General features: G+C 48.2%; 1 protein-coding gene across 4 annotated transcripts; it reads left to right on the top strand.

Annotated features, from left to right (window-relative positions):
* Window positions 1–252: 252 nt before the first annotated feature.
* Window positions 253–56,808, top strand: PML (PML nuclear body scaffold). 4 transcript variants are annotated; one of them, XM_070358647.1, is made up of 9 exons: window positions 253–495; window positions 2,719–3,185; window positions 31,694–32,274; window positions 33,885–33,955; window positions 38,965–39,084; window positions 39,495–39,753; window positions 41,355–41,407; window positions 52,143–52,293; window positions 53,276–56,808. In XM_070358647.1, the coding sequence occupies exons 1-9, from the start codon at window positions 361–363 to the stop codon at window positions 54,052–54,054; spliced, it is 2,616 nt and encodes an 871-aa protein (XP_070214748.1). In that variant the 5' UTR covers window positions 253–360; the 3' UTR covers window positions 54,055–56,808. The 4 variants fall into 4 exon arrangements, with proteins under 4 accessions (XP_070214748.1, XP_070214750.1, XP_070214751.1 ...); XM_070358650.1 differs by having other exon boundaries at window positions 255–495; window positions 53,281–53,424; XM_070358649.1 differs by lacking the exons at window positions 52,143–52,293; window positions 53,276–56,808 and adding an exon at window positions 42,171–43,153 and having other exon boundaries at window positions 254–495.
* The last annotated feature ends 4,140 nt before the right edge of the window (window positions 56,809–60,948 follow it).

The raw sequence follows: 60,948 nt of genomic DNA, 5'->3' as shown, positions 1-60,948 counted from the left end.
GGCCTTTTGCTCCCAGCTGAGGGCTGGCACGAAGCTGTGCCAGTGTGAGCTGAATGAAAGATTCCAAGCCGAGGGCAGGGACGGCCTCCATCCTGCACAAACATCAGTTCTGCCACTGTCCTGCGTGTGACTGCTCTTTTCTCCCTCCTCACCGCTCTGGGCGTGTCTTCAGGACCCTGGGCCAGCCTCTCCGACCCTAGAACCGCCGGTAGCTAGTGTCTCACTTCCTCTGGGAGGCGGGCCCTGAGCTGGCACCTCCCCTTTAGGGCTGCCCTGGGAGCTCAGTGTTCTGGCGCCTGCCTCCGGTTCAGTTTCTCCGCTCTCGAAGAGCGAAACAGAATCGAAACTGCGCTGGATTCCATGCAGCAGGATCCGGAACCTGCTGGATCTCCGGGGCCCCAGCAGGACCCCGCACTGCCCCATTCCCCCAGCATGCCTCCCCCGGAGTCACTCTCCGAAGGCCACCAGTCCAGCCACAGCGACAGCCCCACAGAGGTACTACTGCGTTTGGGGAGATGGGGTTCGGGCTTTGTTAATTAGGTATGGTCGGTGGAATGGGGGACTGGGGAACTTGACCAAGTACCTTGAAAAATGACGCAAAGAAGGGAGACCAGGTGCGAGGGTCCTGACCTTTTCGGCTGGGTTAGGGGTCGTGGAAAGTAGAAAAGGGGACCAGCATGAGTTTGAGGGGAGAGGTCTCTCTGGGTTGCGATTCTCCACGAGCTGCAGGGTGATCCTGAGAGTGAGTGGCACTGCGTAACAGACTCTTCCGTCCAAGCTGGTGACGTGCCTCTTATCCCCTACCTCAGATGAAGGACCACCTGTTAAGGAAAATGGAGGTAGTAGTCTTATCGAACCCTCCTGGCAACCCCGGACATGGCGCCAGGTGTGGAAAAGCCAGAACCCTTGTTCCCAGATCACAAAGTGGGAGAGAGGTGTTTTGGCTAAGGCTCAGGGTTCCTGTGGTTTCTCCTCTAGGAAGCTTCTTGGATCCTCTTCCTGGAGCACCGTGCTCCCTTAACCCCCATCCGGAGGGGTTTTTAGAGGTTTACTGGTCTTTTCCTGCACAAACTCCCCACCCCCAAAGGAAATGCTTAGATCACTTGCTCTGTTTTCTTCCAGGCCCTTTTTACTCTCCTTCTATGAAAGCACAAATAATACCATATTGCATTAACTTTTATTAGTTGCATTATAACACCTAGAAATAATATTTACAATACTAGTTAACATGTTTGAGTATTTCTCACGTGCCAGGTACTGTATTATGTTATGTATGTTTTATCTGTTTCTAGGTGTACAATTCAGTGGCATTAAATGCATTCCACAATGTTTGTAACCATCACCACAGTCTGTTTTCAGAATTTTTTCATTGAAACAAAATCTGTACCCTTTAAGCTCCGCATTCTCCTCTTCCCCCTGCTGCTGCTGCTAAGTCGCTTCAGTCGTGTCCGACTCTGTGTGACTCCATAGACGGCAGCCCACAAGGCTCCCCCATCCCTGGGATTCTCCAGACAAGAATACTAGAGTGGGTTGCCATTTCCTTCTCCAATGCATGAAAGAGAAAAGTGAAAGTGAAGTCGCTCAGTCGTGTCCTACTCCTAGCGGCCCCATGGACTGCAGCCTACCAGGCTCCTCCTTCCATGGGATTTTCCAGGCTAGAGTACTGGAGTGGGGTGCCGTTGCCTTCTCCCTCTTCCCCTTAGTTGCTGGTAACCTCTAATCTACTTTCTGTCTCTGAATTTGCCTAGTCTAGATATTTTATATAAGTGGAATGCTACAGTATTCGTCTCTGTGTTTGGCTGTTTTACTTAACATGATGTCTTCAAGGTATTTTCATGTTGTAGCATGTATCAGAATGTCCTTTTTAAGGCTAAATAACATTCCATTGTATGTATGAACTACATTTTGTTTATCCATTCATCTGTTGATGGACACTTGAGTTGTTTCCACCCTTCGGCTACTGTGAGTAATGCTGTGTACAGAATAATGGATGTACAAGCATCTGGATCCTTGTTTTCTGTTCTTTGGGGTGTATAGCTAGGTGTAGAATTGCTGGATCCTATGGTAGTTCTATGTTTAAGTTTCTGAGGAACCATCAAAGTGCAGTAAGCATTTTATGTGAGGTTATATGACACACATTTAATGAATCTCCTTTTTTAAAGTCCCTTGAAGGCAGGGGTTTGTTCTGGAATCAGGGGTCCCCAAGTTCCAGGCCACGGACTGGCACTTGTCCTGGCCTATTAGGAACCGGGCTCACAGTGGCAAGCAGCCAGCAAGAGAGCAAAACTTCATCTGTATTTACAGCCACTCTCATCACTTGCACTACTGAATTATCACAGTGGAAACGGAAATAAAGTGCACAATAAATGTAATGCATTTAAATCATCCCTACATCACCCCACCTGCAGAAAAACTGTCTTTCAAGAAACGGTAACCTGGTCCCCAAAGGGTTGGGAACTGCTGCTACACATCCGTATATCTTGGGGCCTGGTACTGTGTCTTACGAGAAGCGAATGCTCAGTAAATCATGGGTTGAGCCTGGGAAGGCCTAAGTCAGTGGAGGATGGGGACACTGATAAGCCTGGGTTTTTGTGTCATCCAACGACAGCCTGGTATGAAACAGGAAGTGCCACTCTCAGCGTGCAGCCACAGGGTGGGTGTCCGGTTGGGTGGGGACTCCTGGGACTTCACGTCTCACCTCCCTCTCTGATTCCCCAGCAAGCCACGGAGGAAGAGTTCCAGTTCTTGCGCTGCCAGGGCTGCCGGGCAGAAGCTAAGTGCCCCAAGCTGCTGCCTTGTCTGCACACGCTGTGCTCAGGATGCCTGGAGGAGTCCAGCATGCAGTGCCCCGTCTGCCGGGCTCCCTGGCCCTCAGGTGCCGGCACGCAGGCCCTGGACAACGTCTTCTTCGAGAGCCTGCAGCGGCGGCTGTCGGTGTACCAGCAGATCGCACGCGAGCAGGCATTTTGCACCCGCTGCAAAGAGCCGGCCCACTACTGGTGCTTCGAGTGCGAGCAGCTCATCTGCACCAAGTGCTTCGAGGCGCACCAGTGGTTCCTCAAGCACGAGGCCCGGCCGCTGGCGGAGCTCCGCAGCCAGTCGGTGCGGGAGTTTCTGGACGGCACCCGCAAGTCCAACATCATCTTCTGCTCCAACCCCAACCACCGCAGCCCTATGCTGACCAGGTGAGCAGGCCGGCCGAGGGTGGGGTTGTGCATCTAAGAGCCAGGTAGAGGGTGCGGGAGGAGGGATCCAGAGCCTCATAGCTGGGGCGTGGGTCAAGGAGCTTCTGAGGTCTTGCAACTCACAATGTGGTCCACACACCAGCAGCATCAGTAGCGATGACCACAGTTTACACTCTCCCATGCGAATGGATGGATAGTAATAGTTAATTTTCCCTCACGAGAAAATAATGCTGCAGAATCATCTTTTCACCCATATCCAGTCATTTCTTCAGGATAAATTTTTTAAAACACCGTGACTCGGTGAAGGGACATGAAAGTTTTACATTTCGATACATGTTACCAAACTGCCCTTTAAAAACTCTTAAAGAGGGGAATTTTCCATAAGCACTGCCACTCAGTCTCCCTATAGCTAGACTGTAGAATGAGATGTGGGTAGTTAGTTCCTGGCTCAAAAGCACTCCCGAGCTTCCTGGGAGGATCTGTATGAAGAAAGTCAAGTCCCATTTTAATTATTTTTACCAAGCAGCACAGGAATTTAAATTCAGGGTTTTTTTAGACAGATAAAATACATTAATACAGTTCAAAAAATTGCTAACAAAATTTATAGAGAGAACAAAATCTCCATTCCATTTTGTCCCACATCTGCCTAATACCCATCCCTTCTCCCTTCCCAATCCAAGGTTAACCATTGTTACCAGCTTTAAAGAGCTTCCCTTGTGGCTCAGCTGGTAAAGAATCTGCCTGCAATGTGGGAAACCTGGGTCCCTGGATTGGGAAGATCCCCTGGAGAAGGGAAAGGCTACCCACTCTAATATTCTGGCTTAGAGAATTCCATGGACTGCATAGTCCATGGGGTCACAAAGAATCAGTCATGACTGAGCGACTTTCACTTTCACCAGCTTTAAAACTTTCCAGAGTTTATGAATATACACACAGATATAAGTATATAGTCTTATGGGACTTATTTTTCCCTTTTTTAGCAAAAAGATAGCATACCTGTGTGAACTTTTAACGCTCTCCTCTCACCCACCTACAATAGATAGCTGTATAAGATTCTTGGGGATCAGCTTACAAAGTGAAGGCATTCCTTGCCTATAAAGGGCACACTCAGACAGAGCTCCATTTCAGCTAAACTATAACTTGTTTGCTTCCTGCTAGGAGGTTTACCACCTGTACTACCAGATTCCACAAGGGCTGATATTATTGTTTGAGTTTGGATTTCTTTATTTATTATTGAGGTTGTCTAGTGGCTTTTCATGTGTTTATTAGTCATTAGCTTCTTCATTTGTGAATTGCTTACTGAGGTCCTTTGCTTGTTTATTTGTTTACTTTTAGGAATTACTCTTTAATTATAAGAGCTTGTTATAGTGCAGACATTTTTCCTGTGTTGACCTTTGTCATTCATTTAATATGAGGTGCTGTGTTCAAGTTTTTAGTTCTATATAGTCTAATCCATTAATCTCTTCCTTTATGGTATCTGGCTTTGGTCATCCTAGAAAAGATTTTGCCTATGCCAATATTGAAAATATTTACTTATACTCTATTTTAATAGTTTATTTTTATTGTTAAATCTTTAATTTAATCACAAATCTTTGTGTGTGATGTGAGATAGGAACACTCGCTTCGTATTTCTCTCCAGATAGAAAGCCAGTTCTCTCAACAACTTTCATTGAATAATCCACTCCTTTTGTTTGATTTTTCCCATTTTTTAAAAATTGAAGCATAGTTGATGTACAATATTCTATAAGTTACAGGTGTACCGGATAGTGATTCACAATTTTAAAGGTTATACTTCACTTATAGTTATTATAAAACATTGGCTATATGCCCCATGTTGTACAATATATCCCTCTAGCTTATAAATAATCTGCTGTTGGCTTTGATCTGAAATGCCCTTTTAATCTTGCACTACGTGTCCGTGTAGTCATGAATATGTTTGTAAATCTCTGTTCTGCACCAACAGAGTGGAGAACCAACTCCTATGCTAATCCTTACTGCTCTAAGGAATTCAGTAGCTTTATATTTAGGAGAAGGCAATGGCAACCCACTCCAGTACTCTTGCCTGGAAAATCCCATGGACGGAGGAGCCTGGTAGGCTGCAGTCCATGGGGTCGCACAGAGTCGGACACGACTGAAGTGACTTAGCAGCTTTATATTTGGTAGGGTGAATTCCCACTCTTCAGAAATAATTTTGCTTTTACAATTTGTGCAGCTTCTTTTGCTCTTACACTTCAGGCAGCTTCAGAATTCACATATTCTTTGGGATTTTGATTGAGATGGAATTAAATCTTGGATGAATTGACCTCATCTCTGGTTACATCTTTTGGGTTTGAAAGAAAATTCCATGGACTGCATAGTTCATGGGGGTCACAAAGAGTCAGTCATGATTAAGTGACTTTCACTTTCACCAGCTTTAAAAGTTTCCAGAGTTTATGAATACATACATAGATATAAGTATATAATCTTATAGGACTTATTTTTTCCTTTTTTAGGAAAAAGATAGCATACCTGTGTGAACTTTTAACGCTTTCACAAATATCTTGAACTTTTAAATTATAGTTAAATTTACAATATGTAGTGAAGGTCCCTGGTGGCTCAGCAGTAAAGAATCTGCCTGCAGTGTAGGAGACTCAGGAGACATGGGTTAGATCCCTGGGTCAGGAAGATCTCCTGGAAATGGCAACCCACTCCATTATTCTTGTCTGGGAGATCCCATAGACGGAAAGAGTGTGGTAAGCTACAGTCTATGAGGTTTCAAAGAGTTGGTCACGACTGAACACATACTGCCTATGAGACAATATGTAATAATATTATGAATGGAATCTTTTCCATTATAGTTTTTATCTGATTATCATTAACATTCACTAATATGTAAGCGTATATATCTATTGGAGAAGGAAATGGCAACCCGCTCCAGTATTCTTGCCTGGAAAATCCCATGGACAGAGGAGCCTAGCCGGCTGCAGTCCATGGGGTCACCAAGAGTTGGACACAACTGAGCGGCTAACACACACACACACACACACACGCTATATCTAGCCATCCTATTGGGCTCTTTTATTCTTGTAAGTTTTCCCGTTGATTTTTTTTAGATTTTCTAGGTGAATAGTCATATCACCTAGAAATAATAAAAACTTTTTTCTTTCCAGTATTTATACATATTATTTATACATATTACCTTTTTGTAGCTTTGTTTCACTGAATTGGCCAGAACTGCCAGGGCAACTGTGAAGTGGTTAGAAAAGGCAACTTCGCTTTGTACCTATCTTTCATGAAAAAGTTTCTTATGCTTTCTTCTTCGGTGTGTTGTTTATTGTTGATTTCCTTAGGTGACTTTTAAAAATCACATTAAGAAAGTTGCCTTGTGCTTCTAGTTTACTAAGAGTTTTGTTGCTGCTGTTGTCTTAACTCGGGGATGGGTGTTCTTTGGACTCTGAAGGTGTCCTTTCACTGTTTAGTATAATGAATGATATCACTAGGTTTCTTTATGTTGCACCATTATTTTAATTCCCAGGAGGAAAAACTCTATTTGGTCATGATATACTATTATTTTAATTTCTACCTTGATTCCATTTAGTACTATTTTATCTAGACTATTATCTATATTTATAAATGTGATCAATTTTATGCATATGTATGATTTCCTTGTCAAGTTTTTATATCCATTTGATACTAATCTCTTTCAATGAGTTTGTAAGCTTTTTTGAACATGATGATATATATAAATTGCTTAGTATAGTGCCTGGCACGTATTAAATACTCAATAAATGTTAAAATAGTATTCTTGTAATTTCTATGTTGTAGAATAAAGGACATAAGCAATCCAAGCTTGTAGAAGTTTCTTGAAAAGCTATCTGAGACAAGTGCCTCTTTTGGAGAGTAGATTTTTTTCCCTTTTTGTGGAAGATCATGAATCAGATTTTCTGGGATGTTTTCTGATTCATCTTGAGTTATCTTACAATTTAAATATCTCCTCTATACCTATAATTGTGTCCCCTTTCTTATTTCTAATGTTGTATGAATGTTAAAGTGTTAGTCACATCTGACTCTTTGCAATCCTATGGACTGTAGCCCACCAGACTCCTCTGTCCAGGAGATTCTCTAGGCAAGAATACTGGAATGGGTTGCCATTCCCTTCTCCAGGGGATCTTCCTGACCCAGGGATCAAACCCAAGTCTCCTGCACTGCAGGCCGGAGCCACCAGGGAAGCCTCCTAATGTTGTATATTTGTGCTTATTTTAGTGATCTTTTCAAAGCACCAGCTTTTTTTGGTCTTTTTATTGCTTGCTGATATTAATGTTTTCCTTTTTTCTAATTAATCATTGTATGTTTAGCCTCATTATTTTCTTTGTTGTACTCTTCTCCCATTATTCATCTAACTCGACGAAACATCTAATTCATTTACTTGCTGTCCTCATTGTTTACTGCATTCTTCTCTGAGTAAAACGTTGCCTGCCTTCCATACCTTTGACAAGTAGTGTAATCATAGTCAATCATTTCTCAAATATCTCTAATTTCAGTCTTTTCTCTTTTTAAACATTTTCTCTTTGATAGAAGAGTTTGGGGCAGAAGGTTGTCTAAAATTTTCAAGTGGCTTGTGCTGTTTGATTTAAACATTTGATGTTAATTTCTACAATATGGTCTACTAGTATTTAAGAGTTGTATCTATGACTATGTTGAGGTTTTCTTTGGTGCCTACCATACTCCTTTCACTAGCATATTCCTCGGATTTTTTTTTTAACGTGTATTCTTTGTAGAGATGTATCTATATCTCCTCTTTCTACTCTTGTTTAAATTTTTAACAAACATATTAGAACATATGTGTGTATGTGTATCTCTCTCTCTCACCATCAAGAGTGCGTGTGTATGTGTTGTTCGTCGCTCAGTTGTGTCTGATTCTTTGCGACGTTATGGACTGTAGATCCCCAGACTCCTCTGTCATTGGAATTCTCCAGGCAAGAATACCAGGTTGACATTCCCTTCTCCAGGGGATCTTTCCAACCCAGGGGTCGAATCCAGGTCTCCTGCATTGCAGGCAGATTCTTTTCCTACCGAACCGTCAAGAGTAGATTCAGTTTAGTTCAGTTCAGTTGCTCAGTCATGTCCGACTCTTTGCGACCCCATGAACCTCAGCATGCCAGGCCTCCCTGTCCATCACCAACTCCCGGAGTCCACCCAAACCCATGTCCATCAAGTCGACCATGCTATCCAACCATCTCATCCTCTGTGGTCCCCTTCTCTTGCCTTCAATCTTTCCCAGCATCAGGGTCTTTTCCAATGAGTCAGCTCTTCCCATCAGGTGGCCAAAGTATTGGAGTTTGAGCTTCAACATCAGTCCTTCCAAAGAACACCCAGGACTGATCTTTCAGGATGGACTGGTTGGATCTCCTTGCAGTCCAAGGGACTCTCAAGAGTCTTCCCCAACACCACAGTTCAAAAGCATCAATTCTTGGCGCTCAGCTTTCTTTATAGTCCAACTCTCACATCCATACATGACCACTGGAAAAACCATAGCCTTGACTAGACGAACCTTTGTTGGCAAAGTAATGTCTCTGCTTTTGAAAATGCTGTCTAGGTTGGTCATAACTTTCCTTCCAAGGAGTAAGCATCTTTTAATTTCATGGCCACAATCACCATCTGCAGTGATTCTGAAGCCCCAAAAAATAAAGTCAGCCACTGTTTCCACTGTTTGCCCATCTATATGCCGTGAAGTGATGGGATCGGATGCCATGATCTTAGTGTTCTGAATATTGAGCTTTAAGCCAACTTTTTCACTCTCCTCTTTTACTTTCATCAAGAGGCTCTTTAGTTCTTCTTCACTTTCTGACATAAGGGTGGTGTCATCTGCATATCTGAGGCTATTGATATTTCTCCTGGCAGTCTTGATTCCAGCTTGTGCTTCGTCCAGCCCAGCCTTTCTCATGATGTACTCTGGAGAAGGCAATGGCACCCCACTCCAGTACTCTTGCCTGGAAAATCCCATGGATGGAAGAGCCTGGAGGGCTGCAGTCCACGGGGTCGCTGAGGGTCGGACACGACTGAGCGACTTCACTTTCACTTTTCACTTTCATGCATTGGAGAAGGAAATGGCAACCCACTCCAGTGTTCTTGCCTGGAGAATCCCAGGGATGGGGGAGCCTGGTGGGCTGCCGTCTATGGGGTCGCACAGAGTCGGACACGACTGAAGCGACTTAGCAGCAGCAGCAGCAGCACTCTGCATATAAATTAAATAAGCAGGGTGACAATATACAGCCTTGACATACTCCTTTTACTATTTGGAACCAAACTGTTGTTCCATGTCCAGTTCTAACTGTTGCTTCCTGACCTGCATACAGGTTTCTCAAGAGGCAGGTCAGGTGGTCTGGTGTTCCCATCTCTTTCAGAATTTTCCACAGTTTATTGTGATCCACACAGTCAAATTACAACTGTTCTTCCAGATAGGATAAAAGTTTTAGCATACTTTTTCTTCTCTCCTTCCATTCCCACATTCAGATGTAGTTGGATTAACATGAAATTTTATCTCTAGATTATTACCAAATTTTCTATGTCTTTTCTATTCTAAGCATCCTTTTTTGGCAGTTAATTATCACGTTATAACCCACTTGTTATTTATAATCTTAGATTCTAATTGGTGTTGGTGCCCACAATAATTTTTTTCTATAATATATCTTCCTCTTTCTTCAATTATTTAATGTTATTCATTTCCCAGTTGACTGGAATACTTCAAGTAAATTTTTTGGTTGATTTTTGGAGCTTACTTTCCAGAACCTTGAGTATCTTAACTTGAATGTTCTTTTGCTGTCACGTTTATGTATGTGTAATGTTTTTTGGTTGTGCCATGCAGCTTGTGGGATTTTAATTCCCTGACTAGGGATCAAACCCAGGCCTTAGGCAGTGAGACCATAGAGTCACATTTAAAGGAAAATTTAGCTCGTTGTAAAATTCTGAGGTCACAATCACAAATCTTTCATCTTGGAATATATAAACATTGCTTTGTAAATTTGTGGCCTTCTGTGTTGCAGGTGAGAAAGTCAATCATTGTCTATTTTTCCTCTCTGAGTAATCTGTTTTTGTTTGCTAAGGATTGCTAAAAAGATTTTTATTTTATTTTTCTTTGTTGCTGCATGCAGCCTTTCTCTAGTTGCAAAGAGAGGGGCTGCTCTCGGCGCGAGGGCATCTCGTTGCAGTGGTTTCTCCTTGTGCGGCACGGGCTCTAGGCATCCAGGCTTTAGTAGTTTTGCACATAGGCTTTGTTCCCCCGAGGCATGTGGAATCTTCCCAGACCAGGAATCTAACCTGTGTCCACCAAGGAAGCCCCTGCTAATGACTTTTATGTAATTTTTCTTTATTCTTGAAAATGATTCTTCAAGCTATAGGTCTTTTGTTTTTTCAATCCTCTCTGACATTGTTGAACTGAAAATTCAAGTCTTCTTTCTTCAGCTCAAAGAAATTGTCTTCTACTTTTTTTTAATGTATTGATCTCTATTCATTTGCTTATGTTTTTCTTTTTACAAGTATTTGTGTGTGGGGGGGGGCTTTTTTTTTAATTAATTTTTTATTGGAGTATAGTTAATTTACAATGTGATATTAGTTTCTGCTGTGTAACAGAATGACTCAATTATACATACACATATACCCACTCTGTTTTAAATTCTTTCCCCAAATAGGTCATTACAGAGTAGTGAGTAGAGTTCTCTGTTCTAAACTGGAGGTTCTTGTTAGTTATCTATCTTATATGTAGTAGTGTATTGATGTCAATCCCAATCTCCCAATTTATCCCTCACCCATGTTCCCCCTGGTAACCGTAAGTTTGTTTTTTACATCTGTACCTCTATTTCTGTTTTGTAAATAAGTTCATTTGTATCATTTTTTTTAGAATCCACATATGAGTGATAACATATGCTATTTGTGTTTCTCTGTCTGACTTAACGTCACTCGGTATGGCACTCTGTATGCTCAGTCATGTCCAGTTGCGACCCCATGGCCTGTAGCCCACCAGGAATTCCATTAATTCCCTTACTTTGCCTTTTTTCTTCCAGATTCTTACAGGTACTTGAATTGATTTTCTAATCCACCAGCTTTTTTTTTTTTTTTTTTTTGAGACTTCTTTCTACTATTTACTACTTACGTTGAGTGGTTTTTTTTTGTTTAAGTTTTTCCCCTAGCAATCATGTTTTTTTTTTTTTAATTGCCAAGTAAGGTCAGTGTTCTCAGGATGCTTTTTCTTGTCAGCCTGTTCTTATTTTCTCAATGTGTATTCTTAAATCTCCCTGACTAACAAGCTTAGAAGTGTTACAAGTTTTATGTTTCCTATATTACCCTTTTTTCAGTATGAGCCAGAAATCAGTTTGGTCCCCATTTTGGCTGCTAATTCTCTTTATAGATCCTGTGGTTCTGTGTTGTCTGCTCCCATGTAAATGTGAACATCTAGCTTGCACAGTTTTAGTAGCTGATGGGCAGCAGTTGTATGAAGCACAGTTTGCATCTCCCACACTGCAATAAGGACAGGACCTCTGCCAGAGCCCCAGGATGGTGGTAGCTTATGGAGTGCTTCACCTTTCATGTGGGGGTGGGCGTGGATTTCTCCCCTGGTACAATGGGCAAGGAGGTCCTTCCAGAAAGAGGACAGGATTCTTTTCCCTTGAGCATGGTAAATGGCTTCAAAAAGCTGACCACGTTACTTAAAAATCATACATACACAGCCACAGTTCACATTGATTCACATTTTACCAGCGATTATTAGAAAAGCTCAACTTGTTTCTTCTGCAGAAAACCTCAGCGTCATATATAACCCACAACTTCCTTCAGCTTGCAAGTCAATAACAAACCTTTCCATCCTTTGATGTTGAGCTCGCTTACGGTTCACACTAGGAGGCAGCATCAGAAATGGCTTCAAACTTTTAAATCCAGCCTGGGAGGATCCTCCCTGGGGCCCTCGGCATTTGGTCGCCATGCCTCTAGAGTCCATTGTTTCAGCCCACCTTCCTACTACATAGCAGGCCCTCTGCTAGGTGCTAGGGTATAAATATAAACAGATACGGCCCTCGACCTCTGAGGTCACAGTCTGGAGAAGGAACCAGATCTGCAGTTAACAATCAAGGCTGCAAAGGGCTTTGAGGAAGCCGGCTCACCTGGGTCAGTCTGTGCTTATAGTTGCCCTTAGGACAGCGTGGTAAGACACCGTCCCCTCCCTCATGTTTTCCCTTGCCAGAGGGCCAACGTCCCACGTGTGCTCAGTCAGTTATTTAGGGGCAGGAGGAAGAAGGAACACTGGGCAAGTGAGCTCAAGAAAGGCCGCCTGCCCAGCCTGGATTGGCTGCTGGTTGGGGACTGCAGCTTCCAAGGGGGTGTCGTACTTAGGCTGATAGGTAAGGAAGCAGAAAGGGGAGGGAGCGTGTGCAAATGCAGAGGCTCCAGCACGTCTGCTGCCTTTTAGGAACTCCAGGTAAAGGCTCTGCAGGACGGCAGGGCTAGAGGGTGAGCTAGGCTCAAACATGGGGGAGAGGGCTTCCCTGGTGGCTCAGTGAATAAGAATCTGCCTGCCGATGCTGGAGACATGGGTTCGATCCCTCGTCTGGGAAGATCCCACGTACCTCAGAGCAGCCGAGCCTGTGCACTACAGCTTTTAAGTCTATGCTCCAGAGCTGGGGAATTCCATCTACTGAGCCCACGTGCCACAACTACTGAAGCCTGTGCACCCTGAGCCCGTGCTCTGCAGCAGGAGAAGCCACCTCAATGAGAAGCCCTCGCGTCACAACTAGAGAGCAGCCCTGGCTCTCCATAACTAGAGAAAAGCTCATGCAGGAACAAAGACTCGGCACAGTCAAAAATAAATACAATTATTAAAAAAGAAAGAAAGAAAAAACATGGGGACATTGGAAGAGTTATGACTCTTTCCTGTAGTTTCCAGGACAAAGAAGGTTCTCAGTTTGTCCCATTTCCCTGCAGTTGGCTCTTATACTAGGGAATATCCTGGAGAACACAGTGTGAGTGGATCTATGGGGGACTCTGTTGGAAACCCCCTAGAGGAGGTAAGGCAGAGAGTGGGAGAGTGCTTGGATCCTCTCTCTGCACTCTGCTGTTTGATTGAAGTGAGCAAGTTTAGGAGCAGGGAGACCAGGATTGGTTTGTTTTGTTTTGGCTACATGTTTATTTACATTTGGAGAATGAAAGTCCCTCAGTCGTGTCTGATTCTTTGCAACCCCATGGACTATAGTCCACCAGGCCCCTCTGTTCATGGGATTCTCCAGGCAAGAATACTGGACTGGGTTGCCATTCCTCTTCCATAAAGAATTTGAGATTTACCAATTTATTGTTGGGTATATGACCCAACCTGAAACTGAAGCAAAGAATCTGGACCTGGGGGAAAAGGAGCCGCCTTAGGAGGCTGAGGCCATGGTGCAGGTGGGGCCTGCAGGAATGCAGAGATGGCAGCATGGGGAGAAGGCCAGGGTCTCACAGTGCCATGGACAGCCTGACCTGGAGGTCAAGGTGGCTGCCAGCCTTATCATCCCGTGTGCTCGGGAGTGCCTTGCAACTGAGGGTAATGTAGGTTTTGGACTGTCAGTGGAACTGAGACCCATATTAGGGTGTCAGATCCCAAAGCTTGGCTGGACAGGGTAGGGGAATCAACCTAGGACCGTTAAAATTTGTAGGCAGGAAGAACTTTAGTTATAGTTGAGTGGGGAAAATGAAAGACCTATTAGCAGAGACATTGCCTACAAAGGTCTGTATAGTCGAAGCTATGGTTTTTCCAGTAGTCATGTACGGATGTGAGAGTTGGACCATAAAGAAGGCTGAGTGCCAAAGAATTGATGCTTTTGAACTGTGGTGTTGCAGAAGACTCTTGAGAGTCCCTTGGACAGCAAGGAGATCCAACCAGTCCATTCTAAAGGAAATCAGTCCTGAATATTCATTGGAAGGACTGATGCTGAAGCTCCAATACTTTGATCACCTTATACGAAAAGCTGACTCATTGGAAAAGGCCCTGATGCTGGGAAGGATTGAAGGCAGGAGCAGGGCATGACAGAGGCTGAGATGATTGGATGGCATCACCGACTCAATGGACATGAGTTTGAGTAAATTCCAGGAGACGGTGAAGGACAGGGAAGCCTGGTGTGCAGCAGTCCATGGAATCACAGAGAGTTGGACATGACAGAGTGACTGAACAAACAAAAAGTAATCAAGTTTGAGAAGTATGGTGAGATGATAAACTGGGAAAAGTGTTCCCAAGACCAGAAGTCGGGATTATTTGCAGCAGGTCCAGGGAGGGGCACCCTGGACAGCCCAGGGAAGGCTTCGGGGCAGAGGCAACATCATGCGGTGGCTGCAGAAAGCAGAGTGCGGGGGACAGGTATGAAGCCAGCCTTGAGTGGAGCTCTTTGACTCCTTGGTAACCGGAGCAGTGCTTTTCAAGTAGGAAATTGTGCCTTTTCCAGTATGGTCAGAGAATGGGATCTGCTGGTTGGATCTGCCCTCTTCTTTTTAAAATTGATTTCTGTTGGAGTATAGTTGCTATACAGTGGTGTGTTAGTTTCTCCTGTACACAAAGTAAATCAGCTGTACATATACATGCTCAGTCAGTCAGTCGTGTCCAGCACTTTGTGACTGCAGGGCTCCTCTGTGCATGGGATTTTTCAGGCAAAAATACTGAAGTGAGTTGCCTTTTCCTATGCATATACGTATATCCCTCTTTTTTGGATTTCCTTCCCATTTAGGTCATCACATAGCTCTGAGTAGAGTTCCCTGTGCTGTACAACAGGTTATCATTAGTTATCTATTTTATACATAGTAGTGTATCGGAGAAGGCAATGGCACCCCACTCCAGTACTCTTGCCTGGAAAATCCCATGGACCGAGGAGCCTGGTAGGCCACAGTCCATGGGGGTCACTAAGAGTCGGACACGACTGAGCGACTTCACTTTCACTTTTCAGTTTCATGCATTGGAGAAGGAAACGGCAACCCACTCCAGTGTTCTTGATTGGAGAATCCCAGGGACGGGGGTGCCTAATGGGCTGCCGTCTATGGGGTCACACAGAGTTGGACACGACTGAAGCGACTTAGCAGCAGCAGCAGCAGCAGCAGCAGTGTATATATTTGCCAATCCCAATCTCCCAATTCATTCCACCCTTTCTTCCCCCCTTGGTAACCGTACTTCTCTTCTCTACATCTGTGTCTATTTCTGCTCTGCAAATAAGATTATCTATACTATTTTTCTAGATTCCACATATAAACGATGTTATATGATATTTGTTTATCTCTCTCTGACTTACTTCTTTCTGTATGACAGTTTCTAGGTCCATCCACAGCTCTGCGAATGGCACAATTTCATTCCTTTTTCTGGCTGAGGAATATTCCATTGTGTATCTGTACCACATCTTCTTTATCCATTTCTCTGTCAGTAGACATTTAGGTTGCTTCCATGTCTTGGCTATTATAAATAGTGCTGCATTGAGCATTGGGATGCATGTAGCTTTTTGAATTATGGTTTTCCTGGGTATATGCCCAGGAGTGGGATTGCTGGGTCATAGGGTAGTCTGTTCCACACCCTCCTATAAGATTATTGAGAAAGAAAGAATTGTTGCACAAGGCCAGAACATGAATGGGAGCTCATTCCCAAGTAAGCGGTCTTATCTGAGCAAGGACCAGGCCAGGACACAGGATTTCCTGACTGCAGACTCTGTCTGCACAGAGCCTGTCCTGCTGCTCCCAGCCTCCACATGCAGGCAGTCTTCAACTAACAACCAGGCCCAGCTGCAAAAAAAGAATTCTGCAAGTTGCTTGTTTAGAGCTGAGATTGTATTTTCCCTTAGAATTAAATTATTCAAAGGAAGCTTGCTATTTAAGCAATGTTACGTTTAATTTTCCTTGACTTTGATGAAAAAACAGATATTGAAGTAAAACCAGACTTGTTGTTCAGTTGCTAAGTCGTGTCTGATTGCAGTGTGCCTGGCTCCTCTGTCCTCCACTGTCTCCCGAAGTTTGCTCAGATTCATGTCAGTGATATTATCTAACCATCTCATCCTCTGCTGCCCACTTCTCCTTTTGCCTTCAATCTTTCCCAGCCTCCAGAGTCTTTTCCAGTGAATTAGCTCTTTGCATCCAGAGGCCAAAGTTTTGGAGCTTCAACTTCAGCAACAGTCCTTCCAATGAGTATTTAGGGCTGATTTCCTTTAGGATGGACTGGTTTGATCTCCTTGCTGTCCAAGGGACTCTCCTGAGTCTTCTCCAACACCACAGTTCAAAAGCATCAGTTCTTCAGCATTCAGCCTTCTTTATGGTCCAGCTCTCACATCCATACATGACTACTGGAAAAGCCATAGTTTTGATTATTTGGACCTTTGTTGGTAAAGTAACGTCTCTGCTTTTTAATACACTGTCTAGGTTTGTCATAGCTTTTCTTCCAAGGAGCAAGCGTCTTAATTTCATGGCTGCAGTCACCATCTGCAGTGATTTTGGAGCCCAAGAAAATAAAGTTTCTCACTATTTCCCTTGTTTCCCCATCTATTTGCCATGAAGTGATGGGGCTGGATGCCAGGATCTTCATTTTTTCAACGTTGAATTTTAAGCCAGCTTTTTCACACTCCTCTTTCACCTTCATAAAGAGGCTCTTTAGTTCCTCTTTACTTTCTGCCATAATAAGGGTGATGTCATCTGTATGTCTGCGGTTATTGATATTTCTCCCAGCAACCTTGACTCCAGCTTGTGCTTCATTTAGCCCAGCATTTCACGTGATTACTCTGCATATAAGTTAAATAGGCAGGGTGGCGATATACAGCCTTACTGTATTCCTTTCCCAATTTTAAACCAGTCCATTGTTCCATGTCCAGTTCTAACTGTTGCTTCTTGACCTGCACACAGGTTTTGCTGGAGGCAGGTAAGGTGGTCTGGTATTCCCATCTCTTTAAGGATTTTCCACAGTTTATTGTGATCCACACAGTCAAAGGCTTTAGTGTAGTCAGTGAAGCAAAAGTAGATGTTTTTCTGAAATTCTCTATTTTTTTCTATGATCCAGAAGATATTGGCAGTTCGATCTTTGGTTCCTTTGCCTTTTCTAAATCTAGCTTGAACGTCTGGAAGTTTTCAGTTCATGTACTATTGAAGCCTGGCTTGGAGAATTTAGCGCATTACTTTGCTAACATGTGAAATGAGTGCAGTTGTGCGATAGTTTGAACATTCTGTGACATTGCCCTTCTTTGGGATTGGAATGAAAACTTATTTTTTCCAGTCCTGTGGCCACTGCTGAGTTTTCCATATTTGCTGGCATATTGAGCTCAGCACTTTAACAGCATCATCTTTTAGGATTTGAAATAGCTCAACTAGAATTCCATCACCTCCACTAGCTTTGTTTGTAGTGATGCTTCCTAAGGCCTACTTGGCTTTGCACTCCAGAATGTCTGGCTCTAGGTGAGTGATTACACCATCGTGGTTATCTGGGTCATTAAAATCTTTTTAGTGTAGTTCTTCTGTGTATTCTTGCCACCTCTTCTTAATATCTTCTGCTTCTGTTAGGTCCATAGCATTTCTGTCCTGTATTGTGCCCATCTTTGCGTGAAATGTTCCCTCGGTATCTCTAATTTTCTTGAAAAGATCCCTAGTCTTTCCCATTCTATTGTTTTCATTGTTCATTTAGGAAGGCTTTCTTATCTCTCCTTGCTTTTCTTTGGAACTCTGCATTCAGATAGATATATCTTTCCTTTTGTCCTTTGCCTTTTAGTTCTCTTCTTTTCTCAGCTATTTGAAAGACCTCCTCAGACAGTCATTTAGCCTTTTTTGCATTTCTTTTTCTTGGGGATGGTCTTGATCACTGCCTCCTGTACAATGCCACGAACTTCTGTCCATAGTTCTTCAGGCACTCTATCTTTTAGATCTAATCCCTTGAATCTATTTGTCACGTCCACTGTATAATCATAAGGGCTTTGATTTAGGTCATGCTTTAGTGGCCTAATAGTTTTCCCTGCTTTCTTCAATTTAAGTCTGAATTTTGCAATACTGAGTTCATGACCTGAGCCACAGTCAGCTCCTAGTCTTGTTTTTCTGACTGTATAGAGCTTCTCCATCTTTGACTGCAAAGAATATAATCAGTCTGATTTCGGTGTTGACCATCTGATGATCTCCAGATGTCATTTCTTTAGAGCTTTATAGACTTTGCTGAATTATCGTTCAGCATCAAATGTTCACCAGGAGAGTCCTGAGGACATATTCATTTGCTTTTTCTGTCTTGATACCTAAAGATACTTTTCATTACTGAGATTTATTAATTTAACCAAGCTGTCTTAGTACTGGGCATTTTGTATCAAGTTATTCTAGAACCTGACTTGCTCCTTTAGTCTAGAAGTTCTATTTCAGTGAAAATTTCTTATGTTACCCCTCCTCCTCTTTCTTCCTCTTACTTACTTTCTTCTTGCTCTCTTACCTTTAGTATTACAGTTTTTAATTTATGATTTTATTGTTTTTCAGATTAATAATCTTAACAGTATTACTACAGTTTGGGGGAAATGTGTATGTTTAATGAGTATTGAATGAATAGCAAAGATCAGAACCATAGTAGGCCCTCAAAGCTACATAAAATCATTTTATTATCTTTTTTATAAAAGTAATTGTGTGGTACTTTTGTTGCTAAATTATGTCCGACTCTTTTCAACCCCATGGACTGTAATCTGCTAGGCTCCTCTGTCCATGGGATTTCCTAGGCAGGAATACTGGAGTTAGTTGTATATGTTTAATGAGTATTGAATGAATAACACAGATCAGAACCACGGTAGACATCAAAACTACATAAAATCATTTTACACCCATTTTTATAAAAGTACTTGAGAACGTCAAAGTTGTTTGTCACATAAGGAGTTACTACTTGTTTTCTATATCCCCAGATTCTATTTACATTTAATGATTAACTTTATAGTCATTGAACTGCGTAATAAATACCTGCTTTGGTATATTTTACAATTTGGATTTGTTCTGTCAAAGCTGGTAGAGTTGGAGAGGTGTTTTGAGATTGGTACAACTAAATAGAAGAGCTGCCTCTGTATCATATGTTCCTTAACGAACAGAGTATTAAGTTACATACATGCATGCACGCTCAGGTGTGTCCGAGTCTGCGACCCCACAGACTGTAGTCTGCCAGGTTCCTCTATCCATAGGCTTATCCTGGCTAGAATACTTGAGTGGGTTGCCATTTCCTACTCCAGGGGATCTTCCAGACCCAGGGATTGAGCCTGAGTCTCCTGCAGCTCCTGCACTGGCAGGAGAATTCTTTACCCACTAGTGCCACCTGGGAAGCCCCCAGAAAGTGAAAGTGAAAGTCGCTCAGCCATATCCGACTCTTTGCGACCCCATGGACTCCATGGAATTCTCCAGGCCACAATACTGGAGTGGGTAGACTTTCCCTTCTCCAGGAGATCTTCCCAACCCAGGGATCAAGCCCAGGTCTCCTGCATTGCAGGCAAATTCTTTACCAGCTGAGCCACAAGTTATTGCTATCTGATCATCAAATATCATTTTTCTTATTCATGGCTTTAGTTAATTGATTGTTTCAGCCATCTCCATCTGTTTTGCCATTTTATTTATTGAAATTCAGTTCAGTTCAGTCGCTCAGTTGTGTCCGACTCTTTGCAACTCCATGAACCACAGCACGCCAGGCCTCCCTGTCCATCACCAACTCCCAGAGTCCACCCAAACTCATGTGCATCGAGTAGGTGATGCCATCCAACCATCTCATCCTCTGTTGTCCCCTTTTCCTCCTACCCCCAATCCCTCCCAGCATCAGGGTCTTTTTCAATGAGTCAACTCTTCGCATGAGGTGGCCAAAGTATTGGAGTTTCAGCCTCAGCATCAGTCCTTCCAATGAACACCCAGGACTTGTCCTTTAGGATGGACTGGTTGGATCTCCTTGAAGTCCAAGGAACTCAAAAGAGTCTTCTCCAGCACCACAGTTCAAAAGCATCAATTCTTTGGCGCTCAGCCTTCTTCACAGTCCAACTCTTACATCCATACATGACCACAGAAAAAACCATAGCCTTGACTAGACCGACCTTTGTTGGCAAAGTAATGTCTCTGCTTTTGAATATGCTATCTAGGTTGGTCATAACTTTCCTTCCAAGGAGTAAGCGTCTTTTAATTTCATGTCTGCAGTCACCATCTGCAATGATTCTGGAGCCCAAAAAATAAAGTCTGACACTGTTTCCACTGTTTCTCCATCTGTTTCCCATGAAGTGATGGACCAGATGCCATGATCTTCATTTTCTGAATGTTGAGCTTTAAGCCAAATTTTTCACTCTCCTCTTTCACCTTCATCAAGAGGCTTTTTAGTTCCCTTTTACTTTCTGCCATAAGGGTGGTGTCATCTGCATATCTGAGGTTATTGATATTTCTCCCAGCAATCTTGATTCCAGCTTGTGCTTCTTCCAGCCCAGCGCGTCTCATAATGTACTCTGCATATAAGTTAAATAAGCAAGGTGACAATATACAGCCTTGACATACTCCTTTTCCTATTTGGAACCAGTCTGTTGTTCCATGTCCAGTTCTAACTGTTGCTTCCTGACCTGCATATAGATTTCTCAAGAGGCAGGTCAGGTGGTCTGGTATTCCCATCTCTTGAAGAATTTTCCACAGTTTATTGTGATCCACACAGTCAAAGGCTTTGGCATAGTCAATAAAGCAGAAATTAAAATAGCTTGATAATCACTATCTATGTGATAAACTTTGTCTTGTTGTCTTGCAAGATTTACTGACATGTAAATTTAAATCATGTTCATGTTGACTAGTATTCAATACTATATAATTGTAGTGTATTATTATACAACTCAATGAATTTGCACAAGTGATCTAACTTTGCTCAAACTTGAATCTCCTTCATTAACATATAACTACACGTCACTTAAAATATTTCCTGCACTTGATAACTATTCTGGCAGTACTTCCAAGGGGCATCATTGCAATCACTTAAGCTAATGATGGTAATCACATATTACAAATGCTGTGTGGAGGAAGGCTTGACTGGAGAGACCAAGGAGGCCTACTAAGGGACAGTCTTAAAGGGATCAAAGTCATAATTGGGGCAAGAACAAAGGCAGTATTGTTGGGAATTGGTATGACAGGTCTAGGAACTAGAATTCTGCCTTAATCATCTCTACATTCTAGCTCCATAGCTGCAACATAGTTGGTATTCAGTAATTATATTTAAGTAAAGGAAGATAGAATTTAGTAAGACTTAAGGATGAGTAATTGTTGAAGCAGTCTAGGAGGGGAGGAGTCTGGAAATCCCCTTGATCTTTGGCTTGAGTGGCCTTTGGATAGTAGTTCCCTTCACTGCCATAAAGAGGGAAGGGAGGCAGGGACCCATGCAGCAGTGCTCCAGCTGAATGAGTGACATGGCCCAGCAGAACACTGACCACCTCATCTTGAAAGCAGAGACCTACACAGAAAAGAGTGGGGGAGGAAAAGTACAAATTTTCTCTTCCTTTTTCTTGGTTGTGGGGCCAGTATAAGGAGACAGTGCGAAATAGACAAGCCTTCCTTTTCCCCTCTTTCCTAACTTCTCTTATCTTCCTAAGACCTCAGGTTTCCCCATCTCTGCCACCACCTCCTCAGCTAATGGCTAGTTAATGGATAATGCTTTCACTCTCTTTGAGCATCTCGACATCTCCAATTATGCATCTCCTCTCCTGGCTTCAGAAATCTTATTTCCTCAACTGTGTCACCCTGGAGATAGCAGGAACCCAGTCCCATTAAGTGCATTCATACTGCTGTGCAAATGACTAACAGAGCCCTTTAATTCCCCTCTAGCTAATTATTTGAATTTCCAAAGGAGGCCGTTCCTTTCACTACTCCACAGAAGTGAAAGCTCCCAGTCACCTTGTTGAGATGGAGGTGTGACGTGGACGGTTTTTCTGTCACCGTTCACCAAGCCAGGCCCTGCCCTGGAATTTTGCTCTGGGGCCAGCTCTCCTCCACGGGTCCTGATTTCATAGGATTTTTGCTTCTTGCATTCTGAGGGTGCAAGATTTAGGACAGCGTAAGTGGCATGCTGCTGTGGTCCTCATGGGAGGTGAGGCTGGTTTAGGGTGGCACGTCCCTACTGGGAAGGGAGCAGTCCAGAGACCACACTCAGTGGTGATAGTTCCTTACTGCCCAAGGTTGAGAGGCTCACCCACCAGCATCAGGGCTAGCCCGGCTCCCCACGCACACAACCCCGCTGTGTGCTTAATGCCCTGTCTTCTTTCACAACTCCAGAATGTCCAGTGTGTACCTGGCACTGTGCTGCTTGCTTTCCATACACCAGCCCCTCGTCTTTGTAACCATCTGTGAGACAGAATCTTCATCCCTATTGTATAGATAAGACTCAGAGAGAGAACGTAATTCACTCACGGTCTCATAGGCAGGAATCATGGGAGAGCTCCCGATGCCTCGTCCACTGTCAGATGGCCTCTGGCATGGACGTTTACACGCAGGCAGCTTAGGAATGGGAAGACTGAGAACCCAGGGAACTTATCGGAGCTTCTGTTAAAATATCCATAGTGCAGTCAATTCACTGCACAGTCATAAAGGAATAAACCAAACAATGTGGCACAAAACAGAAGAGATAGAGCTTTGTTGTAATTCCCAGTTGGAATGTACTCTGTTGGTTCCCCATTGCTTCCTATTTAAAGTCCAAACTCCTTTGTTTAGAATTGAGTATGGAAACGTTTGGAAAATCTCAGTGCATAAAAAGGGGGAGGGAGGAAGAGAAAGAGGTAACTACTATCAGTATAGAATTTTTCCTTTCCTTCCTACTGTCTCTATAATTATCTAAAACAGAATGAACATCCCTGAGTGTCACAAAGTGTAATTGCCTTAAAATAGGAGCTCGTGCATGTCTTTTCAAAAAATAGACCATTTTGAATTTTCAGGCAACTCCATCTGTTGACTGTATGATTTCTTCCATTTCTTCCTTGGTTATAAGGTCTTTACGATCATGAGAGTAAATAGCCAACTGTTATATCCCAATGATGTTGTTTTTCATATTTAACTCTGATTCATCAAAAATATATCTTGTTGTAGTGTATAAGGCAAGGCTCTAACTTGATTTATCCGCCCCCTCCCATAACCAGTTTTCCTGATAAAATTGTTGAAAACCCCTTTAATGTCCATTAGTTTGGGATGCTCTTTTTCATTATGTAAAACGCTGTATTCTGACAGATGACAGGGTCTCTTTCAGGGCTTTCTGTTGTGCTGATCTTTCTCTTGGCTATTAGACCAGTACATTAATAGTGGTAGTTCTATAATGTTGCTGGCACTGAAAATCCTCATCCTTACACGGATTTTTCAAAAAATTTCTAATCTATTTGATCTGTTTACTCCTTCATGTGAAATCTAGAATCAATTGGTTAAGTTTTAAAATCTCATCCTTGGGACTTCCCTCATTGTACAGTGGTTAAGAATCTGCCTTCCAATGCAGGGGATGCAGGTTCGATCGCTGGTCAGAAAACTAAGATTCCACATGTTGAGTGGCAACTAAACCCATGTGCCACAGCTAGAGAGCCCGTGCATAGTACAGCCCATTCTCCGAAACTGGAGAAGCCCCCCGCTCTGCAACTAAAGAAAGCCCACACACCGCAACGAAGACCCAGCGCAGCCAAAATAATAACAATTTAAAAATATTTTGTAATTGCTTTAAAATCTCATTCATAGCTTGCCAAAATTGCTTCAAACCTTTATATTAACTTCAGAAAAATTAATATAATAATAGTCTCTGTAGTTGGGACCTTGATACACTCTTTCGTGTTTTTAAACTTTCTCTGTTAGTGGGTTTTTTGTCCTTTAGTCTATATAAGTTCTACATGTTTCTTGTTAGGATTATGTCTAGGTATTATTATTAATTTTTTTAGCATTTTAAAAATGGCCATTGTGAATGGGAACTGGAAAATATTTACCATATTCCTGGGGTCCAGCCCCAGTTGGATCCAGGGATTCCCTCAGGATGACGGCTTTGGCGATTTAAAGGGATAGCGTCAGTGGAGAGAATCAGAGGCCTAATTATAATTGGCTTACATGAGAAATCAATATAACCCCATGCTCCAATTACTTTGGCCTGAGGAAAGAGTAGAGACAAAAGGAAAGAAAAGGAGATGAGAAAGAACGACATGGAGAGACCAAGCTTTGGTGAGCAAGGCCCGTAGCTTTATTTTTAGCAGGGACTTTTATACCTCAAGTTGTACATAGAAGATAATGGGGGATGCAAAGTCATGTAAGGTGAGCAGACCTTAATCATGATCGCAAATACAAAGGCTTTGGCTGATTTACATCATCTTCTGGTCAGGAGAACTGCTAACATTTTTATTCTGATAAGAATTAGTCAACCAGAAAAACTTACTTTCTCCAAAGGTGACTTTTCGTAGAGTTTAGTACCACTCCCCGAAAACACTAGACAGGGTTGCATTCCTATAGGGCAAGAGTATCGTGGGGGTAATCAAGGGAAGAATTTATTAGCTTAGAGGTCCAAGGTTATTATTAACATTAAAGCTTCTACTTATATTTCTTATATATCAGCTATATTAATTACACTCCCAGGAACACAGTGGGCAAGAAATATGGAAACTTGGCAGCAGGCATTAACTCAACAAAGAAATCTTCTATCAGTTCTATTTTAACAATTTTCTAACTCCCCGAGAGGCTCTGCATTGTTAGAATAACTAAGTCTCCTTGTGTATACCCTAGAGACTTATAAACTAGAGCTCTAAGTGGCTTTTCTTACAGATAAGAGTGGTTGGGGATAGCCCCTTGTGACTGTCAGAGGAGTTGGTGAAAGTCATGAAGCAGTAAAACAGACAGGCTCAGGTTTTGGGGTAGATGTTCAGGCAGGCCCACAGGGGCACCCCTCGAGTTCTGGCTCGCCTTGCCCACCAGATCTCTCCCACATGACCTTGTCATGGGGTGGGGACTCCTAGGCTGGCTCCCGGCACCACATTTTCTTTCATTTTCTTTGCTGGAATAGAATTCAGCTATTTTAATTCTGGCGTATTGATTTGGTGGTGTTTTAGTTCGTTCTTTTGAGTATTCCAGGAGTAAATGAGTGCCCTTTTGGTCTCCAGACCTACACCTCTTTGCATTAAGTCTGAATCCTTATCATGGAGCTCCTGTGGGCAGGTGCCCACCTCACCTCTGTCACCCCTAAAAATGCCAAGCACACAGGAGGTGAAGAACTAAGCCAAGGAAGTCATTCATGGTCTTGGGTGGCAGCCCCATGAGGGATCATTCTGATTCAGAGTCTGCACCTCAGTCTGAGCAGAAAGTTGGGCTTTGGGCCCCAGGGTGTCTGTTGTAAGGCCCCAAACAGAGAGAGACCTGAAGCTAATTGTCTCCTCCCATCCAGAGGGGAGTGGTGAGGGTATCACTCAGTGGTAGAGTATTTGACTGCAGAGGGGGAGTGATGGCTGGTTTCCCTTGGGAGACCGCACTTGGCGCAGAAGGGGCCAAAGAAGAGGACCCAGCAGAGACTGTGATCCACCCAGCAAGTCTTGCTCTCCCTCCAGAAAGGCCACTCTAGGGGTCCCCTTCCCAGCCTGGAGCACTCTTCTTTTTTTCTAAGTTTTTTTTTTAATGTGGATATTTTTTAAAGTCTTCATTGAATTTGTTACAATATTGTTTCTGTTTTATGTTTTGGTTTTTTGGCCACGAGGCATGTGGGATCTTAGCTCCCAGACCAGGGATCGAACATATGCACCCCTGCATCGGAAGGTAAAGTCTTAACCACTGGACCACCAGGGAAATCCCTATGGAGCACCTTTTCTGAGAAAGGGACACTTACCACAGACTCACCCCCTCTCCCATGGACCCAAAGCTGAGAAAATGACAGCTGGTTCTAGTTCTCCCTTTATGTCTATAGCCTATCTAATCGTCCACATGGAGAAGGTGATGGCACCCCACTCCAGTACTCTTGCCTGGAAAATCCCATGGACGGAGGAGGCTGGTAGGCTGCAGTCCATGGGGTCACGAAGAGTCCGACACGACTGAGCGACTTCACTTTCACTTTTCACTTTTCACTTTCATGCATTGGAGAAGGAAATGGCAACCCACTCCAGTGTTCTTGCCTGGAGAATCCCAGGGACGGGGGCGCCTGGTGGGCTGCCGTCTATGGGGTCGCACAGAGTCGGACACGACTGAAGCGACTTAGCAGCAGCAGCAGCATTGCCCACATCTAATAGAATTCCATTCTTTAATTAAAAACATAGGTAATACATTGACACAGTTCAACCAGGAGAGCAAACTCAGAGGTGTACAGTGAGATGTCTTACTCCACCTCTGCCCTGCCCCATCCCATAACTAATAATTTGTAACCTTCCAAGGTTTCTTTATTCAAATGCAATCAAATATGAATATATTCTTATTTTTCTCCATTCATATACAAAGGGTAGCATTCTACATATACACTTCCACATCTTGATTTATTTAAAATATACGTCATCATAATTGAATACAGTATATGCTGGTTACTGTTCTAACCTTATATACATGTAACACATCTAATCCTTCTACTACTCCTATTATTATCCTTATTTGCCAGGGAGATTTTTGCCTCTAATGAGCCTCCTCTGTTTTTTCCAGCTGTGTAGTACTCTGTTGCACAGGCGCATCTTAATTTATGTAACTCTTTAAGCAGTGATGGGCACTTAGGTTGTCTCTATTCTTTGCTATTATGGACTGTGTTACATTGTACAGATGTTACCTTTTATGCCTGGAGATAGAGCTGTAGAAAAGAAATCTAGAAGGGGGTGTTGCTGGGTCAAAGGATAAATACATTTGTAATTGTGATGAATATTGCCAAATTTCCCTCTCTAGAGTTACTCATTGTTTTCATAATCCTTGGCATTTCTCATTAATAGTGTCATTAGAGAACACTAATATTTCAGTCAATCATAATTATAGTCTTTGTTCAAAACATTCATGACGGACTTATTTGATCTTCTCCAGCACTCCCATATGAGGTGGGAATTACCCATATTTTACAGATAAGAAAACCGAGGTCCAGAGAGGTTACGTGACCTGCCAAGGAACAGCACAGAGCTGAGGTCAGATCCGCATCTGCCCAGCGTTTTTCTCTGCTCCCCCTACCACTTACCTCAGTCACTGGCCCTGCCTCACAGGCTAGATGAGTCTCTGTTACTTAGATCCAGTGTGCTGAGGCTGGAGGCGTTGAAGGCACATGACCCAGTAGTGACCCCCATTCCCTTTTCCACACATTTTTCTGTTTCCAGAGAAGTTTTGCTAGTGTGAAATGAGTCTCCTCTGTTTGATCAAGAGGCTCAAGCCCTGGGACTTACCACCTTGGGTGACTTGGGAAGGTTGAGAGCTGGTGAAGCTGAGGACTCGTGCCTGATACCTGGTGCCAAGACTTTGGAACTGGGTTGGCCAGCAGGCTCTCTGTTGGCATTTCTGGGACAAGTTGATCTCAATAATTGAGACCAAAGTGGCCCCAGCTAAAATCCATTCTCCTGGCCTTAGATGGGCTTACTTGTTATTCTCATTGCTGGTGAGAGTAAATTACAGCAGTATTTCTAGGGAAGTAACTAATATTTTTCCTGGTAATATTTTTTTAATCTATGATTAATGAACTTCTGGCTACGCTGGGTCGTCGTTGCTGCATTGCAGGCTTTCTCTAGTTGCGGTGAACCGGGGTTTCTCATTGCACTGGCTTCTCTTGTTGGCAGGGCACAGGCTCCAGGACACACGGGCTTCAGTAATTGTGGTGCCCAGGCTTAGTCACCTCCCTGCATGTGGGATCTTCCTGAACCAGGGGTCAAACCCATGTTCTCTGCCTTGGCAGGCAGATTCTTAGCCACCAGATCACAGGGAAGTCCTCCTGGTGCTATTTGAAGAGTAATGTTTAATACAATGTTTCAGAATGTGGACTCTGAGCCAGGCTACTTGGGTTTTAGTTAGTTTCCTATTGTTGCTGTAACAATTTACCACAAATTTAGGAGCTTGAAGATGCTAAAGCTGAAACTCCAGTATTTTGGCCACCTCATGCGAAGAGTTGACCCATTGGAAAAGACTTTGATGCTGGGAGGGATTGGGGGCAGGAGGAGAAGGGGACGACAGAGGATCAGATGGCTGGATGCCATCACCGACTCGATGGACATGAGTTTGGGTGAACTCCGGGAGTTGGTGATGGACAGGGAGGCCTGGCGTGCTGCGATTCATGGGGTCTCAAAGAGTCGGACACAACTGAGCAACTGAACTGAACTGAACCATTACACATAGATGGTTATTTACCTCTGGAGGTCAGAAGTCTGCAGTAGGTCTCATTGAGCTACAATCGAGATGCCTGTAGGACAGTGTTCCTTATGGAGGCTCTTGAGGAGAGTCCATTTTCTTGCCTTTTCCAGCTTCTAGAGGCTGCCTGCATTCTTTTCTTTTTTAAAAAAATATTGTTTATTTATTTATTTGACTGCTCCCAGCCTTAGTTGCAGCACATGGAATGTTTAGTTTTGGCATGTGGGATCTAGTTCCCTGACCAGGGATCGAAAGCAGAGTCTTAGCCACTAGACCTCCAGGGAAGTCCCTGCCTGCATTCTGTATTTCATGATCCCCTGCCGCCTTCAAAGCCACCAGGGCAGTATCACTGTGACCTCCACTTCCTCTCCCTCTCTCACTCTCCTGCCTCTCTCCTCTTTCCCCTATGAGGTCTCCTGTGATTACATTTGGAGAAGGCAATGGCACCCCACTCCAGTACTCTTACCTGGAAAATCCCATGGATGAAGGAGCCTGGAAGGCTGCAGTCCATGGGGTCGCTGAGGGTCGGACATGACTGAGCAACTTCACTTTCACTTTTCCCTTTCATGCACTGGAGAAGGAAATGGCAACCCACTCCAGTGTTCTTGCCTGGAGAATCCCAGGGACGGGGAGCCTGGTGGGCTGCCGTCTATGGGGTCGCACAGAGTCGGTGGGCTGCTGTCTGTGGGATCACACAGAGTCGAACACGACTGAATCGACTTAGCAGCAGCAGCAGCAGCAGTGATTACATTGGGTCCACCCAGATAATCCAAGATAATCTTCCCATCTCAAGATCCTTAATGTAATCACACCTATCAAGTCCTTTTTGCCATGTGAAATGAAGTGAAAGTCACTCAGTCAAGTCCAACTCTTTGCGACCCCATGCCCTATACAGTCCATGGGATTCTGCAGGTCAGAATACTGGAGTGGGTAGCCTTTCCCTTCTCCGGGGGATCTTCCCAGCCCAGGGATCAAACCCAGGTCTCTCTCATTGCAGGTGGATTCTTTACCAACTGAGCCACAAGGGAAGCCCAAGAATACTGGAGTGGGTAGCCTATCCCTTCTCCAGGGGATCTTCCCAACCCAGAAATTGAACTGGGGTCTCCTGTGTTGCAGGCGGATTCTTTACCAACTGAGCTATCAGGGAAGCCCTTCTTGCCATGTGACATGTCATATTCAGGTTCCAGGAATCAGTACTTGAATGTACACCATTATTCTGCCTACTACAGAATTCTGCCTACTTCTGGACTCTATCACTTTCTAATTGTGTGACCTTGAACAAGTTATTGTACCTCATGCTTAGTTTCTCCATCCTTAAAATGGGAACAATGATAATTCCCACTCCATAAAATTGTTATAAGGATTAAGTGAGTTGATATTTGTGAAATGTTTATAAGTGTCTTAATATAGTAAATACTATGGAAGTGTCTGCTGGCTAAAATATATTCAATAAAAATATACACTCTCTTAGCAATTCTATTATTTTGTAATATATTTCATAGAAACAAAAGGATCTATGCATTAGGCTACATAAAGCATTGTCCATATTGGGGGGAAATGCACAAACAGGAAATCACCAGAATGCCCGTTAACACGGAGTTCTGCAACACCCTGGGCTGCAGACCCACCCTGGTCAGAAACCTAAGGAGGCTTCATCTGCTGCTTCACATTGCTCTCATTACTGCCTGAACCACCCCTCGCCACCCCTCCTCCAACCCCTCCCCCTCCCCTGCACACACCCCGCCCACGCACCCTGTGGAAAAACTGTCTTCCACTAAAGTGGTCCAGTGCATTATTAATACAATGACTGAGTCAGTGTGGTCCATCTGGAATGTAATGGAGCTATTAAAGAATACATTAGTCCATCCTAAAGGAGATCAGTCCTGGGTGTTCATTGGTGGGACTGATGTTGAAGCTGAAACTCCAATACTTTGGCCACCTGATGCGAAGAGCTGACTCATTGGAAAAGACCCTGATGCTGGGAAAGACTGAGGGCAGGAGGAGAAGGGGACGACAGAGGATGAGATGGTTGGATGGCATCACCGACTCAATGGACATGGGTTTGGGTGGACTCCGGGAGTTGGTGATGGACAGGGAGGCGTGGGGTGCTGCGGTTTATGGGGTTGCAAAGAGTAGGACACAACTGAGCGACTGAACTGAACTGAAGATAATGCTTGTAGACCTAGATGGGGAGTGTCCTGAACAAAAGTTAAATTAGAGAAGGAAGTTACAAAATAATCGTTTAGCATGATCTGATTTAAAAAAAAAAAAAAAACATCAGCCTGCCCAAAATTGTTGTAGGTATGAGTCAGTTATTTAACCTCTGAACATCTTGATTTCTTCTATCTGTGAAGTGAGGATAATAATAGTTCTCTTAAGAAACTCTACCGAGGATTAAGTGGGATGAAATGTATCAAGTCCTTAGAATTCTGCTAGCAGTCTATGGGGTCGCACAGAGTCGGACAACTGAAGCGACTTAGCAGCAGCAGCAGAAGAGTGTGAATATTCATGTGAAGTGGTTTGAAGAGCCAGAGGTGTGAAGGATGCTCTCCTGGTTGCCTCTGAGGTGGAGAAAAGAAATTCAGAAGTGCTGGGTGCTTCTGATGATGATTAACTCTGCTTAAAAAAAAAAAAAAAAAAAAAAAGATTTATTTAATTGGAGGATAATTACTTTACAATATTGTGATGATTTTTGCCATACATCGAAATGAATCAGCCATGGGTATACATGTGTCGCCCCATCCTGAAACCCCCTCCCATCTCCCTCCCCACCCTATCCCTTTGGGTTGTCCCAGAGCACTAACTTTGGGTACCCTGCTTCACGCATCAAACTTGCACTGGTCATCTGTTTTACATATGGGAATGTACACATTTCGATGCTATTCTCTCAAATCATCCCACCCTCGCCTTCTCCCATAGAGTCCAAAAGTCTGTTCTTTACATCTGTGCCCCTTTTGCTGCCCTGCATGTAGGATCTTTGTTACTGTCTTTCTAAATTACGTATATGTGTTAATATACAGTATTTCACGGATGGACTATTGCTACTTTAGTAACTTTTTTATGTTCCAATAAGTTTTATTAGTAGTTTGGATACTATCACCATAACCAGAAACACTGAACTGAGAAAAGCACAGATGTAGAAACATACCAGGATTCAAAGTTTTGTAACTGTTTTGAAGAGGCATTTAATAAAGAACATTTAAAGAGAAAAAGAAAGCAGGAATGCCCTAAATCAGCCCAACCTTCTGTGTCCACAGCATCTACTGCCGAGGCTGCTCCAAGCCCTTGTGCTGCTCCTGCGCGCTCCTGGATAGGGGCCACAGCGAGCTCAAGTGTGACATCAGCATGGAGATCCAGCAGCGGCAGGATGAGCTGGACACCATGACCCAGGACCTGCAGGAGCAGGACCGCACCTTTGGGGCAGCGCAGGCGCAGATGCGCTCTGCCATCAGCCAGCTGGGCCGCGTACGCGCCGACACTGAGGAGTTCATCCGTGAGCGAGTGCGCGAGGTGGTAGCGCACGTGCTAGAGCAGGAGCGTGAGCTGCTGCAAGGCGTGGGTGCGCGGTACCAGCGCGACTATGAAGAGATAGCGGGCCAGCTGGGCCGGCTGGATGCCGTACTGCAGCGGATCCGTATGGGCAGCGTGCTGGTGCAGAGGATGAAACTCTACGCCTCAGATCAGGAGGTGCTGGACATGCATGACTTCCTGCGCAAGGCACTCCACCAGCTGCGCCAGGAGGAGCCCCAGAGCCTGCGAGCCACCGTGCACACAGACAGCTTCGACGAATTCAGGGTGCGCCTGCAGGACCTCGTTTCTTGCATCACCCGGGGTACAGGTAAGCCACCATCACCTCATGGCTGGCCTGTTTACCCTGGGAGGGCTTGGGCCTGCTACTGCCCCTGGGGAAAGGCAGGTGGAAAAGATCAGCCCCATGTGACATAAGAGGAAACTGGGGGTTTTATTAAGTCTCTTGGGTTTGATCACATCGTAGGTTACAAGAGCAGGATAAGTCTGGGGGAGCAGAAGCTTGCAGCCACCCAGAAGGGTCACCTCTGACTAATTTACAAGACCCTAAGTATTAGTTGTGATCTTGTGACTCTTAAGGAAGTTGAAAGTGAAAGTCACTCGGTTGTGTCCAACTCTGTGGTCCCATGAACTGTAGCCCACCAGGTTCCTCTGTCCATGGAATTCTCCAGGCAAGAGGGACTGGAATAGGTTGCCAGTTCCTTCTCCAGGGAATCTTCCCGACCCCGGGATTGAACCCCGGTATCCTGCATTGCAAGCAAATTCCTTACCGCTTGAGCCACTGGGGGAAGCCCCTCAAGGGACTTAAGAAACTATAAAGCTGAGAACCATACCCTGTATCATTTTAGCCCAGAGGGACCGACCACTACCACTACCACCACCACCGCTCCTGCCCCCCACCCCCATCCCCTGGTTGGGTGCTTACCCAAAACCAGGCTCAGTGGAGGGGATCTTTTGCCCCTCGGATGGCCTGCCATCTGGACTAGCTGCCTACCTTTGTGGGCCCTGCCTGGGCACTGGGGAAGTGGGGAGACAGGACCAGTTTCTGACCTGGAGTTGTCCAGTCCAAATGGGAGACAAGGTTAGGGCACGTCATGTGGCTGGAGAATGAGAGTGCTTGGCTCTGTAGCCCAAATCCAGGAGTTACAGCAGCTTTCTAGACGCTGGAGGCAGCACAGAGGCTTCCAAGAGACACGGGCTGCACAGGAGGGCCTCTGAGGTGGGGAGGCTGAAATGGCTCTTTGACAAAATCTCCGGCTCTGGTGTGAGGATGCCCTTTCACTGAGAAAGGGGAGGGAAGCCTCAGAATCTGAAGGTTCTTGGGCAGATGGCAGTGATGGAGACCTGCCCACTCCTGTCCTCGGAGCTAGTGGATGTGGATTCATCAAAATGCAGTCCTAGCATGGACATGCGCCTTCTCTGCCTAGGTGGTAACTGTTACCGCATGTACAGGAAACAACCTCCATAGAGTTTAAACAGCTTGCCTCGGTGGTGGCAGAGAAAGGAGTTATTTTATCTTCCAGCATGAGAGATTTAGATTTAATAAAAATGGGCCACAGGTCAGAAGAGTGTCATGGAGCTCTCAGTGTGCAGAGAAATCGGTGAGCAGTAACGCTGTTAGGATTGTCCGTGCTTTGCCTTGGTGACAGCCCCAAGTTGGAGAGAGCTGTGCTTGGGGTCTGGAGCCAAAGGCAAGCACTCTCCCATGCCACCTCTCTCTTCCTTCTAGGTGAGTTCATGCCCACTGCAATCTGGGAGCTTTCTTTCCAACTACAGCCACTCCATGGAGCTGCCAGAGGCCCTGGAAAAGGGGTCTCCAGGAAAAGCAACAGGAATGTTTTCTTTGTCACTGTCCTAAGACAGGATGCGTCTCACCAGGGATGTCCCTGACCTGCCCATGACCTTCTCTGTGTTCTCCAGATGCAGCTCTATCCAGGAGAGCCAGCCCAGAAGCTGCCAGCACTCCCAGAGACACCTGTGGCACTGACCCGGTGAGATGGACTTGAGGTTTGAAGGGGAGGTGGTCCATCCTGCAGGCCGGGTGGGTTGGGAGCTCCCCTCTGTTGGAAAGGAAACTGAGTCTTGCTGTCCCCGTGTCTGCAGGTGACAGAGGAGAGGGAGCAACTGAGAGAATGACAGCAGGGCCTGGACTGGAGCCTTCAGTGGGAGGGGGCAGAGGAAGGGCTGGCTGGCTCTGGGCTCCTAAGTGCCATCGTAGGTCTTGATGTCATAGTAAGTCTCCAGGAGGTGTTAGGCCCAGCGATGGACAGGAGATAAAGCAGTGGTCCCTGGCAGGCAGGCCCTTGATAGACATGGCAGATGACCCTCCCCTCTGTGCGCCCCACTCCAGATATGTGGCCCTTCCCCCACATAGGGTTCTGGAGAGGAATGGAGAATGAGGCCAGGAGTCAGGCAGTGATCACAGCAGCCTGGGCTCCATCGATGTGATTTCAGGGCCATCACAGTCCTGAGAGCCATAGTATTCAGGGTTGGAAAGCGCCTGCACTCCCTCTCATGTGGTCATTCCCTCTGCAGCACCACTGACCTGTGACTGTCCAGGCACCATGCACATACCTCCAGGGACAGGAAGCTTGCTCATTCTTGAGGCTTGAGCCACTCCCATCTCTGCAGTGCTCTTAGAACATATCCCTGGGTGCAAATGCAGTGGCATCCTGTTAACCTGTCCTCTTGGCTACTTGCATGCATTTCTCCTCTCTCCCAGGATAAGCTTTTTCAATTCCTCCCTGGATCGGGCACCTGGTCTGCTCCCCATCCTGGTCATCCAGGTGTGTGTGCCTGTCAAGGAGCTGGGCCCAGGATTGACTGGTCCTCCATGGAAAGCAGGTCTTCTGGTGAGGGCAGCCAGCCTTTCTAGCTTTTCCATGGCGTGGCCCATAGGAGACAGAAATTGCTGTAGGTTGAGGCAATCAGAAGAGGCTTCCTGTAGGAGGCAGAACTTAGGATCTGAGAGCTTTAGAGTTAGAAGAAATCTTGGAGTCTGACCTGCTCTTGTATAGAGGATGAAGCTAAGACCCCAAGAGAGGGTGTGACTTAACCCAAGGCCACACAGCATGCTAATGCTAACGGCAGGACATCAAGCCAGTTCCCAACTGTCTTGGGTACTGCATTCCCATATACACACATATAGAATTTTAAAAGGACATTTAATTCTGGATATTTAGGACAAGTAATACAATCTCATGGTCAGAAATTGTAATAAAAACATAGAAAGTGATAATGTCTTCCTCCCACCTTGTCCCCCATCTGACCAGTGTTTACACCCATATTGTTGTTTAGTCACTGAATTGTGTCCGACTCTTGCAACCCCATAAACTGTAGCCTGCCAGGCTCCTCTGTCCATGAGATTTCCCAGGCAAGAATACTAGAGTGGATTGTCTACCTTCTCCAGGGAATCTTCCCAACCCAGGGATCAGGCCTGCATCTCCTGCATTGAGAAGCTGATTCTTTACCACTGAGCCACCAGCAAAGGCCTACCTATATATCTTTATTTATTTCTTATATATGCTTCCAGAATTTCTTTATGTAGTTACAAGCAAATATGACTATATATTTGCTTTTTTTTTTTTGGACAAAGGTAGCACAGTGCCGCATATATACTATGCCTAGGGCACAATACTATTGGGAATTCTTATCTCATCAGTAGGCAGGGAGCTTCCTGATGCCTTTTTACATCTGCATAGTGGTCCATGCTAAAATAGGTGTAGCGTGATTTATTTAGCCAGTTCCTTGGCTTTTAGGTTATTTTGATATGATAGACAATGCTAGAATGAAAAAAGGTCTTCAAAGAAGTTATGAATGGTGGTGAAAAGTGCCCCAGGGCCACAGACTGCTCTGGCTTCCAGGTGCCAGTCGTTAGTTAATGAACAGCAAGACAGCCTATGTTGTCTTATGTGAAGAAGGTCTGGGCATTTTTCTGGGTCTCATCTTGTGCCCTCTCACTGCCAGTTACTAAGCAGGTTGAACTTGGAGCATCAGAAGAATGCTCTGTGCAGACTCTCTTGCTTTCACTTTGGTAATAGGCTTGGGGGTGGGGATGGATGGAGCTGGGGAATGGAAGTGGGTCATACACCATGAGTGCAAAGGACAGGTGCGGCTGCTTGAGGGGGGCAGGCATGGTCCGGCTGTGCCAGGAGAGAAGCACTGCTTCGACCCACATTCCTGCCTTAGGAATTTATTTTAATCCCCACCCCATGCCTAGGTGGAGAGGATGATAAATACCAACTGGTGTAATTAACTAGGAGCGTTTGGGTAGGACGGCACCTCGGACATTGTCCTTCCTCTCTCTCCCTTGGTTCTTTTTGTAATGATGTCACAATACTTTAATGGAAAAAATAAATTGTTTTAAAACTGTAAAATAACTATGAATCAGTCATGATGATTTTTTTTTTCTTTAATGAGCTCTCATGTGTGTCTCTGCTTCATTAACATGGGTAGGGGGTGTCAGGAAGATGGGGCAGAGGCTGAGAGGACCCCAGCCCTGCCTTTGGGGAGTTCACAGCCCACGTGGAAAGAGGTTCTCTTACATGTCAGCAGTTTTCAGAGACACACACAGACAGGCAGACGAAGACCTTTCGAACTCTTTTCATTTTTAAAAAAAGTTTATTTATTTTCTGGCTGCACTGGGTCTTCATTGCTCACTCGAGCTTTTTCTAGTTGCAGCAAGTAGGGGCTCCTCTCTGGTTGCGGCGTACATGCTTCTCAATGTAGGGGCTTCTCGTTGCAGAGCACAGGCTCTTAGAACGCAAGCTTAGTGGTTGTGGCACACAAACTTAGCTGCCCCTCAGCCTATGGAATCTTTCTGGACCAGAGATTGAACCCAGGTCCCCTGCATTAGAAGGCAGATTCTTAACCACTGGACCACCAGTAAAGTCCCCATTCTTTTATTTTTAATGGTGATCAAATACATATAACATATATTTGCCTGGAAGTGGAATTGCTGAATCATATAGTAATTCTGTTTTTAATTTTTGAGGAATCACCATAAAATTTTCCATAGTGGCTGCACAGTCCACAGCGGTTCCAGTTTCTCCACATTCTCATTCACACTTTTTTTTTAAGTAGTGGCCATCTTAATGACTGTGGAGTGGTTTAAACTTTTTGACCAGCACCCACTGTAAAAGATATATTTTACATCTAATCTACTGGTGTATACACATGCACATACCTATAGCTAAAACAGAAGCTTTATGCAATAAATTACACTTATAAATGTGGAATGTATAAGATTTTTCTGTTCTGTAGTGTTCTATGTAATACAAAAAATGCTAGTCATGACTTTGCTGCATTTCAAAAGCACTGGATTCGGACTTCCCTGTTGGCGCAGAGGATAAGAATCTGCCTACCGGTGCAGGGGACGTGGGTTCAATCCCTGGTCGAGGAAGATTCCACATGCCGCAGAGCAACTCAGCCCACACGCCGCAACTACTGCGCCCATGCGCCTAGAGCCTGTGCTCTAAGAAAGAGAAGCCCTCACACCGCAACTGGAGAGTAACCCCCTCTTGCCACAACTAGAGAAAGCCCGCACAAAGCAACAAAGATCCAATGCAGCCAAAAATAAACAAATTTTTTAAAAATTAAAAATAACACTAGTTTCGAGCCCCTGGTCCAGGCCCTTATTAGGTATATGACCTTAGGAAATCACTTCGCTTCTCTGTGCCTTGGTTTCCTTCTCTGTAGATGGGCAATAATCATAGTACCACCTCCTTTTTTTTAAACTAATTTCATTGTAAAATTCTCTGTTTTAAAGTGTACCATGCAGTGACATTCAGTGCACTCACAGTCTGGTGTAACTGTCCCAGACTATAGTTCCTGTACTTTCATTTCCCCAAAAGGAAAGCCTGTATACACGGAGCAGTCACTCCTCACTTTACCTCCCCCAACCCTTGGCAACCTGCAGTCTGCTGTCTCTGCAGTTGGCACTTCTGGATATTTCGGATAAATGGAATCATACAATATGCATTCTTCTGTGGCTAGCTGTCCACTTAGCATGATGTGTTTAACGTTCATCCACCTTGTGTGGTCAGAACTTCATTCCTTTCTATGGCTGAATAGCATTCTCCTGAATGGCTACCCTATGTTTTATCTCTTTATCAGCTGACGTTTGGGCTGCTTCCACCCTTGGGCTATTGTGAACAGGTGATGGGGCAGGGGGCAATGTCAGCTCAGTGGAAGGGTCCCCTCCCTATGATGAATTTGCAGCTAGAGAGGAGCTACTACCTACCATTATAGGGACCACCACCACCACTTTGTCCCTAGGGTTGTCTGTGCTGGTCTCTGCTTAGTCACTCAGTCATGTCTGACTCTGCAGTGCCGTGGACCGTAGCCTGCCAGGCTCCTCTGTCCATGAGGATTCTCCAGGCAAGAATACTGGAGTGGGTTGCTATGCCCTCTTCCAGTGGATCATCTCAACCCAGGGATTGAACCCAGGTCTCCCATATTACAGGTGGATTCTTTACTGTCTGAGCCACCAGGGAAGCCCTGGAGTTGTCTAGACTGGGTCTAAGTAGAGGTCAAGCAAGCCTTGAGGTGTTGGGCAGTGTGATCCCTAAGGTCATCTTCTGGCACCATTAGGATGCACAGGCATTTACGTAGTCCCTGGGATGCCAGCACCTTAAGGTTGCCAGAAGGTGAAGTCATGGAGGCTGCAAGGAAGACTTCTGGTCCCCAGTAGGCTCTGGGTATTGGACCAGGAGCCAGCTCTTATGTCTAGGTGAGGCCTTGGAGACTGAGCTGACCCCACACCAGGGGACCTGGCTGGTCATACTGCCTGGTCATTTTTGTTTTTTATATTTATTCATTTGGCTGCACTGGGCCTTAGTTGAGGCAACGTGCTCTTTAGTTTCGGCATGTGAGATCTAGCTCCCCAACCAGGATCAGACCTGAGCCCCCTGTATTGGGAGTGCAGGGACTTACCCACCTGACCACCAGGGAAGTCCCCTGCCTGGTCATTTCTGACTACTTTTGTTTCCCAACTTTGCAGCCAGAGGAGGTGCCGAGGGACCAGATGCAAGCCTCAGGATTGGCCGTGGTACAGCCGGTGCCAGGGGCACACCCTGTGCCAGTGTACGCCTTCTCCATCCAAGACCCCTCCCTCAGAGAAGTAAGATATTCCCCAGCCCTCGCCTCCCCTTCCCAGGGCCCAGATCCCACTAGGTGGTAAGAGGTGGAATGGAAGTGAGAACCCAGACCTCAATAGGCACTTACTCTGTGCTCTCCCAGCTCTTGGTTGCCATGTTAGGAAGCCTCCCTCCAAGCAGGAGCCCCTCCCATGGCAGTCAGAAGCCAGCAGAGATCGGTGGTCAGTGGTCAGCAGCAGGGCCAGTGTGCCTGCTGACCTGGGAGGGCCTCTGTGTAGAGAGGTGTGATCTTCATGGCAGGTAGCAAAGGGGACAGCAGGAGCAAAGGGCATGGGGTGGGGAACAGATTCCTACCACACAGGTCTGGGTCTCTGCCCACTGCCCCAGTCCCCTGGAGGCTCCTGACCCTGCCCTGTGACACCCCACTGCACAGGAGGGCACCAACACGGCCACACCGCAGAAGAGGAAGGCCTGCCAGACCGAGTGCCCCCGGAAGGCCGTCAAGATGGAGTCTGAGGAGGGGGAAGAGTCTAGGTTGGCTTGGAGCTCCCCTGAGCAGCCCAGGCCCAGCACCTCCAGAGCAGTCTCGCCACCCCACCTGGATGGGCCCCCCAGCCCCAAGAGCCCCATCATAAGAGATGAGCTCTCCCTGCCCGAGAGCAACCATCAAACCGGCGACCCTGCAGAGACAGGTAGGGAGTGGGGATGGGCAGGATGGGCTGAGGCCTGCATGCTGTCTTCCAGGGGCTGGGTGGGACCCCTCCTCTGCATCCTGACGCCCTTCCCAGGAAGCCCAAGGCAAGCAGCATACCCTGTGTGTCTTGCCCTCTGCTGCTGCTGCTGCTGCTAAGTCACTTCAGTCGTGTCGGACTCTGTGCGACCTCATAGATGGCAGCCCGCCAGGCTCCCCTGTCCCTGGGATTCTCCAGGCAAGAACACTGGAGTGGGTTGCCATTGCCTTCTCCAATGCATGAAAGTGAAAAGTGAAAGTGAAGTCACTCAGTCGTGTCTGATTTTTCGGGACCCCGTGGACTGCAGCCCACCAGGCTCCTCCGCCCATGGGATTTTCCAGGCAGGAGTACTGGAGTGGGGTGCCATTGCCTTCTCCATCTTGCCCTCAGCTGCCACAAATGGGGAAGGGCAAGCCCAGGGTTTGTCTGGGGGCGGGGGGGGGAGGGGTGGCACGAGAGTGGATGGTTTAGCCCATGCTTTGCTGGGATGCCCATGTAGGGAGCATGATGGCCTGGGGAACACATTTCCTTAGCTCCTTCCCCTGACACACCCTTTTTGAACCCAGTACCATGCCTCTGCACAGGATAGGTCTCCCCAAACAATGTTTGTTGGTGGGTGTCTAGCACATGCTCAGAGAAGACTTGGGTAAAGTCCATACCCATCGGTTCCCAAATTTTTTTACAAAGGCCATCCACCTAAAGTATCTCGCTTGTTCAAGGTATCTTTTATGGCCACTGCCAGACAGGGAGTCCTTTCATGTAAGTGGAGGTCAACACACAGAATCCTGGAATGTTCAAGACAGTTCTTCCTGGAGCTGTTTTACCCAGTGTCCAGCTTTGTTTTCATTCTAGGTCCTACACTGACCCCTGACCCTGGCCATACACTCAGCCCCAATGGAGAATCCTTGCTCACAAATGCTATTGGTAATCAGAAGGTTTTGTAAACCTAAAGTATCTTTTAACTGAAACATCTGGGCTCACAGAGCTGAGAATCGGAACAACCAGTGTGCTGCTTTAGGATGGCCAAAGGTTCCAAACCAGGTGGTATTTGTCACACCCCCTCCACGGGTAGTCAGTTCTGAATCATTCCAGGGCCAGCAGCTGAATTAAGTCTTCACAGATAAGGCATAGCAGGCAGTGATGGAAAGCCACCTTGAGTAACCCCTCCATACAGGCAGATCCTGGCTTCCCAGGTGGCCCAGTGGTAAAGAACCCGCCTGCCAACACAGGTAGATGTCAGAGAGGCGGGTTCGATCCCTGCATTGGGGGTCCCCTGAAAGAAGGCACGGCAACCCACTCCAGGATTCTTGCCTGGAGAATTCCACTGGCAGAGAGGCCTGGCGGGCTACAGTCCACAGGGTTGCAAAGAGTCGGACATAAATGAGCGACTAAAGAGGCAGATCCATGCTGGCACGCACGCTGAATGTTGACAGCCCCCTTTCAGGGCACATGTCACCCACCCAGCCCACTGGCCTGCAAGGATTCCCACAGGAGCACACCCTGGGCTCCGTCCATGAGCAGCCCTGGCAGGACCTAACCCCATTTCCCCTGCTCCGTTTCAGAGGAGCGCGTCGTGGTGATCAGCAGCTCGGAAGACTCAGATGCTGAGAACCCGGTGAGTGGCTCAGAAGTCCGGCCCAGGACACTGCCTCCGCCCATTCCAGGTCCCCGGGGCCACAGCCCCAGCAGATGACTCTCAGACTCACCTCGCACCCAGGGGATTTATCAGCGAGGCAGGGAGTCCTGAGCTGTCTGGAGGTTAGTCTCCAATTGCCAGCTGTGGCCTGGATCGCCCCGGCCCTCCCATCGTACCAGGGTAGGAGCCGTCAGTAATCACATGTATTCTTTCTGAAGACCTGGACAGGGCTTCCCTTCAGAGCCCTGTGTCTTTTCTGGACTAGCCAATGCCTGTGTCTGCAGCTTCCTTATCAATTTTCTGCCCTCCTAAGTCTCAGTGAGGAGGGCGGACCCACACCAGCTCCCCGGTTAACGGCAGCAATGCAGGGCCACGTGGGGGTGTGAGGGCGCAGGGCAGCACCACGCAGGGCCCAGACTAGCACATTGTGACTCCATGTAAACAAGAACTTTCTTTAAAGCCATCCCACAGTGGGACAAGTGGCTGCATGGGTTGTGACCCTCCTGTCCCTGGAGGTTTGTTCATAGCGGTTCATAGAGGCCGGGCTGTCACCTGCCCAGGGGTGAAAAGGATTGGAATTAGAGTGGAAGGCTGGACTGGGTGGCCCCTGAGGCCCCTGCCAGCCCTCAGTCTGAGGTTCTGTGTTGGAAAGCGTGCGGAGCCCACTGAGACCGCTGTCCTGCCTCCTTCCTCGTCCGTCCACCCCCCGCTGAGAGCTCGCCGAGCGTCCCACTCCCTCCAGGCCTCTCGTCTGTCCCACGGCACATGCCGCCCCCCGGCTTGGCCTCCCCACCATCCTGCCGAGCAAGCTGCCATCCCCGACGCTGAGAGTCCCAGCCAGCCTGCCGGTCACCAGGAGCAAGCCGCCGTCCACCGTGGGATCAGCTTCCTGTCACGCGGGGCACAAAGAGCCCTGCGCCCTCGAAGCACCTTTCACCTGCCGCTCAAAACGTATGGTGCCCACACGTGCACTTGGCCTCCCTCCATGGGTCAAGCCACCACCCTGGCCACCACTGGGCCTCCCAGCCAACCTGCCAATCCCCAGGAGGATCCCACCCACCCCCAAAGAGCAGGCAGCCAACCCCGCCTGGTGCAACTGGCTGCACGACCCCTTGACCCCTTCCCTTCTGTGTCCCAGTGGCTCAACATCTTTCCCCTTCCTCATTCCCCTGGGATCTCCCAGCGTAACACCTTTTACAGGAGAATAATGGGGGGAGGCAGAGCATCCCAGATTCCTGGACCAGTGATCTCCCTTGGGGATTCTGGCAGGGCCCCCATGGAAAATCCCCCAGCCCAGGTCCCCCCGGAGGCCTCTCCAAGTGCTTTCCTACCACCCCACCCTCTGGAGAGGCCACCCACTGGCACAGACACCCCGCAGACAAGCCTCTGAGAGTCCCAAGTGCCTCCCTTCTCTGCAGCCCTGGAGACTGGCAGGTTGGCATCCCGAAAGTCTTGTCACAGAATGAAGCAGGGAATGAATGGCTCCGTGGACCTCTGAACAAAGAGGCTTAAGGCCTCCACAGTCAGGATATTCTCATTCCTCACATCCTCAAGTCTCTGCCCAAGATGAAGCTTCTTGCACCCTTTGCAACTCCCACTGCCCCATTCTCCCACCCCAAGCCTTCCCACTGGGCCTCTGCCAGGATGTAAGCCCATGAGGGCAGGGACTGTGTGGCTCCCAGGCCCTGGCAGGTGCGGCTGCTCAATAAACACTTATTGAACGATTACCCTCGCAAACCCTTCTTCCATGACCATCAGATTCCCTGCTGGGCCTAGCTCCTCCTGGCTGGTGGTCTTTGTCTCCTCTGCACGGACACTTGGTTCACCTGTGGGGCTGCTGTGACCCTCTTTCCTCCATACCCTGTGTAAGCATCAGAGGTGGGAGGTGGGGTCCAGGCCTTCTGTGCCTCCTGGACTGTTTTGGTTCTGCTATCTGGCAGCGTCCTCCCTGCCCCGGAGGCTCGGGCTCTCCAGATGAACCCACTTTCCCCAGCTCATCTTAGACATCCTTCTGCTCCTCACTGTATAGGAAGACTGCCTCCTAGGTCTCCTCTCCCCACCCGGGTCCCGCTTTCTTCCTGGATAACTTCAACATGCACCACCCTGGCCTCTGCTCTCCTTGACCTTTCAGGGATCTTTGCCCCATTCCCCTGTAGCTGCCACCCCCACCCCCCTTGCCTCCTCCCCCCAGACCACTCCATCACTGAGAACCTTCCCTCTCTAGACTGGCCCAGACTGACCATAGCTTCCTTTTCCTTGAGCTCTCCGTCAGTTACTTCCAGGACTTGGGCTGTTTGCCTCCCAGTTCCTTCTGCCATTACCTCCCGCCCACCAGCCAGCAAGGTCCACCGTTTCAGCCAGTCTTCCACCAGAATCTTGGTGCCCTGTCTCCCCACCACCCGCTTCTGGTAGCCTGCCCTCCAAAGACAGCCCTGGAAGGATGCACTCGTTTCCCCTGCTCTGCACTGCCACCTGGAGGCCAACTTCTGTTGGAGAAAAGTCGAGGGGAGGAAAGCTATAAATGATTTGTCTCCTGGGCTCCTTAGCGTCCTGCCTGGGCATGCCCCGCCCCCTGCCCTCCATGGCACCTCGCTGCACCCCTGCTTCCCTAGCCCTGGTCCCTCTTCCCCACCCTCGCTCTTGGCCGGTGGCTGAACCTCCTGCCCTAGGAGGACCACAGGACAGGTGGCGTAGCAGCGGCCCACATCTTGCTCTCTGATGACCGATTGACCCGACCCCATCACATCCCTCCCCATCCCTTCTGTTAGGACTAGAGGACCCCCCCTCTAGGACTCACTCCTCCTCTCCCTGGCCATGCCCTCCTGCCCCCTTGGGAACCTCCTTCCATCTCCCCATCCTCATTTGCATCTTCAAACACTTCCTGTGGGCTGTAACTAAGCACCCTGGAGAAGTCCCATCTTTGCATGCACCCCCCACACACAAACCATTTACCCTTCAACCTTCACCCCCTCAGTGCTCCTTCCTTGCCCCAGTCCCCTGCCTTTCCCCACCATGCCCGTGAGCCCTGCCACCATCTCCAGGGTAACCTCCGTGCCTCTGAGTCCAGTGGTCACCTTCAGTCCTAATGCCCCAACACTCTGCTTCCCTTTGGGTTCAGGAGGTTTCCTCCTGCAGCTCTGCAAGTCCTCCTCACTCCCCCTTCAGGTCTCTTTGTTTTTTTAAATGTTGTTCTTCCAGCTTAGGTTCTGGGATCTCATCTCCTAGAATCTGTACACTGTCCCCATGATCTCAACCATGCGCACAGCCGCATAGCAGCCGCCCAGTGTCTCCACTCAGATGCCCCACAGAAACCTCAAACTTACCTTGCCTCTTGTCCTCTCCGTAAATTGCACACATCTGCCTAGTTGCAGAAGGTGGGACCCCAGAGCTGCCCAGGACTCCCCCTACCCTTTTCACTATTCCTCAGAGCCAATCACTTTGTGAATCTTACCATGTTCTAAATTCCTCAGAAAGCTGGTTACTTCTTTCTATCCCATAATCTTGATAACATTAAAACAAGGCTAACCCTGGATGGAAGTAGAAGCCTGGGAAAGAAAGAGCAAGAGAAGGATTCAAATGCTGTTAATCTGGCCAGACTTCGTGAGAGTCAGGTGGAAGTCCTGAAACCAGCAATATTTTGGTGGCGTGGGGGCGGGGGTGGGGTCAGACTAGCACTTAGCTGTCAGGCAAGAAGCCACTAGGTGCTATCTGAGGTTGATCAACTCAGGAAGGAGAAGTGCATTTCAGGTTACAAAGAATTAAATGATTAGAAACAGCTGCTCGTGTTTGGAGACCAGGTCTGGAGGCAAGGGAACCAGAGGCTCACTACTTTTGTGTGGGCGTTCTTCAGACATGTTTTTAAAATTAACCATTACGGGAGTCTGAAACTTACTGGGGAAAAAATTTTTTTAAAGCAAACAAATTAGATCCTCCTAAGTAGGTGTGTCTCTCACCCACCTGCCATGCCCGCTTCCAGACCCCTGGTGCTCCCAGAGTTCCTTAGCAGAAGGGGGCAGGGTGATGTCTGCAGGATGCTCCCGGCTCCCACGTCCTCCCCTCCCTGTGGCCTTTATCCGTCCTGCCGCTGTGTGAGAGCTTCGGAATGCCTGCTTAGTCGCTTTAGTTGTATCCACCTCTTTGTGACCCCATGGACTGTAGTTCACCAGGCTTTTCTGTCCATGGGATTCTCCAGGCAAGAATACTGGAGTGGGTTGCCGTTTCTTTCTCCAGGGGCTCTTCCCCACCCAGGGGTTGAACTCACGTCTCTTACGTCGCCTGTGGAATAGTGGCCTGCTAAGATACTGTGTTTTCCAAGTGTACCAGGGCATGCAAGCCCCCAGCTTGGGCTGCAGCTGTGTCAGTGGCTGGAATCCAGACATGTCAGGGCTCTGGCACTGATCTGGTGTGGTGGGCAGGGCTGGGGAGAGGCTGCTCGAGCAGCACGGGTGTTCTGTCAGAGACCTCGCCCCTGCTGGGAGAGGCAGTGGGGCTGTACTCTTGGGGTGGAGAGGGAGTCCCAGGTCTGATGCTGGAGACCTGGGGTGAGGACTGTGCTTAAAAATGAGGTGGGTCAGCCACACCTCTACTGCGGGCCCTGTGTCAACAGAGCCAAAGGAGAAAAAGGTAGATGTCTTCACCCACTCTTGGAACAGAAGATGCCCCAGTTCCTGTAGCAACAGGACAAAGTGGAAGCAGGAGGTGGCCTTGCCGAGGGGGCAGCCCCCAGAAGAAGTGCATGGTGACCGGCAGTGGAAGGAAGGCCCAGGGGAGCAACTGACCCAGGGGAGGGACCATGATGCTGGTGAGTGTGCACATCAGAAAAAGACACAGGTGCTTGGCTGAGGAGATGGGAGCCGTGGCCCCTGGAGCCTGCAGAGGGGCCAGAGCAGGAGACAGAGGGCCGTAGGGACCACAGGCTGACTAATGGGATCATCTGGGTTAACAGATAACATGTGCGGTATCTCTGGGGCCTTCAGGCTTTGCAAGAGCTAGGGTTTTCTGGCTGCAAAATACAGGCATGCGTGTGTCTGGCCAATCTGATCCCAATTGTAAGCTCAAGTGCTGAGAAAGTTCCTCAGGAGCCAAGGACCTCTCAGTTCAGTTCAGTTCGGTCACTCAGTCGTGTCCGACTCTTTGCGACCCCATGAATTGCAGCACGCCAGGCCTCACTGTCCATCACAAACTCCCGGAGTTCACTCAGACTCATGTCCATCGAGTCAGTGATGCCATCCAGCCATCTCATCCTCTGTCGTCCCCTTCTCCTCCTGCCCCCAATCCCTCCCAGCATCAGAGTCTTTTCCAATGAGTCAACTCTTCGCATGAGGTGGCCAAAGTACTGGAGTTTCAGCTTCAGCATCATTCCCTCCAAAGAAATCCCAGGGCTGATCTCCTTCAGAATGGACTGGTTGGATCTCCTTGCAGTCCAAGGGACTCTCAAGAGTCTTCTCCAACACCACAGTTCAAAAGCATCAATTCTTCGGCGCTCAGCCTTCTTCGCAGTCCAACTCTCACATCCATACATGACCACTGGAAAAACCATAGCCTTGACTAGACCGACCTTTGTTGGCAAAGTAATGTCTCTGCTTTTGAATATGCTATCTAGATTGGTCATAACTTTCCTTCCAAGGAGTAAGTGTCTTTTAATTTCATGGCTGCAGTCACCATCTGCAGTGATTTTGGAGCCCAAAAAAATAAAGTCTGACACTGTTTCCACTGTTTCCCCATCTATTTCCCATGAAGTGATGGGACCGGATGCCATGATCTTCGTTTTCTGAATGTTGAGCTTTAAGCCAACTTTTTCCCTCTCCTTTTTCACTTTCATCAAGAGGCTTTTTAGTTCCCCTTCACTTTCTGCCATAAGGGTGGTGTCATCTGCATATCTGAGGTTATTGATATTTCTCCCGCCAACCTTGATTCCAGCTTGTGTTTCTTCCAGTCCAGCATTTCTCATGATGTACTCTGCATAGAAGTTAAATAAGCAGGGTGACAATATACAACCTTGACGTACTCCTTTTCCTATTTGGAACCAGTCTGTTGTTCCATGTCCAGTTCTAACTGTTGCTTCCTGACCTGCATACAGGTTTCTCAAGAGGCAGATCAGGTGGTCTGGTATGCCCATCTTTTTCAGAATTTTCCACAGTTTATTGTGATCCACACAGTCAAAGGCTTTGGCATAGTCAATAAAGCAGAAATAGATGTTTTTCTGGAACTCTCTTGCTTTTTCCATGATCCAGCGGATGTTGGCAATTTGATCTCTGGTTCCTCTGCCTTTTCTAAAACCAGCTTGAACATCAGGAAGTTCACGGTTCACGTATTGCTGAAGCCTGGCTTGAAGAATTTTGAGCATTACTTTACTAGCATGTGAGATGAGTGCAATTGTGCAGTAGTTTGAGCATTCTTTGGCATTGCCTTTCTTTGGGATTGGAATGAAAACTGACCTTTTCCAGTCCTGTGGCCACTGCTGAGTTTTCCAAATTTGCTGGCATATTGAATGCAGCCCTTTCACAGCATCATCTTTCAGGATTTGAAATAGCTCAACTGGAATTCCATCACCTCCACTAGCTTTGTTCGTAGTGATGCTTTCTAAGGCCCACCTGACTTCACATTCCAGGATGTTTGGCTCTAGGTGAGTGATCACACCATCGTGATTATCTGGGTCGTGAAGATCTTTTTTGTATAGTTCTTCTGTGTATTCCTGCCACCTCTTCTTAATATCTTCTGCTTCTGTTAGGTCCATACCATTTCTGTCCTTTATCGAGCCCATCTTTGCATGAAATGTTCCCTTGGTATCTCTAACTTTCTTGAAGAGATCTCTAGGCTTTCCCATTCTGTTGTTTTCCTCTATTTCTTTGCATTGATCGCTGAGGAAGGCTTTCTTATCTCTTCTTGCTATTCTTTGGAACTCTGCATTCAGATGCTTATATCTTTCCTTTTCTCCTTTGCTTTTCGCTTCTCTTCTTTTCACAGCTATTTGTAAGGCCTCTAGATTAGCATTAATGTCGATACTAGATACTTCAGGTGAGAATGTTGAATAGCAAAGAGCTTGGCTTCTGTCTGCTTTGCTGATGCCCAAATGTGGAATGAATCCGTAATTAGGACAGTTGTTCCCAATCCTGGCTGCGCACTGCTATCACTTGGGGGTCTTACCAAGGACAGATTCCTGAGTCCCACCCCCAGGGAGTCTAACTATATTGGTCTGGGGCTCAGCCTGGACATAAAGATTTTTTTAAACTGCTTATGCACAATCAAGGTGGTTGTGTTGTTCAGTCACTAAGTCGTGTCTAACTCTGCGACCCCATGGACTGCAGCACACCAGGCTTCCCCGTCCTTCGCTATCTCCCAGGGCTTGCTCAAACTCATGTCCATTGAGTTGTTGATGCCATTCAACCATCTCATCCTCTGTCGCCCCCTTCTCCTCTTGAGGGATTCGATTGAATATCTGTGTCAAAGAAATGCTGCTCACTTGTGTACGTATCAGCCTTGAACAGAGGTGACGTATACATGCTGGGATATGATCCAGGTTGGGAAGGGGAGATGCTGGGTCTTTCCAGATAAACCTCCTAGAGGTTTTTTGAAAGGTGATAAGCTAGCGGCTTCCTAGGAGCACCTCAGTATGGCCATTCCACCTGCTGTGCTAAGTTGATATGTGGTTAATCTGCTAAGTTGACTGTGATGAAGATGAGTGAAATGGAGTTCGTGAACCCGATTGCACATGTATCCTGATTGTCTGTGTATCCTGAGAAATATCCCAGATCCCACATGGCTCAGTTTTGCAGTCAAAGAAACACAGTCCATTAACCAATTATCTAGTATATAGTCATCTTTCAAAGACTATTACAGAGAATACAACTCATAACTCACAGCAACACTCCTTAAATCCTTCATCCCTTCATACTCACCACCATCATCTCCTACTCACTGGTCCCTCAAAGCCTTTTCTCACTTTCCACTTTCCAGTCCTCACATGAGGGCTCTGATCTCCTCCACCCTCTGGTTCTTTCTGCTGCCATTCCTTTCCCTTCCAAGCAAATCTCAAGCTTTTTCCAACAAAAGGCCCTCTCCTGGATTCTTGGGTTTAGGTCTCTGCTACTCTCCCCCTCTATGCTCCATGCTCCTACACCCCCTTAATCCTGATTGTGGAATGAGGTCGAGGAGTGGCAGTGGGGGGGCGTGGAAGGACAGAAAGATATCCAGCATCAGAGCTGGATATCAGCTGGATAATCAGCTGTGCTGATTCTGTTAACCCTGGGTCTTTAGGAAAGTCTTTTTTAAATGTCAGTACTTCCCAGCTGTACTGCTGGGATTTAAGGCAGGGATGGGGAACTGCTTGCAGTGCTAGCTGGAGTTCAGTGGAAGGCATTCCTGTGAGACCAGCCCAGTGGAGTAGCCATACTTTATGGTCGTCCCCAAGGGCAAGAGAAATCTGGGTGGAAGAGGAGTCAGGGCTGGAAGATTCAGCCTTCCCTCCCTTGACAACTCAGTGGAAAGGGGTGTTCTTTTATTAAGGCGGCCAGCAGGGTCTTCAGTAAGTTCAGGACAAAGGATATTTCCATGACTATAAAAGAGAGAATGACCCCAGGGCCACGAGAAGCTCTTAAAAAGTGAGGGTCTCGTGGCTATCATAAGTGACCCTGGAATAAAGATGGGGGAGTTAGCTCAAAGATGCTGCTCTCCAGGGAGATCAAGTCTTGGAAAGGACTATCTGAAGAGAAGACGCTGGCTTTCCAGCCTGAAGAGACAGTCCTGGAAGACAGACGGAAGCACTCAGGGCCACTGTGAGGGCTTTGGCAGTTTGGAGCAAAGAGAAGAAGGAAGAGGGGAAGGCCAAGTCGGTGGGTGGCAGAGAAGACTGGGCCAAGGGGACGGCACTTCACCTGAAGCTCAGGGGAGGCCGCAGCAAGGGGAGTCCAGCTGTTTCCACCAGCCCAAGTGTGAGAGCACCCCTGCCTGTGATCGGAACAGGCACTGGAAGCTTGGAGACAGGAAACAACTAGATTCTCCCACGGGGGAAGAAGGTAGTGTCTCCTGTCTGTGCTCTAGCAACTTCAAAGAAGACTCCCGGAGAAGGCTCCCTCCAGGGAGGCATGGGAGCCCTGACAGCATGACAGAGACTCAGCAGGACATGCCAAACCAGCCTTGGATGCGTGGCCAACTCGAGGATACTGATCCATAAGGCCTATATTTTGTCAAAGTAGGGCCTCGGATATAAAGTCCCAGAAAACTCACAGGCTGCTTTAAGCCAAACCAGCTCTATATGGACTCAGTGAGTGTCTGTTTTTATCAGCGCCTAGGAGGAAGTTGGAGAGGGCTATGAAATGCACATAAAGCAGAAATCAGCCACTCGCAGGAAAATCCCAGCACATTTTAGTTGTGGTTAGCAAAGACTTTGCACTTGGCTAAAGTTTCAGTAAAACAGAGGTTTGACCTGGAGAGTGGAAGGGCCGAAGACAGTAGGCTAGTTCTGCCCCAGGCCAGGGACGACAGCCAGACGTCAGAGTTCAGAGAGGCCTCGGGCGAGGCCAACTCCATCAGCCACCAGGGCAGTCTGTCAGAGGGCAAGGTTGGGGCCCGCTCTGGACTCTGTCCCAGCAGTGCCCTCAGCAGGCCCTGTGACAGTGGCCACGTCCCTTCCTCCTGGTGTCTGGTTAATATCCATAGGTGACACAGGAAGTTCTGAGCGGGCCCCCAAGCTTTGCCAGGTGTGCAGATGATAAGCAATTACCTATATTATGAAAGGCTCTACCTCCCTTGTTCGCCCCAGCCCCGGGGGTCTAAACGCTTACAGCTAGAGCCCCTCCCACCCCCAGGGCCCTTCAACAGCGTTCACACCTTGGTGGAGAACAGAGCCTCAGGTGCCCAGCCTGGCGGAGCCCCAGCCTGCTTGCCTAAGCAGCTGTCTTCTGGACGCCAAATGGCAGAGGGCTCCCGGGTCTGAGCCGCCGCCTCTCCACTACTCTCACAGCCAGGCACCTTGTGCCCCCTAGAGGTGGCGTCCCAGGGGCCGGGCGGCCCTCCCCTCTCCTTTGCGCAGGGTGCCGGGCCCTCAGCTCACCTGGGGGACAAGAAAAGCCAGGCGTCCTGCCCCTTCCAGAGAAACACCTGAGGTTCGAGATGGGACTCCTTCCCCCAGCGCCCCCCAGTTCATGATGTTTGTTCTGAGTCAGCTCAAGGAGTTGAAGCGAGGAGCAGACACATTGGGCCCTGCCCACCTCAGCCCCGACACCTTCCCTGAGCCTCCCCCCGAGCCCTGCTCACCCATGTGCACACTCAGCCACACAGTATCACACTTGCACACACACCTGTGTCAACGCAGGCCCACAAACCCACACCCCCCATACACACACACACACACACACACAATATTTGCATTCATCCCCACACTTTTTTCACACTCACTCACACTTGCCCCCATGATCCCATCCTACTCACGCACTGACACACGTGCCCTGATTCACACGCATGACCCTCACACGTGTGCATGCACGTTCACATCTGTTCAGGCACTCGCTTGGAAGTGCCCCCTCTTTCCCAGTAACAGGCCCTCCCTGAGGCACACACAGACCCCCCGACATACTCACGCACTCTCATCGCCCCCCGCCCCACGCTCACACACACACCAGCACACACGCCTGTTGACGAGGAACCGGCTCACATGGCTGCTGCCCGCTCTCGGCCCCCATAGCCTCCTGACCTGTTGGTTTCTTCTGTGTTGCAGGACTCCCGAGAGCTGGCCGACAACAGCAGCGAGTCCAGTGACCTCCAGCTGGAGGGCCCCAGCTCCCTCGGAGTCCTGGACGACAGCCCCTCCAATTCCCTGGTGGAAGACAAGCCCCTCGTTTTCTTTGACCTCAAGATTGACAATGAAAGTGGGTTCTCCGGTGGCCACCCCCCAACCCTTTCTTGCTCAGTCCCTAAGTCCCCAGGATAAGTGCAGGCAGAGCCATCTGTGAGCCCGGGAGAGCCCTGAGCTGTGGCCAGAGCACCGCACTTCCCGGGGACTCTCGGGTGTTTGAACTTGGTTCTCTGAATAAGGACATCTGCTTTGACCAGGGCCTGAGGCATGAGGCAAGCACCTCCATGAGTCCCTCCCTGACTGGTGCTTCCATTAGGGAGCCTTGGGAACACACTTCTAAATAGAAACGCAATGTTAAAGTCGCCGAGGTGACACCAGCAATCCAAACACAGCCTTAGGCTGAGTACAGAGCCCATTCTTTCCATGGTTGCTGCAAGGTCACAGAGAAATGTGACCCCTTCTCCTTCAATTCCGCGGTGCTTACCCTGGCCCTGCAGGAAGCTGGGTCCCATCCAGCTGCCTGGGCTCAGCATGAGGCCAGCCCAGGGAGACACAAGCAGCGAGTATTTCACAGGACAGGGAAGCCGTTTGCAGACCTCACTGGAAGATTCGGGGCCATGCTCTGAATGGAGTGGATTGGGCAGGTGTGCTGTCTGAGCCAGCACTCTGATGCTGAGGGCTTTAGCTACATGGCTTATGGGGTTGGCGGCCAGGGGAAAGGGAGTGAGGGGCTAGGCTGAAGCAGTGAGGGGTCCCTAGTGTAGGTGGGTGGAGGCTGGCAGAAGACAGGAGGGACCCGAAGTGAAAGGGTTTGGGGAACTCCGGAACGTGGCAGGGCAGGGGGGAGCAGGACTCCCAGCAGGGGAGGAAGGGGGCCTGGAGGGCAGCCCCCCTCCCCTTCTGACCCCCATCCCTATCAGAGCCAGGGTCAGAGCTGCGTTTGAGGCTGATGCTTGATTCCTGCCATCAGGCCCCAAGGTGGGGTCTCTGGATGGTGGGGTTGGTGCCCCTAGCCTTGCCCTTGAGGCCTCACGCTGCCGTTCTCTCCTGCCCAGCCCAGAAGATTAGCCAGCTGGCAGCCGTGAACCAGGAAAGCCAGTTCCGCGCGCTCATCCAGCCCGAGGTGCTCAACGTGTACTCCAAGGCCGTCTCCCTGGAGGTGGGACTGCAGCACTTCCTGCATTTCCTAGCGAGCATGCGCCAGCCCATCCTGGCCTGCTATAAGCTGTGGGGGCCCAGTCTCCCCAGCTTCTTCCAGGCTCTGGAGGAGATGAACATGCTGGGGAAGTTCCAGAAGTCCATCTCGGGCTTCTTAGCCACCCTGCCCCTCATCCGGGAGTGCGTGCCGGGGGCCAGCAGCTTCAAACTCAAGAGCCTGGCCAAGACCTACCTAGCGAGAAACATGAGTGAACGCAGCGCCCTGGCGGCCGTGCTGACCATGCGCGACCTGTGCCGCCTGCTCGAGGTGTCCCCCAGCCCCCAGCTGGCCCTGCACGTCCACCCCTTCAGCAGCCTGCAGTGCTTCTCATCCCTGCAGCCCCTGGTGCGGGCGGCCATCCTGCCCCGGGCCGAGGCCCGCTTGCTGGCCCTCCACAAGGTCACCTTCATAGAGCTGCTGACCGCACACCACCATGACCCGCAGGGCGGCCTGAAGAAGTACAACCGGTTCCTGAGCCTCCAGAGCCCCACGTCGTCCCAGCCTGCGTTCGACCTGCATTCTCTAGGCACCTACTTCGAAGGCCTGCTGGGGGCGCCGGCCTCGGCAGGGGCAGGAGGCGTCGCTGCCCCTCCGGCTGGCCACAGCTTGGCAGAAAGGGCTACGCAGCAGACCTGAGGGGAGGGGCTGACTAGCTCAGACTCTCTGGGGACAGAGAGAGATGGGGTCCCTGAGCCAGCCCCTGCCCACCACAGCATTCCCAGGTCCTGGTCCCCAGTTATCTCCCTTGTCATTTGGTCCTTCTCCGGGACCAAATTCCACCTCTCTAAAAATTCCACAGAGAAGGTTCCAAGGCCAAGCAACCACCCGACGGGGGCCACCAGATCCCTGGGTGGCCCTGAGAGCACCATGAGTTAGCTCGAAGACCCCCTGGGCCTCCCACTCCAGGAGCCAGAACCAGGGGCAGGGCGGGGTCCCTGGTGAAGAAGGCCTGGTCGCTAGGCTCTCGAAGCAGCCCCCATATTGCCCCAGCCAACCTCAGAGGGGCCCTTACTGCTCCTTCCTGAGCCCTGGCATGGCCCCAGGGGACCTGCTGACAGCACCCACAGACACTGCCTACACCACCAGGGGCCCCACGGGTACCAAAGTGCCTTTCAAACCAAACCTTCCCTGAAGGGTTTGGGTTCTTCCAGCCTTTGCCTGCCTGGAGGCCAGCCCAGTTCATGTCCCCTCTGGGGCAATTTCACCCCCAAAGGGCCCCCTCTCAGCGGAGATGGGGCCTGCCACTCCCTGCCGCTCCCTGCTTCCAGGCATGACCTTCCAAGCCTGCTTCCCTCCTGCCGGCCACACTGGGCCCTTCTCTCTCTCTGCCATGCCACCACCTGCCCCAAGCCCTCCCAAGGGGTGACCTCCAACCCAGCACTGCTCTCAGTGGAGTCCAGGGACCTGCAGCATGGGAATCTCTGGGGTGGGGCCCAGCAGACTGCTTTAGCAGGTTCTCCAGATGATTCTGAGGCCCGCCAAGTTTCAGCGCCTTTGCTCTGATAGACTGCCCTCCCAGGAGAAGCAGTGTGGAGCAGCAGAGGAAGTCCTGGCTCTGGTTGTGTGCGCCGAGTGGGACCCAGGAAAGGGCCCCTTCCTGAGCCCCCACGTCCCCACCTATAAAATGGGCTGGTTATCCTGCATGGTCCCAGAGCTCTCATCTAGCCCCGCCATTCTGGGGTTTTAGGAATGAGCAGCAGGCTTCTGGGGCAGTGGTGAAGGAGGTTTTCGTTCTTGAGCCCTTGGCCCCAACCCTAAGCTAACTAAGGCCCCCAAACTTGAGCGGAACACAGGCAGGTGGTCTCATCTGACTAGCGGAACCACTGCCCCTTCCCCTCAGCCCCTCTGCCATCCCTCTTCCTTGACGCCCTGATCCTGGGGATACCCCCATGGCCTCAGCTTTCACATGGGTGAAGGCTGTGTGCCCACATCCCCACCCCCATCCACTGGGGACCCTGAAGACCCACAGAGGGATCACATAGGAACTTGTTGCCATGTGAGAGTGCTGGCTCTAACAGTGAACTCTGATGCATTTAAAATCAGATTCCGACTTAAAAGTAGGCACTGGCTCTGAAGCTCAGTAAAACTAGTGGCTGGGTGAGGGGAGGAGGGGGCTGGAGCCTCAGTCTGCCTGTGATGACCATCTTGGCTGCAGCAGGGAAGGAATTGGGCCCCTCCTCACCGTATCTTCCCCCCAGCCCCACCCCAAGACTGAACCTGCTGATTTCCAGCTCCAAGCCAGCCCCACAAGGCTTTCTTCCTTCAGATGGAGTTGATCACATTTGTTATAGCAAAGGACTGTTCAGCCCTCTCGCCACTGTCAAAGCCTTTAATAAAGATGTGAATCTTCAAAGCCTGGTGTGCCAATCACAGACTGCCCAACCCACCCCAGAGTCCTGAGCAGTCTCTTGCCTGGTGAAGGGGAAGCTTGCTGGCATAGCTGTTCTTTGTGAGGGCGTCTTTCAGGACTCAACAGAGCTGAGAACCCCTCATTGCTCAGTGATGAGTGTCTCAAGGACATAAGCCCCTGTTCTAAGTGGAGATACCAGGGTGGACCTATCTGGGATCATCTCCAAGGGCGGGTAACCACATGGAGGGAAAGAAGCACCAGTTTCAAGAATCACCCCCTAGAGGTAGTCAGGGACCAGAGAAACCAGGGACTTTACATCTGCCTCCTGCTGAGTAACTTTGTACCCTGGCCGTCTCAGGTGGAGTTCTCATTAGTGCCTGCAGGGGTTCCCTTGGCACAGGCGCTGTAGGAATTAGTGCCCCCCGGCCTGGGTGAGGACCCAGGTAATGTGATTTGATCAGTGCCCCCATCCTTAGCCTCACCTACCTGTCTCACTTAGCCATGTCCGACTTCTTGTGGCCCCATAGACTAACCCGCCAGGTTCCTCTGACCATAGAATTTTCCAGGCAAGAATACTGGAGTGGGTTGCCATTTCTTTTTCCAGGCAGTCTTCCCGGCCTAGAGACCGAACCCATGTCTCTTGCATTTCCTGCATTGGCAGGCAGGTTCTTTACCACTAGTGCTACCTGGGAAGCCCAAGTCTCTAATGGCAAATCCAGATACTTCCCCTGTGCTTTGAATCTCTGAATCGATCTCAGGTTTACCTATGTCAATGAAACCACAAGCTTGCTGGGCTGGAAGCCAGGGCAGAGTTTCAGTCCTCACTCAGTAGCCCCTGACTCTGGTCTGCTGCATCAAGCTCACTGATGTTCAGGCTCCCAGTCTGTAACATGGTATAAGATGGGTCGTTTTTTACTTCATAGGATCCTGTGTGAACCAGTAAGGAGACGTTTGTGAAAATAGCCTTTTAATGTATGAAGAATTGCACAAATGTAAGATCTTAGCGACAAACAAGATGACAGTGTTATTGCTTTATAAACAATAGAAAAATAAACAGATACTGGATCTTAGTAAACAAAGGACTTGGGCTTGCCTTCAGGGGGATGAAGAACAAGCTCTGGGATGGAGCAGAGAACTAAGGAGTGGGGTTGGGGTGGGGTGTGCTGGTCCTGGGTCCCAGGAAGGACAGCCAGGGAGTCTACCTTGGAGTGGTCGAGCAGTGGGTGGCTTTGCGCCCCCTAAACACCCAGATGGGAGGTTTCAACCACACAGACCTGGAGCTGAAAACAGCCTTCCCGTGACAACCAGCTCGGCCCTGCCCAACCCTCCCCAACTCTAGGGCCCCCTTCTGAGGCCCAGGAGCTCACTGACACCCCCAGGAAGGTGATCTGCAAGTCCATTTTCATCTCAACCTCGCCCTGCCTTTTACCTGCACAACTTCACCGCCGGGTGCTGCTGTTCCCCTGAGCTGCACCCTCCTCTCATCCAGCCCTGGCCGGCCCTGCCCTTAACATCTACCCTAGACTCATTCCAATCCCTCAGTCCCGTCCCTGACAATCCTTCGTAATTCAGAGTTGACCCTTCACCCCGCACCTGCCCGAGGCCCAGCCCCCGCCCTGTACCCACCTCCTCCGACCTCAGGCGGGTCTCCACCTTGCACCCCAAGTGCCCCAGCCCCTGCACCTGCAGCAGGGGGTCCTTTCTCACTTCTCTTCACGCCTCACAACGAAGGAAAACTACACCGCTAGTGACATCAAACGTCCAGTCGGAGAGAGTCCCCCCTTGTGGCTCCAGCCCAGGCGGAAGGGGAGTCGAGCCGGAGAGGCTCCCAAACCGGCCAGCAGAGGGCGCTGCAGCCCCACTGAGACCCGTGCTGAGGCTGCTGCTCCTTGCGGATGGGGAGCGGCGTGGTGTGGGCTCAGGCTCGTGATGGCAGCATCTTTTCCAAAGCCCCACGCGTACCGCCGGTGGCGTAGCAGGTATCTTTAAGTAGATGGTGCATGGAGAAGCATTTTTAACGTGTTGACAACTTTGTATTTATTTTAACATCTATCAGAAAATATATAACCAGCCTATCAATGCCCTGATTTCTGGAATCTGGCTGCTCAGAATGATGCTAAAAGAGAATTCTTTAAAGGTCTGATTTAAGGACAACTATGAAGTGACTTGGAGAAGGCAATGGCACCCCACTCCAGTACTCTTGCCTGGAAGATCCCGTGGACGGAGGAGCCTGGTAGGCTGCAGTCCATGGGGTCGCTAAGAGTCGGACACGACTGAGCGTCTTCACTTTCACTTTTCACTTGCATGCATTGAAGAAGGAAATGGCAACCCACTCCAGTGTTCTTGCCTGGAGAATCCCAGGGACGGGGGAGCCTGATGGGCTGCCGTCTATGGGGTCGCAGAGAGTCGGACACGACTGAAGTGACTTCAGCCGCAGCAGCAGCATGAAGTAACTACAAGCTCAGAAGGATCACAGGAACAGCAAAACTTACGGCAGTGGAAGTGGAAGACTTAATCTGGGGAAATACTGGGTTTGCTGTTGCTCTGTTGCTAAGTCATATCCGTGTTCGGTGGCTAAGCGTAGCCATCCTCTTCTAGAAGCATCCAGCAGGGATTCCACCTGAGCTTACTGAACCCTGGGGAGGACACAATGACCATCCAGGTGAGAGTGCCTGGGACAATCAGGTGAATAAAGCTCCCAACTAACATGACTGAAAGGTCACTGGACACTCGTTTCTCACTCAGCAGAGCAGCCTTATCGTCTCCCCAGACACCCTGTGCGGTTTACATTATCGTCCTCATTCTATTCTGGACCTGGGATGGGGGCTGAGGAAGGAAGGTTGAGTACCTTGCTCCAGGTCATTGAACTTGAATGCGGCAGAGTTGGGATTTGCCCCACAGGGAGGCTGTGTCTACACTGGAGCCTTGTATAGCCCACACTGCCAGGTATCTTGCCATGCATTTGGGTGGGGGTTTCCACCCTCTCCTTCCGGTGGCCTCCTGGGCTGTTTGATCTCACACGATGCAAAATGCAGGGCCCAGAAAACTCACACCAAAACCTTCTGGCCCCAGGGTCCCAGAATTTGAACTTATCCTAGTTCTATTTTTTTCTTTAAAGACCCTGCTTCTCCAATTTCTTTCTCCATTATTGCCTGACACCCCCCACCACCAAGGAGCCTTTTTAGACAATGTTTTTTCCTAGTTGAGACTCTCTCCCATGAAATTTTAATACTTGATTCCTTAGGGTTTTCTATATACAAAATTATGTCATCTGCAAATAGAGATCATTTTACTTCTTCCTTATACAGGTGTCCTATATATCTGTGTATGTTCTGTGGTCCTTTGGAAGGTCAGAAACCATTGGAATATCTAAAGTGTTAGTGCCCTCTCTACCCTGAACCAATTTTCATCCTCTCTGGGGCAATATGGCCCCTGTTGAGAGTGCATAATTTAGGGTAAGGCCCTATCTCTGATTATAATGCAAGTCAAGAAGTCATGATTAGTGTCAGCCCCTCCATGTGGCTTGGTTCACAGTGGGGTTGAGGTGAGTCTAGGCTACAGGGAGATGGGAGGGAATGTGGGCAGAGGTCTCTGAGGACACGTTTCCCTGGGGTGGCCTTCGTCCTGGACTCAGGCCCAGATCCAGGCTGAGCCTGGGGCTAGGAGGGATGGGGCAGCACCATTATTGATTATTATTTATTATTTATTTTTGTCTTGGAATCCAGGTGTCAGCTCCAAAGCTTTTGGACCTGAATAAAGCAGAGATAGATCTAGAATTTCAACTGACTCCCCCTCTCAAAAAACAAAACCCAAAGTTTGAAAATCTCTACCCACTCCTACAGAATGCATTTGCTGCCAACAGAGGGGAAAAATTCCTTCATTCTTGGCTCAAGGAACTTCCTTAAACTCAGCCCAGAAGAATTCTTTTAAGACCAGCTGCCTGGACTATGCTGAAGTCAATTGATAAATATTATAAATATCCCAAAGTTGATAGCTAAGCAGATTACAAAAGCTAGCTAGCAAACCACAGAAAATTTCCACAAAGCTATCCAGCCAAACAATTGTGACCGGAAATATTCCAAAATCCAGTGTCGCATGTCTGATTGTCTAAAACTGCGTTCTTTGTGCAGACAAAATGCAGAGGGCCTGGGGGTAGGGTTTATCTGAGGGCTTTCTTTCTGGAGTTCTCCTGGAGTTCTCCAGCCATGAAGCTCTGGCCGACACCACAGCAGACTGATTGTAGAGTAAAGCAGACCAACCAAGGAGAAGGCAGGGGGTGGGTGGCCCTGGGCCCACGGTGACAGTGCCCTTGTCAAGTCTGCTTGGGGACGTCGCGGGGGAGAAGATGAGTAGTAGTTAGGACGTGGGCTTTGGAGGGACCTGGTTCAAACCCTAGCTCTGCTGAATGACCTTGAACAAACAACTTAGCCTCTGAGGTCTCAGATGCAAATTGGAGGTGATAATACATACTTATAAAATTGTGAAGATCAGATGAAATACATACAGCATTAACTTTGTGAATTGAAAAGTGAAAGTGTTAGTCACTCAGTCATGTCCAACTCTGCAATCCCATGGACTATAGCCCACCCGGCTCCTCTGTCCATGGGATTCTCCAGGCAAGAATACTGGAGTGGGTTGCCATTTCTTTCTCCAAGGGATGTTCAGATGCAGCAATGCTCAGTAAAAAATAACTATACATCCAGTGCCACAGAGAAGGCACTGGGTTGACTCCCAGAAAGCGATTGGTCTATAATACTCCTCTCCCGTGCCCTCCCCTCCCCCTCCCCCTTCCCCTACATCTCTCCCCTTCCTCTCTTCTGGTTCCAGTTCATTAGGATTTGCGCAACTCTGTCCCCAGCTCCGTCGACTAGTACCTCTGTCCGCATCTCTTCAAGCCTCCTCCGCCATCTCCTCTACCCCGATGGGGTCACCCTGCAGGCTGCAGGCTGGATGGATTTACTACAGCTTCCCCCCCGCCCAGACACAGCTATCTGCAGGAAGGTCACTTTCTTGCAGTACCAACAAAGATGTGGGTTGGACAGAGGAGGTCCTGGGAGAAGCTAATAAATACATCAAGTTCCCAGCTGGGTCTGGAGATAAGGGCTCCGAAACAGGCTGTGGCATCGCTGTATGGGTTCACGCTTCTCAGCCTGTCCACGCTGGTTTTCCTGGCAGCAGGA

This window comes from Bos mutus, chromosome 21 (genome assembly GCF_027580195.1).
Source record: "Bos mutus isolate GX-2022 chromosome 21, NWIPB_WYAK_1.1, whole genome shotgun sequence".
NCBI lineage: Eukaryota > Metazoa > Chordata > Mammalia > Artiodactyla > Bovidae > Bos > Bos mutus.
Note: the sequence above shows the minus strand (reverse complement) of the source record. Positions and strands in the feature narration are given on the sequence as shown.

What these genes read in the sequence shown, in the direction of transcription:
- PML (XM_070358647.1), top strand. Translation starts at nt 361, where the DNA reads ATGCAGCAGGATCCGGAACCTGCTGGATCTCCGGGGCCCCAGCAGGAC. An exon ending in TTGCATCACCCGGGGTACAG is followed by an intron (nt 32,275 to 33,884) that starts GTAAGCCACCAT and finishes TGTGTTCTCCAG; the next exon opens with ATGCAGCTCTATCCAGGAGA. An exon ending in AAGACCCCTCCCTCAGAGAA is followed by an intron (nt 39,085 to 39,494) that starts GTAAGATATTCC and finishes CCCACTGCACAG; the next exon opens with GAGGGCACCAACACGGCCAC.